This window comes from Rhinopithecus bieti, unplaced genomic scaffold (genome assembly GCF_001698545.2).
Source record: "Rhinopithecus bieti isolate Rb0 unplaced genomic scaffold, ASM169854v2 scaffold_79719, whole genome shotgun sequence".
Classification (NCBI taxonomy): Eukaryota; Metazoa; Chordata; class Mammalia; order Primates; family Cercopithecidae; genus Rhinopithecus; species Rhinopithecus bieti.
The window spans coordinates 338,363-410,451 of record NW_016830040.1 but is presented as its reverse complement, the minus strand read 5'-3'; the positions used below and the strand labels follow the sequence as shown (position 1 = coordinate 410,451).

Here is a 72,089-nt window from a genome sequence, read left to right as displayed (position 1 = left end):
AGCCATCTTCTCTCAACTCGTCAAAGTCATTCTCCGTCCAACTTTGTTCCATTGCTGGCGATGAGCTGCGTTCCTTTGGAGGAGGAGATGCACTCTGATATTTTTGAATTTCCAGCTTTTCTGCACTGCTTTTTCCCCATCTTTCTAGTTTTATCTGCCTTTTGTCTTTGATGATGGTGATGTACTCATGGGGTTTTGGTGTGGGCTTCCTTTCTGTTTGTTAGCTTTCCTTCTAACAGTCAGGACCCTCAGCTGCAGGTCTGTTGGAGTTTGCTGGAGGTCCACTCCAGACCTCTTTTCCTGGGTATCAGCAGCGGAGGCTGCAGAAGATAGAATATTGCTGCACAGAGAGTGTTGCTGTCTGATTCTTGCTCTGGAAGCTTTGCTTCGGGGGTGTACCTCCCCGTGTGAGGTGTGAGGTGTGAGGTGTCAGTCTGCACCTAGTGGGGGATGTCTGCCAGTTAGGCTACTCAGGGGTCAGGGACCCACTTAAGCAGGCAGTCTGTCTGTTCTCAGATCTCAACCTCCGTGTGGGAGAACCACTGCTCTCTTCAAAGCTGTCAGAGAGGGACTTTTACATCTGCAGAGGTTTCTGCTGCTTTTTGTTTAGCTGTGCCCTGTCCCCAGAGGTGGAGTCTACAGAGGCAGGCAGGCCTCCTTGAGCTCCACCCAATTTGAGCTTCCCAGTGGCTTTGTTTACCTACTTAAGCCTCAGCAATGGCGGGCGCCCCTCCCCCAGCCTCGCTGCTGCCTTGCAGTTAGATCTCAGACTGCTGTGCTAGCAATGAGGGAGGCTCCGTGGGTGTGGGACCCTCCAGGCCAGGTGTGGGATATAATATCCTGGTGTGCCGTTTGCTAAGACTCTTGGTAAAGCACAGTATTTAGGGTGGGAGTTACCTCATTTTCCAGGTGTTGTGTGTCTCAATTTGCCTTGGCTAGGAAAAGGAATTCCCTTCCCCCTTGTGCTTCCCAGGTGAGGCAATGCCTTGCCCTGCTTCAGCTCTCACTGGTCGGGCTGCACCTGCGGACCAGCATCAACTGTCCGACATACCCCAGTGAGATGAACCCGGTACCTCAGTTGAAAATGCAGAAATCACCCATCTTCTGTGTTGCTCACGCTAGGAGCTGGAGGCTGGAGCTGTTCCTATTCGGCCATCTTGGGCACTCTCGAGAAAAATATTTTATAAAGAAAATAAGGCCAAAAGAATATACCGAGATATTAATGTTGTTTATCTCTGGGTGGTGAGATAAACAACCAGAGATAGCTTTGTAATTTTATATTTGGATAAATATCAATTTTATATTTGGATAAATATAAAATGGATAGATATATAATTTTATAGAGTTTTCTTATTTCCCAAATGTTCTACATCGAACATTTTTACCTTTTGTAAAAGTGAACATGTCTTTTTGCTTTCCCTGCATGAACAAGTTAAATGGGATGTTTTCTGAGTAGACAGGTGTAGACCTGCCACAGCACAGCAGCATCTCTAGAAATAATTAGACACTCTTGAGCTTGTTGGTTTGAACACAGAGGCCAACCTTACTCAGCTCTGTCTTTGCTGCCCAGCTCCCCAGGGCAAGCTGGCAATTCGTGGGTGCTCACTTCAAGATTAGCTCATTACCTGCTCATTACCTGCTCCTCATTACAGTACAAGACTACTGCGAGGACTGCAGGGAGGCAATGGCTGTTACCTGCTTGGTTCAGTGGAGTCCACCAGGGAGGCAGTACCTGGCAGTGGGTCGTCTATATGTTCCTTTTGGGTCAAGCTGAGAAGCACATCCTAGTTCAGTTTATCATCTTCAGCAGCCAGTCAGGCCAGTGGTACCACAGGACAGTGCATTTTCAGGCCCATCTGGGAATAAGCACAGTGCTAGGAATGATGGAAGAATAAAAATTCAAGTATCCTTGAGGAGATGGTATTCCAGAAAGAAGGTAATATAATCTGAAAACGATTGACCATACAGAGAGGATGTGCTTAAATATGAATATAATATACAAAGAAAATATGTCTGGAGTTTGGGAAGGAGCTGGGGAGGGATGGTTCAGGAGAGAGTCATTGTGGACTGGAGTGGTTGAAAAAAGGTTTTCTAGAGAAGGCAGTGCTTTGAATAACAGGTCATCTATACTATGGTGAAAATCCACCTAACGCAGTAGCCTTTACTGTATTGGGTCAGGTACAGCTTTAGTATCTAGAATTCAGATCATGGTTCTGCCTCAGATTCCCTGTCATCATTTGGAGTATGTTTCCTGTCCCATAAAATGCAGTCCCAACAGCTACCTGCCCCACAGGTGTACTGTGATGAGTAACTGATGGTGAACATCCTGGGTAAACTTGGTGGTGCTATTACTAAAGGCTTAAAAATGTCAGGTGATTAAATGTAGAAATAGGCACCAGTGGGTTTCTGACATATAAAACAACGAGAGTGACAGAAAACTCAAAGTATGCTTGAAATTGTGGCCAGTGTCAGCAGGTTAATGCAGGAGGACTTTCTCTTCTGGGGTGTGTTAGTTATAAGCTGAATATAGAGAGGTAGAATCAACTGATAACTATTTTTTCAATTTATCTGGTATGTTCAGGCCTAAGCTGGGTATTATTAGGGGAATCTAAAACATTATTAGCAAGAGAGTTGTTTGGGTGAGTTTGTGGCACACAAACCTGAACGGGAAGCGATCAATCCTCAGGAATGTAGACACCCTGCTAGATTAGTATCACAGAGTTTACATAGCCCTCAGGAGGAACCCTAAGAGAGGTTCATTTTCCCTAAAAGATTTAATTCATCACTGACTCTAATTCATCACATCTTTGAGCACAAGACCCTTCTATGTACTTGTTTGTTCTATTAATGCAAAACAGATTCAATTGAGTCAGGAAACAGTACCCCCAAAACCAGCAGGACAGAAACAACAGAAAACTGGCCCCAATTTGTACAGAGTACACTTTTCTTCTTCATGCTGGGGTCTTTGCACAGTATGGTTACAATACCCCTGCATACCACACTGGGTAAATACCTACTGTGCCAGCTTTCCTGCCCTTTGTGACTGGGGCAATCCTGTCTAAAGAAATGAGAAGAAATCAGAGTTTACTTAATCAATTCTGGACATGAGGGGGTGTGTATGGCTGTTTATGCACTGAGCCATACCATTCTACATCAGGCTGAAAAATTGCCTGAAAGGCCTTATAATAAACTTGGAGTCGAAAAACAGTAAGCAAACAATAAAAGTAAACCACAGGAACACAGTAATAACATTTCCATAAGGTGATATTTGCAGCACTTTTGTAAATATTGACTCACTAAGTATGAAGCTGAAAAACAAGCCTGGTTTATATTTGGGCCAACCATATATAGCATGGGGAGTGCTCCCTTAGAGAGTTTTTCACTGGCCCCAGGAATGAGCACTACCTTATGTGTGACCTGTAGTCTTCCATTGCAGTATCTCCCACACCATCTAAATCCATCAGAGGCTTTCTCTTCTGCCTTAAAACAGTATTTTCTCCCAGTAGTTGGAGAGATGATGAGGCAAGATCAGCTATAAATAATGATGTGGCCTTATAAAAATAATCATTCTATCTTATGAAACCATACTGTTTGCTTTCCCCTCTCTGTTTTTTTGTCTGCACTAAAAGAACTTAATGTAAAATCTCCTCTCTTTTGGGGACGTTTACACAGGGAGTTAGGAGAGGTGGGGTCTATTTACCATCTTCAGCCACTGGCCAACCAGTCCAAGGACTTCATGTCCCTCAATCTCTCTGCCTTGATTCATTCATCCAGTTCGAAGCTGGGCTAGATAATCTCTTAGGTCCTTCCAAGCTAGTGTTTACTTAATAATTTTCCTCTGAGAATTCCAGAAGTCTTTCCATTACTCTCACCCAGCTAAGAGTCCATTTAGGGAAAGCAGAGGGGCCACAGCTCTGTTCTCCAAAGAACTAGTCAAGCTCAGAAAGTTATTTCAGCCAAAGGTAGTGTAGAGACAGTGTGTTCAGACACAGAGCAGGGAAAGCTGATAGAATTAATGAACCTGATATTACAGGCAATGGGATGGTGCTGCTCTCCACCTTGGGGCTTGATAGATAAAACTGGCTTTTGCTCAGAATCCTGCTGTAATGAAAAGGTATGCTCAAGGGAGACCTAAACCCAAGGGCAGGTGGCTCTGCCACAAACACTGTCTGACCTTTGGCCAGTCACTCACCCTCTCTGGTACACAATTTCTGTGTGTGTGTGTGTGTGTGTGTGTGTGTGTGTGTGTCTGTGTATATATATATATATATATATATATATGAAAAGAGGGTAATAAAGTCAGCCCTGCCTTGCTTAGTGGCTTTTGATAAGGTCAAAACATATATGGAAGCAAAAGAGTTTGAAAACCATAAAATGATTCATAAACAGAAGGATTGTAGTTAGCTTTGGAAGTTGTTTCTGCTCCTGTGCAGGGTTGGTCTAGGGAGGAAGCAGGGACTGGGGAATTTCCACACAGGAATGGAGAGGGGTGAGTCTAGGCAGAGGGATGAAGGGAGGCGAGGTTGGGATCCATGAGAGAACCAGTGAACACAGGGGAAGAGCTGCTGCCTAACAACCAAGTTCAGGCTAGGGTATTAGAAGTTCAGAGCCTAATATGTCCATATCCCTCACTGAGGCTCCTGCTTCCAAAGGCCCTCTGTTTGTTGTTGACAGCTTGGCCTTACTGCTGATAATTCTGTTGCTGTGTTTCTTCTAAGGAGAAAATATCTGGCTATGGACTACATAGCTGATGTCTCACCCTAGAACTCTCTTGCCTTATGAGACAGAAGACGAGCCCTGGCAGTCTGCGTTAGAAGCAGATACCTTGATCACTTCATAGGACGGGACTCAATAGACAAGTGAGGCAGGGACAATGCTGAAATAAAAACCAGGCCAGGTAATAGGAATAATCATCATCATAGTTACTATTTATGGAGCACTGTGTGCCAGATGCTGAGCTAAATGCTTTATACACATTTCTTACTTAACCTTCACATCTACACTATAAGCTTTGATATATTATGATTTTACTCCAATTTTGAGAGGCCATGGATCTTACTTGAACTGCTTATTGTATTCTCTAGATAAAATTGACTTGGAACTTTGTTTGGACTCTAAATTCTATACTCAATCATTATGCTGTTCTGCTTCTTTTGGGTCCACAGATTCTTATCAAGTCAGCCCAAAGTTATCTGGACTTTAGCAGAATCCCAAAGTAGAGATCAAATCAGTTCTGAGCAGTGAAGAGACCAGGATGCAACAGTGATGCCCAGAAGTGTATGACTTGCTCCTTTTATTTGGCTAGAATAAATAAAATAAAAAGAAAAACAGCTGTAGCTCCTTTATTGAGGTGCAGGTTTATCTTCCTTTTGGAGCCATTCTGTACTTGTTTAGGAAGAGTAAGATGTCATAGAAGGGACAGGAAATGATTTGTTGTTGAGTCTTTTAGCTAGCAGTATGCTGATGCTGGCTTGCACTGCCACACACCTGCCCACAGAGCCAATTGTGTGCATCTCTTGCCAAATCCAATTCACTGAGTTTTGGTTGGTAACTTGAACTTTGCCAAGATGGTAGTATTTACACCATAGAGAATGGCAAACACTGCAAATCAGAGCTTTGTTTTCTTGCAGAGCCGGTTGTTAAACATTTACCTACATACCGCTGACTCTAGCCCTGGTTTGTCATTTTGTTCCATAAATTGTAGATGCCAGAGAAGAGTTGTTTCTGAAATATGGTATTTAAAATGATGTCTTAATTCTACATACATAGATATTATACATGAATTAAGGAGGCATTTTAATATTTACAGCTGAGGACAACTGCTGAAATTTGCCTAATCAAACATGCTCTAGACAACTGGGTATGAGTAACTGGACCCTTCCTTATTGCCAGGCCTTGTAGAGCACCTTGCCCCCAGAGCTGCCACCTGTGCCTGCAAGAGAAAGGAACTGTGATTAGTTTCCTTTGGTGAGGTCTGGTAGCTCAAATTGTGACACGGAGACTGCATGTGCGTGCAAATGACCTTTTCCTTCTCGACATTTTAATGTATCAGAGATAATAACATAAATAAATGAATCGAGCAATGGAGCTGAATGGATTCATTGAGGAAAATGTTTTGTCAGATCATCTACCTTTTCAACTACACCTACATGAACCAGAAATGGTATTTTTATGTTATCCGTAGGATCACCTCCCCTTATTCCCACGGAGATGGAAGCTAGCAATAGAAAGGAGAAGCAGACAGATCACCCCACATCTCAGTGTTGCTGTTACTTCCAGAGTCTTCCTCTTAAGCTTTTGTCTGAAATGGAGTGGGGGCTGAGTGTTCAGCTGTTCTAGCCCCTCCTTCTCCATCCTTGTGAGTTCTCACGGGGAGGAGGACATGAGCACCATCCAGCATTCACTGGGGAGGTAGAAATGTCTATTAGGCACTTACCCCAACGTTCTTTAACTGGAGCTATGAGAAGGCAGCACTGGCCGATCTCCCTTACTAAGGTCCTCTCTAGCACACAGACTCTGTGGCTAAATAATTGACATTCGTGTGGTCTGGGGTGCAAGCAACTTTTCAATCACTGCTCCTGACAGTCTAAGAGAGAACTAGGTTTCAGTCCCAGTTCCCCAGCCATATAAAGACCTTTATTCTTTCAAAAGCTACTTATTTTCCTAATCTGGACTTAGCAGGTGGAAGGATACATTTCCTCAGATTTCCTAGTAAAATATTAGTCAACCCTGTAGTAAAAATAACAAGATATTAAATGACCTACTCTGTGTGGCCAATAGCTGGCATGTCCCAGTGCTGACGGGCATGGGAAGGCTCTGGGAGCACTGTGAGCGCCCTGCCTGGGCAGTCCGGCGTCTGTTGGGCACCGCTCTTGGTGTGTAGAGTCTTACATAATACCTGGGCACAATAGCCTGCCCCTCCCTGCTGGGGTATTTCACAGGACACAGGATTAGCAGGCTAGAGCCAAGCTCTATTTCTGGAAGGCAGAAAGTTCAGCTGAAGAGTAGCCACTGGGAAGACACTTATTTACGCCACCGAAGGAAGCAAAGATAGAGACTCCTAGGGAGAAAATTATTTTGGAAGGCCATTTTGCACAGATAATTTAAGAACATTTGGGATCAGGGTAGGGGAAGAAAATAGAATAAACAAACTGGAAAAGTAACTATTTCCCCTGTTGTCGCCCTTCTTTGGCTGCTGTACAGATTCAAACCTAGGATTTTAAAAGTATAATTTATCCAATACCTGATGAAACAAGACTTGATGATTAACTCTTTGCCACCAACCTAAACCTACATTTGAATACACACTATATCTTAGTAAGTACAGTAAATTCTGATGACTCATCACCCTGCAGAATCTCTAGTAACCCAAATCCCAGATCTCCAAGCCAGGCTAGATATTGTTTTCACATTCATGTGTGAGAAGGGGCACTGCTATTTGTATATATACTGATCTGTTTCATTGCTTCCCTAGGCCATTAATTCCTTCAGGACAGAACATAGTAAGAGGTATGGTGATAATTCAGTATAGCTAATTAAGGAAAAATGATCTGAACACACATGTCTTCAGTGGTGGCAATGGTAGTGTGTGTATATGTTTTGGCAGAATGGGTAAGTGAAGTCTGTTAGAATTGACAGTTCTGAAAGGGGGTACGTCCAAACCTGGGAAGGGGAGAGACAAGCTGGGATCTAGGAACAGGAGGTAAAACCCAGCCACAAAAAGGCATGTTGAAAGCAGAGACACTCGGGTATGTGAGTAGAGACAAACCCAGAAGACAGGAACCAGATCAGGAAAGAGCTGTCATACAACAGGAAGGATACAGAATGTGAACCAGGAAGCTAGACTGTGACAATACCCAGGACATTTCCTGAAGCCCCAACATTAGCAAAGAGAATGCATGCACCAGGGCCCAGATCAATCAACCCTGTTTGTGCAACAGGTAGGGATTTCTATCACCCAAATATATTAATGTCGCATTCGATATCTGATGTGTATTCAGGTGAGCGTCGGTTGTTTGCTGAAGTCACATTTGGAAACTTCCTTCAGAGGCAAGTTTTTGAGCAACACAAGAAGATAAATATCATGAGTTCTTTGTCAATGGCTTTATTAATTGTGCTCTCTCTATTTAAGCAGAGGGGAAAGGCCAGATCTGTGCCAGGTAGAGGTTGAAGTGTGCCTGGAACGCCTGTGAGGAGGCTATTATAATGGTCTAGAAGAGATGATGGTGACCCAGACAAGGAGTTGAGGGGAGGAGTTTGAAGATGCATTAAAGGGAGCAGATTTGAGTGCCAATTAAACAATTGATTGCAAAACTCAAACGCCTACAGGCTTTTGTCCGTGTTTTAAACTTTCCATAATCATATTTTTAATTGTAAGAAAACAAGAAGCGGAAGAGAAACCTATAAGTTAAAGGAGACTTAAGTATAGCTACCAATTGCAATATAGGAATATCATTTGGATCCTTGATTCAAGTAAATTGTTAAAAAGTTTGAGACTTGGAAAATTGATCAGTGACTTTTTGCATTAAGGAATTATTATTACTTTACATGTGATAAGAGCATGGTGGGTTGAGTCCTTTTAGAGGTATGTACTGAGATACTTACAAATGAAATTATATGACTGGAGTTTACTTTAAACATATTGGGGAGTAGGAAGGGGCTAGCAGAAACAATATTGGCTTTGAGTTGATATTTGTGAAAGCTTCGTGATGAGTTCTTGAACTCCTTGTACATGGAGTCGGGGCTTTATTTGTGTTGACCACTGCTAGTGCTATGTACCAGAAACTTCTTTCAGAGCTACATGGTCTGTTCTGCTCAAGTAGAGTAACTTTCCTATTGCACTAGGATGAAGACATCCAAATGTGCACATAATAGATTAAACAGCTACAAGAAGGTGGGAGTTGTAGAAAAGTTTTTTTTTTTTTTTTTTTTTTTTTTTTGCTTGTTTTAAATGTATATATTCAGCTCTTTCTGCTAAAAGTTGAAAAAAAAAAGCAGCATTTTGGAATTAACCAAGATGAGTAATGATGTTGTTGGAGAGGAAAATTGCCTCCCTTCTCTTTTTCTTTCTTAGTAGCTGAACTTTGTTTTGCAAGATTCATTGTTACCCAAAATAAAGACTACATCTCCCAGCCTCCCTTATGAGGTGTGGCCATGTAGTGTGAGCAGAAATGTTAGATGGGGCTTCCTGGAAGGCTCCTTAGAAGGAACTGACTCATCTGAGTGGTATGTCCTTCTTTTCTTCTCCCCTCACTTTTTCCTTATGCCCAGAATACAGACATGAGGTATAGAGTTCCAATAACCATGCTGGGCCATGAGGTGCCCTTCAGGATGAAACCCACATACCTCATGTGGCCAAGCAGAAAGATAGGAGGAGCTTAGTGCTCCTTCTGAGGACTCTGGTGACTTTGAACTGCCTACCTCTGGACTTATTTTATCAAACAAGAATAAACTTTTATGTGGTTAAGCCATAGTTACTTTAGGTTTTTAATTATATGCAAATGGACTTAATGCTATTGGATACACATAATTGATTATTGTGAATAAAACACCACTTATTTGGTATTATCTATCAAAAGTTAAAGTATATAGAGTCATTGACTCAATAATCCCAGAGTCAGGACTTCATTTTGTAGTTATACATGCAAGAAAGTATTGTTTGTAAAAGCAAACCCTGTAAACAATACTTCTTTTTTTTTTTAACCTAAGCATAAATTAATAGCATGGAGAGTTTGCACTCATTAAATTTTCTTTAATATTACTATCCTAGTATTTAAGGTACAGTCTAATTCTAGTCTGTACTACTTTAAATGGTATAGTAAATGTATTAGTGGCTCCCCTTCAGCCTCCCCTTCCCTGTCCACCTCTCCCTTTCCTCTCCCTCTTTCACTCCCATTCCTTTCCTCCCCGCCCCCCATAAATGTATAATTTTACTGAATATTCAAGGATCTAGTCTTCCCAGGATCCATGCAGAAATTCAGGGGAGATGAGAACACCACAAAGGATCTCATCAAGGATGGCTAATCCAGCTAGGGAGTCTCTGTGCCAGCTCTGGGGTTGATACTGATAGTCTCCCTGAACACAGAGTCTAGGAACTCGCAATGGCCTCTGAGTGGTTTTAGCCAGGTTGTTTGTTTCTTGCAGATGAACGAGGACACACGTGCTCTGACAGGAGTTGGCATGTGTCCAGGAGTTTATTTACTCATACTCCATCCGAAGGCAAAGGTTTATTTTAATTCTTTCCTGGAGCATGAGAGCTCGGCTTAAGGGAGTGGGATGGAAACACAGTGGGAAGATAGCAGCAGGGTAGCCTGAGCCATAAGGCAGATGGTGGAGAGGTGACATTTGTTCCAAAGGCTCTCAAGGCTCTTGTGAAGCTCATAGGAGAAACTTACTTGGTGCTTTAATTTTAGGACAGTTATTTCGTTGGGAAGTAACTTTAGTTGCTGGCTGTTTGCTTCAGTGATAAAATCTGAACCTTGGCAACCCCAGGGTCCTACAGAAAGGATTACTGTAGGATAATCAAGAAAGCTCATAGCTAAGAAGTAGCAAGTTCCAGGGTTGATTCAGGGGTGGATTCTCACATAGATTAATGTGAGTTGATGAAGTCTAAGAGATGAAGGGAGGTATATATGGATCTATGGATTTGTCACTAGACAAATGGGATCTATGAATTTCTCACTAGATCATCTATATTAGTCTTGACAATTTTGGTTATGAAATACGTACCCAACTTAAACTGGCTCAAAGAAAAATCAGAATTTATTGATCCTTGTAACTGGAAAGTTCAGTGGGTGGTTTCAGGCACAATTTGATCCAGGTCTTTAGACAGTGAGTGCATGAAGGACTCAATCGTTGTCTCTTTCCCACTCACCCCTGCTTCCCTCTGCGTTAGTTTCCTTCACAGGCAGGTGTTCCCTACAAGGTGGTAAAGATGACCACCAAGAGTTCCATCGACAAGCTTAGCAACCCCAGAGTAAGGCACCAACAATCTCAGGGTTGATTTTCATGGCCCAGCTTGGGGCACTTTCCCAGCTCTGAACCAATCACTGCCCCTTTGATTTTCCAAGTCCAGATCCAATACCCAAGCCTGGAGCCAGAGTCACTTCAGATGAGTAGGGGAGAAGTGGAGAAGTTTAAGGGTAAATTAGTATGTTGTTATCAGGATCAGGGAGATGGTTGGCAGACCATTACGTGTCTACCACACCAGGGTAGACTTCTAGGCTTCAATTATTTTCCAGCAGTAAATGAAAAGAAAAAGAGAAACTACCAATATACTACACAGTATATGATTGATTCTTCTTTGAAATGTTGGAGATTAGAGGCTCCCAGACCACAGCCCAAGGTTTTGGGACTTACTCCAGAGTCTTTGAGTTTCTTGGGGTTATCCCAAGTATTTGGGTTAAAAACAGACTGGACTAGAGCACATGTATATGCTCTTGGGGTTTCCTCCAAAACCAATATATATGTGTTCCAGTCCCAGGCATGGATGAATTTCTGGTCTAGGAATTCCCCTAAGAGGTAAAGTAATTCATAAGTTTTCCCAAGGGCTTTATAATTCCCCCTCCAAACCTAAAGGAATCAGTCTAATTTATTTTTTGTACCGTTATTTCCTATGTTGTTGTTAATGAATACACTGATGCTTTCAGAGCAGCCAATAAATGGAGAGCTGGACCCACACTCAGGTGTTCTGCCCCAGGTCAGATGGGTGATTCTGTACCCTGCTGTGAGTGGGTAGAACAAACAGCAAAGAACATTGGTTCTACCTTCCAGAAATAGAATGTTTGAAAAGAAATCTTTGTGAAGTTGAGAAATGCTATCTTTTATACTATACAGATTAAGAGTGGAGTCTACAGAGGCTTTGAAAATGCAGTGGAAAATGCTGGATCAGAATGCAAATAATGTGAGCAGACCAAGCGGGCACAGAGAATGTGTGGCATTGCCAGTCCTTCCCGCTTTTCTGAAAATGAGAACTGTGTGAAGACAATAAGCTCATTTCAGAAACTGCCAGTTGCTGGTTCTTTTTCTTACTGGAGAGCGAATATTCTGGAACTCTTCCTACAGGAAAGGTCATCAGACACAGACCTATTTCCAAACAAACCTTAGTAAGGAAGAGAGGCATAGTCTGGAAATGTGAAGAAAAAGGAAAGAGGCATCCTGGCAATGAGAAAAGCTCAGGTCATGGCCTGTCTTCATCAATTTTCTCAAAAACTGAGACATAGTTGGCAGAGAAGGAGCCAGTCTCAGGCCCTGTTGGAGTAAGATGCCACCTCTACCTATGCATTCTGCGACATTTTCATGGAGCAACTGACAACTGCTGATTCATTTTACTTAGGAAGGTTCAGAAATTTCAAACCAGACAAGTCCTCTGCTCCTTCTGAGTTCACGAACATGATCCAAAGAGCAAACAAATCTGGAAATGTCCAACAATTATAGCGGACTTTCGGTCAGTTTATCTGCCACACCCACTCCTTACCTACAACTTCTAACAATGGCAGTTCTATGTACCATGTGATTGAACCGGGCATGGTCCCTAACCAAGCCAGAGACCAGTTAAATTACTCTCCAGGAATTCTGAGCTTAGAGACATATAGAACTTGCCAATTGGGTTGAGGACCATAAAGAAACAGATGTGTGGACTGTGTATGATGAGGTACCAGTCACCACAAACCAGCCACCCACACGACATGTTTTGTTTGGCCTGTGAGGTTTGAAATTTAAATGGTTGCCAACACTTAAAAACTGAAGTATTTCACATTTAAAACTAGGTGGGCCTTCCAGAGCAAACTGCATGGAAATTGTGGTTATCTAAGAATGAACGTGCTAAACCAGAGAGGCCAGACTTGAGGTGCATTTGAGACTTTTCAGAGTTTTAGAACACGCATTCCAAGATCACACACATACTCCCATAAATGTCCATCCAGAGGACCAAGGGGCCTGCCGCAGACTCACCTGCTGCTCGGAATAGTTGAACAACTTTCAACAAACTCACGGGAGATTCAATGAACAGAGAATTTTGTTTTATTTGAGTGGCCAGATTCCCCAACTCTCTCCACAGCTCCCCAGGCCCTGAGGCTGAGTGATACAAGCAAGTTTCCTTTTTAGACCCCACTATTTCACATGTATGAGCCCTACAGGCAGTGGGGTCAGCGAACCCTGCCTAAAGTGAAGGATGTAGAGGGTTTCTGAGGGGCCCCAGTTCTAGCCCCTACTAAGGTCTAGCTCTTTAGCAATTCCAAGTTTCCCCAAAGACTTTTTTTTATATCTACAGTAAGCTTTCTCCCTTCTCTCTGCTGTCCCCACACAATAGACAATTTATGTGAGCTAATTTGAGTGGATTTCACACCTTGCTCCTAAAGGGGCTCTCACGAAAACAACCTCTGAGAATTAACCTAGCAAAGAAAAGATCCAGTGGAGAAGAGAACTGGACTATGTTCCACGATATCACCTGGAGCCACTGGCCCCTTTAATGAGGGCCTCTTTGGCAGCCTCAGAACCTCTGTTGATGGGGAGTCTTTCAGGCTCCTTCCCACCCACAGCATCTGGGCATAGCTAACTATATCATAGAAGACATCAAGCTATAAATGACTTTTTTTTTTTTTTTTTTTTTTTTTTTTTCCCCCCTTTTTTTTTTTTTGTTTTTTTTTTTTTTTTTTTTGCCCCACATTCTTGTTTAAGTTGTCAATTTGTATGTTTAGGAGATATTTTTAAATGTTTGCTTGTTTGTTGCAAAACCTCGGTAACCTCACTCATTGGATCCATTCAAAGATGCCAGAGGAAGAAAGGGTTCTCACCTAAGACATTCAGAGGCCTGAGTGTTTTTGGGCCCTTGCCCAAGGGAGTGGGTGTGCAGTATGTTATACAGCCTTCATGCAGTTCTTTGCTCTTTTCTGTGAGTCATAGTCATGTGCTGTTTAAAATAGGTGGTGACAGTGGGCAGGGCACTCCAAACACAATAGCAATTCATTGAGTGTATTGGGAGGGAGAGTGTGGTCTTTCATCCAAAGCCTGAGCGAAGCTCCATTTGACTGTTGTAAGGTCAGACTGAGCATGCTGACCCACTGAGTTGACTGGCAAAGCTTGACTATGGATATCCACAGATGCAACCGCGTGCTGTGTCTTTAGGAAGATGCGGGCAAGTGGATTGTGTCAGATGTCCGAATGGTAAGTAAGCAGTCATGTCCTTGTGTCTCGGCTTCCCTGATGAAACTGTACTAAGCATGTACTTACCTAAGAATGCACAAGCTCACTAATGCAGCTTAAGTGGGGCATGAGCTGAGGCCCCTGAGTGAGGCGTGCTTGGGATTTTTACCCTTTTAGAAGTGTTCAGAGATGAGACACCCTCTCCTCCTACATACACACCCACACCCACACCCACACCCACACCCACACACAGACACGTAAACATGTTCTCCTGAGCATTTACCAAATAGTTCATGCTGATTGTGGGTCTAATGACTAAATTGCAAACCTACCTCTGGCCCATAATGCTTAGCTGGCTGTACAGCTTTAGGTAATGGAAGAAATAATCACATGACTTCCCCAAAACACATGTGATGAACGTGCTTCTGACATGATAGCCATGTGGTGATGAGCAAAGCCCAGGCAATCTGCAGCTGTGATCCATCAAAGCACAGGAGTGGACAGTCTTTCCAGGAAGCCACAGCAGCAGCCCCAAGAGGACAAGTAGTTGTTTCTAAGTGTTACAAATTACCCACACAAGGAAACTTAGCAGTTTCCAAGAATTACATGTGGCAAGCACCTGTTGTGCCAGAGAATTAGAGATCACTTTATGGGTGGGAGTAGGAAGGTCTGCTGGACTAAAAAAATGACTGTCACCCAGCCTTGCCTTAGGCAGATGTGGCAGAAGTTTATCCTTCCATCATCTCCCTTTCGATATCATTTTCTTGCCCTCCCTCCTGCTTCCCACCCCCATCGCCTAACCACTGTCCACACTGTAGGTAATCATCACACTCTCTGCCCTCTAACATCCCTCATTTTTTATCCTAGAATGACTACCAGTCACTGTGTTAAGTCTTCCGAGATGATTCTAAGCCTCAGTGTTAACTGTGAGATAGAAGACTGTGTTCTCTTTCCATGACTACCACCAGGAAAGGAAGGGTCTGTGAGCAATAGGAGGACTTTATTAATTCCTTAATAGAGGGTGGTCCACAAACCATGGTTTAAGGCAAGCTCTCTTTAGGGGGAAAAAAACAAAAAACAGAACAAAAAACAAAAAAACAGCTCACAGCAGACCCAACAGGAGTCCCCGAGCATAAAGCAATGCAAATGGAAGGACAGTGTCCCTGAAAGAAACTCAACTTGTTCTGATGTGTGGCTGCTTTTTGTTGCTGTTGGGTTTTCATTTGTTTTATTTTGAGAACTTGACATTTTCCCCTTTCTGGTGCATACAAATGCAGCAGCAGCATTGGCTGGCACTTGGCATCTCATTGAGACTCAGTAGTCACTACCACCTTCTGGTATGACTTTGGCTCCTGAGGGGCCCTGCCTACTGGAATTTTGTGAGGATATTTTAAATAACAAAAGACCTAACAAATTACAATGTACAATCATGTGTCGCTTAACAATCTAGGCTATGTAGTATAACCTATCGCTTCTAGGTTACCAACCTGTGCAGCAAGCTACCATACTGAATACGGTAGGGAATTACAAAACACAAATCAGTAGGTGATAGAGATTTTTTGTTCCATTAAAATCTTATAGGACTATCATCATATTTGCGGTTCGTCATCGACTGAAATGTCACTGTATGACTGCAGTTGAAAACTTTGCTGTGAGATTATAGTTATTACAGCCTGAATCTTGTCATCACTTGTAAAGGCTAACTCTGAGCCCAAGCGCCATATAAATATAGAAATGTCATCTGATTGCTATATTACTGAAATCTGTTAACTTTTGAGAGCAATTCCTTAGAGATTAGAAAAAGGAAGATTCTAGGATTATTAAATTTATTAAAGATTTTTGTGGGTTCTCAAATGATATTTGAAATGATCACATGTGGAGACATCACACACAATGTCTCTGCTTGCAATAGCCCCATGAAATGATCATTAGTGGGTTCTGTTCTTATTAGACGAAAACACTAAGACTTTGATTCCAAATAATTTACCTACCCCACTTTACCGACCTAAGTTAATAGTTCTTACCAATGTTCCCATGCTCAGGAGACATAATAGAAATTCTTTTTGATGAGGAGAAATAACATTGATTAGGCAGAGCTAGGGCTCTTTCTGAGTGTAAGTCTATTTCTTTTTCTTCTACTACAATTCCATCAGTTCTCTTGTTTTTCTTCTAATTATTCCACCTTCAAATTCTATCTTCTGCCAAATAACCGGTTTCCCATTTCCCTCCCAGAGAGTCTTTCCAGTCAGCATCCAACCTTGCTTCCTCTTTGTTTCTTCCATTCTGTCACTTCTTCCCTTACTCATAGTTGGGTGGGTATTTACCATCATACAACATTGACTCAGTGGGTGTTGTGTTAATGGACTGAATGCTTACATCCCCCCACTAAATTCATATGTTGAAATCTCATCCTGGATGTGATGGTATGTGAAGGTGGGGTCTTTTAGAAGTGATTATGTCATGAGAGTAGAGCCCTTATGAATGGAATTAGTGCCCTTATAAGAAGAGGCCCGAGGATGTGAGAAACTGCCAGTCTGCCACCCAGAAGAGAGCCCTCTCTAGGATCTGATCATGCTGCACCTTGATCTCAGACTTCCAGCCTCCAGGACTGTGAGAAATACATTTCTGTGGTTTATAAGCTATTCAGTCTATGTTACTCTGTTATAGGAGTGCAAACTAAGACAGTAGGATAGCTGATAAATTCTCAAAGCCTTACAGTTTGAAGCCAAATTCAGCATCTGTGTGGCCTGACATTCTTTATTAAACATACATTTGATGATTGCCTACAAATAATCTTAGCCACTTTGGAGCTCACCACCACCACAACCATTACCAGTCTTGAATATTCTTTCCAGTCTCCTGACGTTACAGAAATTTTTCAGCTTGCTGAAAGGAAGAGGTGCCACCATTTCATGATATTCAGTCCTCTAACACATGGCCCCATTTTTTTTTTCTTTCTTCCCAATACCTGCTTTCCACCTGCACCCTATTTTAACTCAATATTCATTTTTCATGCCTGGTATTTCCCTGCCCATTGCTGAATAAGGCACTACTATAATGTCTAGATCTGTAGTTCCCAGCCTTTTTTGGCACCAGGTACCAGTTTCATGGAAGGTAATTTTTCCATGGATGATGGGGGGATGGTTTTGGGATGAAACTGTTCCACCTCAGAACATCAGGCATTCGTTAGATTCCCATAAAAGAGTGCACAACCTAGATCCCTCACATGCACAGTTTGCAATAGGGTTCACACTCCTATGAGAATCTAATGCCACCACTGATCTGACAGGAGGCAGAGCTCTGGCAATAATGCTCGCTCACCTTCTGCTGTGCAGCCTGGTTCCTAACAGGTCATTGACCAGTACTAGTCCATGGCCTGGGGGTTGGGGACTGGTACTGGTCAACAAAAAAAGTGCTCAAAGACCTCACCAGACCATAGGCCTAGACCTAGATTGTGAGCCTAACTAGATAATAAGAACATCCCGAAGTCGCACATAAACATGTTCCCATTTCAGTTTACATACATTTATGTAAGTGACCAATAAGAATTTTTGCTGATGTTTAGAGAAATGCATTGTGCTTGGGGTCACTTTATCTTCAAAAGCCACTTAATTGTAATTTTCCAATTTTTGGTTAGAACCAAATAAGAGCTACTGAAGACTAGAAAATATAAAACAAGTACATTGCGATTTCATTGAAAGTTGTTTTACAACCTGCACACTTGAAAATGAATATTATTAGCTGAATTTAATTAAATACGATGGCCATATCAGGGAACTTGACCAATCACATCAAGACCTGGCCATACAGGAAAAGCTGTTTATTGAAGCAAGCTTCCAAATCCTTTAACTAGTGTGACATTTGATAAGTAACACAGACATAATGAAAAATGTTAACTATCCATGACCATGACTAATGATAAAATAATGATAAACAATCTATTGCTTAAATACTCGTGTAGGAGGAGAAATGTGATTATGAGGGCAGATCTGGACTTTTGTGATGAAGGTTCCAGCTGGTGAGGCTTCCAGGTGGTTCTGAGCCCCTGCTAAAGACCATTTTGAAGCCTGGCTCTCTTGGAGGTAGTCAGCTCTGTTATTTTAGGATCGTGGTTAGCAGCAGCTGGGGAGCTTTAAAACAAACAAACACAGCAATGCCCATGTGCCCACCCTGATCAACTAAATAAAAATGTCTGGAGTATCAGTATTCTGTCTTAAACCTCCCCCTTTGGTTCTTATGTACAGCCAGATTTGAAAGCTGCAGGTATAGGAGGTTAGATGACTTGGAATTTTGAAGGTTCCGTGGTTCCATGTCAGGATGGTGGACTGAGTATATCCTAGAGCTTGTTTACTCCTACAGCGAGGGACTTGACTGGTGATCCTGAATAAAAAGTGAAACTTTCAGTGAACCAGAAACTGGAATAAATCCTAAAGGATGAGGTGAACACTGGATTGATCAAAGACAGAAAGGTCAATCTAAAACATGCACAGGGAAGTATTGCTAAAACAAACAAACAAAAAAAAAAAAACAAAAATGTGCAGGCAGCAGCAAGACTGCCCCATCTCCTAAAGTGGCAGACACCAGAAGCAGGAGGGTGTCAAAGACAATCAACATGTTGGTTCTTGGGGCACTGCTGCAGAAGAGGCCAGGTAGATCTTCCTTCATCAATTCTCTTCCATCTACCCCTGAGCCAAACAGCAGTGACAAAGTGTCCACTTCCAGGTAGGAGCTGTGACCAGGGACCCCAAATTAAAGAGGCATGGCCATGTCATGAGGGCCATGTCATGGCCATGTCATGAGGCTATCATTGCCAGGGGACACCAGACTAGAATACCTAAGAGAAATCTCACCCAGTGGCTTGTCTTCTACTTTCCCTGAAAACAGGCCATAGAACAGTCCAGAGCAACAATTTTCCCAAGCACATGACATCCATTTACAGAAAATGCAGTCTAACAGAGAATCTTAATAAAAAAGATGACAGTCAAGATTCACAAGATGAGAGCAGCTATAAACAGATCAACTAGAGGCCATTGAGATTAATGCTTATAGTACAAAATTGAGGCCGGGCATGGTGGCTCACACCTATAATCCCAGCTCTTTGGGAGACCAAGGTGGGTGGATCACCTGAGGTCAGGCGTTTGAGACCAGCCTGGCCAACATATAGTGAAACCCTGTCTACTAAAAGTACACAAATTAGCTGGGCATGGTGGCGTGTGCCTGTAATCCCAGCTACTCAGGAGTCTGAGGCAGGAGAATTGCTTGAACCTGGGAGACGGAGCTTGCAGTGAGCCGAGATCCTGCCATTGCACTTCAGCCTGGGCAACAGAGCAAGACTCCGTCTCAGAAAAACCAAACAAAACTGAATAGGTAGATGGAACTGATATTTTTTCCAAAACTTAATTTTATTATAACAAACACTAATGTATACCTATGACCTGGTTGCTAACAATGGTTCTTAAGTTTGATAGTTCACATTTTTAGAGACAGTCTCTTCAAAAAATAGAGCTGGGAAAATTGGATATCGTCATGCAGAAGAATGAAACTAGACCCCTATCTCTCACCATCTACAAAAATCAAAACGAATTAAAGACTTAACTCTAAGACCTCAAGCTATGAAACTACTACAAGAAAACGTTGGGGAAACTCTCCAGGATATCAATCTGGGCAAAGGTTTCTTGAGTAATACCTCACAAGCACAGGCAGCCAAAGCAAAAATGGACAAATGGGATCACATGAAGTTAACAAACTTCTGCACAGCAAAAGAAATAACAACGTGGAGAGAAAACCCACAGAATGGGAGAAAATATTTGCAAACTACTCATCTGTGAAGGGATTAATAGCCAGAATATATAAAGAGCTCAAACAACTCTATAGAAAAAAATTCTAATAATCCAATTTAAAAATAGGTAAAATATTTGAATAGACATGTCTCAAAACACATACCTATGACAGACACATGAAAGGTGCCCAACATCACTGATCATCAGAGAAATACAAATCAAAACTGCGATGAGATATCATCTCACCCCAGCTGAAATGGCTTATATCCAAAATACAGGCAATAATAAATGCTGGTAAGGATGTGAAGAAAAGGGAACTCTCAAACACTGTTGATGGGAGTGTGCATTAGTACAACCACTATGGAGAACAGTTTAGAGGTTTCTCAAAAAACTAAAAATAGAGCTACCATATGATCCAGCAATCCCACTGCTGGGTATATACCCAAAAGAAGGGAAATCAGTATATCAAAGAGATGTCTGCATTTCCATGTTTGTTGCAGCTCTGTTCACAATAGCCAAGATTTGGAAGCAACCTAGGTTTCCATAAACAGATGCATGGATAAAGAAAATGTGGTACTTATACACAGTAGAGTACTATTCAGCCATAAAAAAGAATAAGAGTCAGTCATTTGCAACAACATAGATGGAAATGGAGGTCATTATATTAAGTGAAATAAGCCAGACACAGAAAGACAAACATCACATGTTCTTAATTATTTGTGGGATCTAAAAATAAAAACAATTGGATCCAGGGAGATAAATAATAGAAGGATGGTTATCAGAGGCTGGGAAAGGCAGTGAGGAGGTGAAGAGGGGGAGTGATGGTTAATAGGTACAAAAATAGAATAAATTAATAAGGCCTAGTATTTGATAGCACAACAGGGTGACTATAGTCAATAATAATTTAATTGTATATTTTTAAATAACTAAAAGAATATAATTGGATTGTTTGTAACATAAAGGATAAATGCTTGAGGAGATGGAATCCCTGCCTTCCATGGTGTGATTATCACCCATCGCACTTCTGTATCAAAACATTTCATGTACTCCATAAATGTATACACCTGCTACATACCCACAAAGTTTCTTTTAAAAAATGGTTAAGATGGTTAAAAAATAGTTTCCATTTTTAGGATGTACATGATATTAATATTCAAATGAGACATAGAAAGTATTTGAAAGAATGAAATATTTTCTGTAATCCTTTTTTTTAAAACTTGGTTCATTTTGAAAATCAACAATGAGTGAAAATAAAACCAAAAGAAAGAAAAGTAAGTTTTCTCTCAAATACATAAGAAACCCTTGCTGGCATTTGTATTTTAAATGTCTGGAATAAAATAGGCCAAATTTTCAAAGGCAGTTAATAACAGTTTCTACAAGGACTTTTATAATTTGATTTAGGCAAAGAGGAAATATTCCATTTAAGAATATTTGGTTTCTCCTCCACCTCTCAAATTGCCTCACTCCTCTTACCAGGCCATAGTAGATAACATGGATCCTCAAATCTCACTAATAAATAATGGCTTTAAAATAGCTGCTCAGATTACACACACTGTCAGAGTATTTTCCCTTTAAGATAGGATATCAGTGAACACCACAGGTATCAATTTTTTTTGTTATAAAAATTTCTTCAGCAAGCCCAATTACTTTCCTAGTCCTTTTAATCTGTCATATAAAGCCTTTTTATGGTTATACCTATTTACTAATTATGATTGCTATTTTGCTCAAAGAAATATTCCCCCAGGCATACATCTATTTATATTTCCTAATGACAAAGTATGCTTGTTTTACGTAGTGTCACAAATATTATTTTATTGATGCTGCTTTTAAAAAATATTTTAATTGTTACTCATCAAGGCATATTGCGCACCTAGATCAAAAAGAGAACCAGCAAGCACACACATTTCTTAACCTAAGTAGCATCTGAAAACATAAGACTTAGACTTCAATTACATTTCCCCTGAAGAAAATCCATTCAAGTTTGGTGCTTATCCAAGAACTTATAATGTCAATTTCTAACATACGCTATAACCCCCAGTACACATGTATTTTCAGAAGAAAGCAAGTCATAGCAAATCAAAATTTTCCCAAATGCTATTTGATATATTTTTATAGCAAATTAAAATGTTTGAGTATGAAAACTGAAGGTGGCCAGGCACAGGGGCTCACACTTGTAATCCCAGCACTTTGGGAGGCTGAACTGGGAGGATCACTTGAACCCAAGAGGTCAAGGCTGCAGTGAGCTGTGATCATGCCATAGCACTCAAGCCTTGGTGACAGAGTGAGACCTTGTCTCAAAAAACAAAACTGAAGGTATGTCCAATAAGAAAACAAATATAGCTTATACAGCAAGGTTATAGGTTTATTTGTTTAAAGTCAACAGTATATTTGCATTGTGCAACTGATCTGTAAAGCCCATTGTTTTTCTCTGGAATTTTATAGGTACAATGTCTCACAAAGCCATGTCTCTTACCCTAGAAATATCTTTTTGGCATCAGGCTATGCAAAAGACTCTGAGGTGATACTTCCCCTGAATTGGAATACTTTTTTTACTTTTCCAGAAAATATGGCAACCTTATCAACCACTTACTCATAAGGAACAAAATTACTACCAATTGTTCTTTTAATTTTACTCTAAAATACTTAAAGTTTAGGCATTTCTCATGTTTTGAATTGCACCCCATAAAAGATAACGGAATGAAACACAGTACATAATTTCAAAAGACAAATCTTAGTATCTGACTCATTTGGCACATCCTTAGAATTTAAAATAAAATCAGTAGAAATAAAAGTGATGTAATTTTCAAAGAATTTCTACATGCTGGAGTCTTAGAACAAGGAGCTTCTAAATGAAAAGAAGGGGGAGGTTCAGCTCATCTTGCTAATTATATGCATTTTTCCTTATGGAGTAACTAACGCTTTCTGGTTTATTTGGGGAACTTTTGTTTGTGGGAAAGCATGTACATTGGGCCAGATCTTGTTGGTTTCTCTTCTGAAGATTGAACACCTCTCTTTTCTGACATTATTCCAGGACCACTTGCATTTGGGATTAATAAGCCTTCAATCTCTTGTTAAAGTCAGATCATAATGCAGACTGTTTTGGAGGGTTGAATTCGAGGTTGTTGACTTGGCTATTGGCTGGATGAATCCAGCAAGTAGTGAGGTGTAGCTTGATGACATCAAATTGCATGTTTGAGTTCATCATCAGCTGTATCTGATAAACTCAATCTAGGCCTTTAGCCTGGGGATGTGTCCTGGTGAAACCACGCAACAGCCAATGAGACTGGGTGAGATTTTCCAGCTCGTGAGAAGTCAGTTACATCATAATGTCACCTGGCATGAGCTTGCCCTGGTCAATGACAGTCTTAGCCAGCAGACAAATCTCTGTGTCCCTCCACATATTGCCTCTCGGCAGATCCTCGTGGGAAAGGTGGTTCAGTTCAAAGGGTTTCATGATTCACAGTGGCAGGGTGTGCTTGCTGGAGCCTGGCCCCCATGATCACATTGTGAGTAGCCTCCCAGAGGCTCCCTTGGACCCTGCACAAGGCCTGAATGCACCAATGACTGGACCCTGGCCTGGCTTGCATGCTCCCCAGGCTCTGGGGCTGGGCTCTGGCTGCAGCATTGTGAGGACACACAACTCAGAGGGCTCAATGGGCAGTAGGAGTTGATATTTTAAAATGGACACTGCAGAAGAGTAAATTCATGAGTTAAAAGACTGAGCCAAGGAATTCTCCCATGATGCAGTACAAAGAGCTGAAGAAATGGTAAGTGTGAAAGGAAAATTAAGAGACATAGAGTGTAGGTTCGAAAGTTTCACCTTTCACAAGTAGAAAATGGAAAGAATGTAGAAACACAATGTTTAAAGACATAGTTACAGAATAGACAAGAATTTCCCAGAACTTAATAATATGCGTTTGCAGGAATAGAAAATATATCAGTGGAACAGTATAGAATATCTAGAGGCAAATATTGGCAAAGGTATGAGTGAATATGTATTTTCACACTCTACTGGTTGGATATAGTGGGGACAGAGCTACTTTGGTAGGCAATTTGGCAGCAGCTATTAAGTGTTTTATTACCTATTGATATCCTCTTTAAATAAACACTTTCACATGACAACAAGGAGGCTTATATAGACTGTTCATTGCAGCCTGATTTATAAAGCAAAAAGTTCTTAACAGTCTAAATGTTCACTAATAGAATAGTTAAATGAACTTTAGCCATACTGTGTAATATTATGCAACAGCTAAAAAGAGAGAGGTAGATTGCTAGATATTGACATGAAAAGATTTCTAAGACATTGTAAATAAAAAATTGCAGAAGATTTTATATAGCACAATATAATTTATATTAAAATATATCTATAATGTGAACTGGAAAGCTAATGAAAGGTTTTGAGCAGTGTAAAGACATGATCAGATTTTTGGTTTTGAAAGACTGCTCTGTTTGTAAAAACGAAAACAAGGGGATCTGTTAGGAAGCTACTTCAACAGACCACCAGATAAATACCCAATCAAAAAGTTAGCAATATCCCAAATTAATAACCTAACATTACACCTAGGAAAACTAGAGAAACAAAAGCAAACCAACCCCAGAGCTAGTGGAAAAAAAGAAATAAGCAAAATCAGAAAATGTAAAATGTAAAACTACAAAAATCCTGGAAGATAACCAAGGAAATAATATCCTGGACATAGGCTACGGCAAAGATTTCATGACAAAAACATCAAAGCAATTGTGACAAAACAAAATTGACAAGCGGGACCTAATTAAACTAAAGACCTTCTGCACAGCAAAAGAAGTTATCAACATTCAGCAAAGTTTCAGGATACAAAATCAATGTGAAAAAATCACAAACATTCCTACACACCAATAACAGACAGAGCCAAATTGTGAGTGAACTCCCATTCACAATGGCTACTAGAGAATAAAATAACAGGGCATGTGAAGGGCCTCTTCAAGGAGAACTACAAACCACTGCTCAAGGAAATAAAAGAGGACACAAACAAATGGAAGAACATTCCATGCTCATGGATAGGAAAAATCAACATCATGAAAATGGCCAGACTACCCAAAGTAATCTATAGATTCAATGCTATCCCCATCAAACTACCACTGATTTTCTTCACAGAATTGGAAAAAACCACTTCAAATTTCATATGGAACCAAAAAAGAGCCTGCATAGCCAAGACAACCCTAAGCAAAAGGAACAAAGCTGGAGGCGTCATGCTACCTGACTTCAAAGTATACTACAAGGCTACAGTTACCAAAACAGATATATAGACCAATAGAACAGAACAGAGGCATCAGAAATAACACCACACATCAACAACCATCTGGTTTTTGACAAACCTGACACAAACAAGCAATGGGGAAAGGATTCCCTACTTAATAAATGGTGTTGGGAAAACTGGCTAGCTATATGCAGAAAGCTGAAACTGGATCCCTTCCTTACACCTTACAAAAAAATTAACTCAAGATGGATTAAAGACTTAAATGTAAGACCTAAAACTGTAAAAACCCTAGAGGAAAACCTAGTCAATACCATTCAGGACATAGGCATGAGCAAAACTCATCAGACAAAGGGCTAATATCCAGAACCTACAAAGAACTCAAACAAATTTACAAGAAAAAAACAAACAACCCCATGCAAAAGTGGGCAAAGGATATAAACAGACATTTCTCAAAAGAAGACATTCATACAGCCAACAGACACATGAAAAAATGCTCATCATCACTGGCCATCAGATAAATGCAAATCAAAACCACAATGAGATACCATCTCACACCAGTTAGAATGGCAATCATTAAAAAATCAGGAAACAACAGTTGTTGGAGAGGATGTGGAGAAATAGGAACACTTTTACACTGTTGGTGGGATTGTAAACTAGTTCAACCATTATGGAAAACAGTATGGCAATTCCTCAAGGATCTAGAACTAGATGTACCATATGACCCAGCCATCCCACTACTGGGTATATACCCAAAGGATTATAAATTATTCTACTACAAAGACACATGCACACGTATGTTTATTGCGGCACTATTCACAATAGCAAAGACTTGGAATCAACCCAAATGTCCATCTGTGACAGACTGGATTAAGAAAATGTGGCACATATACACCATGGAATACTATGCAGCCATAAAAAAGGATGAGTTTGCGTCCTTTGTAGGGACATGGATGCAGCTGGAAACCATCATTCTTAGCAAACTATCACAAGAACAGAAAACCAAACACCGCATGTTCTCACTCATAGGTGGGAACTGAACAATGAGATCACTTGGACTCGGGAAGGGGAACATCACACACCGGGGCCTATCATGGGGAGGGGGGAGGGGGGAGGGATTGCACTGGGAGTTATACCTGATGTAAATGACGAGTTGATGGGTGCTGACGAGTTGATGGGTGCTGATGAGTTGATGGGTGCAGCACACCAACATGGCACAAGTATACATATGTAACAAACCTGCACGTTATGCACATGTACCCTAGAACTTAAAGTATAATAATAATAAAATAAAATAAAAAAGAAAATGTGGCACATATGCACTATGGAATACTATGCAACCATAAAAACAAAACAAAACAAAACAAAAACTTCATGACTAAAACACCAAAAGAAACGGCAACAACAGCCAAAATAGACAAATGGGATCTAATTAAACTAAAGAGCTTCTGCACAGCAAAAGAAATTATTAGCAGAGTGAATAGGCAACCTACAAAATGGGAGAAAATTTTTGCAATCTATCCATCTGGCAAAGGGCTAATATCCAGAATCTACAAAGAACTTAAATTTACAAGAAAAAAAAAAACCTATCAAAAACTGGGCAAAGGATATGAACAGACACTTCTCAAAAGAAGAGATTTATGCAGCCAACAAACATGAAAAAATGCTCATCATCACTGGTCATTAGAGAAATGCAAATCAAAACCATAATGAGATACCATCTCACACCAGTTAAAATGGCGGTCATTAAAAAGTCACAAAACAACAAATGCTGGAGAGAACGTGGAGAAATAGGAATGCTTTTACACTGTTGGTGGGAGTGTAAATTAGTTCAACCATTGTGGAAGACAGTGTGGTGATTCCTCAAGGATCTAGAACTAGAAATACCATTTGACCCAGCAATCCTATTACTGAGTATATACCCAAAGGATTATAAATCACTCTACTATAAAGACACATGCACATATATGTTTATTGCAACACTGTTTACAATATCAAAGTCTTGGAACCAGGCCAAATGCCCATCAATGATAGACTGGATAAAGAAAATGTGGCACATATACACCATGGAATACTATGCAGCCATAAAAAAGGATAAGTTCCTCACTTTTGCAGGGACATGGATGAAACTGGAAACCATCATTCTCAGCAAAGTAACACAAGAAGAGAAAACCAAACACTGTATGTTCTCACTCATAAGTGGGAGTTGAACAATGAGAACACATGGACACAGGGAGGGGAACATCACACACCAGGGCCTGTCAAGGGGTGGGGGACTGGGGGAGGGACAGCATTAGGAGAAATACCTAACGTAAATGATGAGTTGATGTGTGTGGCAAACCAACATGGCACATGTATACCTATGTAATGAACCTGCATGTTGTGCACATGTACCCCAGAACTTAAAGTATAACAATAAAAAATAAAAAATAAGCTATCAACAGACTATACAGATAACCTACAAAACGGGAGAAAATATTTGCAAACTATGCATTTAATAAAGTTCTAATACCCAGAATCTGTAAGAAACTTAAGTTAATAAACAGCCCCATTAAAAAGTAGGCAAAGGCCATAAGCAGACACTTTCTAAAAGAAAACATACACCCAGCCCACAAGCATATGAAAACATGCTCAGCATCACTAATCATTAGAGAAATGCAGATCAAAGCCACAGTGAGATACCATCTCACTGCAGTCAGAATGGCTATTATTAAGAAGTCAAAAAATAACAGATGCTGGCATGGTTATAGATGAAGGCAATGCTTATACACTGCAGGTGGGAATGTAAATTAGTTCAGCCATTGTGGAGTATAGTGTGATGATTTCTCAAAGAACTTAAAACAGAATTACCATTTGACCTAGCAATCCCATTACTGGATATATGCCCAAAGGAATGGAAATCATTCTATCATAAAGACACATGCATGCATGAGTTTATTGCAGCAGTATTAACAATAGCAAAGACATGGAATCAACCTAAATGCCCATCAATGGTAGACTAGATAAAGAAAATGTGGTACATACACACCATGGAATACTACACTGCTATTAAAAAGAACAAGATCACATCCCTTGCAGAAATATGGATGCAGCTGGAGGCCATTATCCTAAACGAACTAATGCAGGAACAGAAAACCAAATACACATGGACCCATGTGTACTTAAGGGCAGAGAGTGGGAAGAGAGAAAAGATAGAAAAACTACCTATCAGGTACCATGGTTATTACCTAGGTGATGAGATAACCTGTACATCAGACCCCCATAACACACAATTACCTATGTGACAAACCTGAACAGGTACCCCTGAATCTAAAAGAAAAGAAAACTTGTCAAAAGACTAGCAGAAAAGTGAGAAAGTACTATTTTAATTTCTTCAATTATGAGAGAAATTGAACATCTTTTCATTTGTTTATGGACCATTTACATTTTATTTCTATGCCAAATTTTTAAGCTGACAATTTCCTGCTGGTCACTTTCTTGAGAAAAAATGCTGGAAGTTCAGTTTACTCCACAAGCCATGAAATAGATCCTCTTTTCTGTCTTGGGTGGTCCAGTTGCACTGGCTTAGTACAGATCAGGCTATGCATCATATGGTGCTGATGCGATTTAGAGGCTGCTGGGCCACCAACCATGCATCCACTTCATTCTCTATCCATTAAGAGCCATAAAAATAACGTGATGGGTTCCTCTCATTCTATAAGCAGGAGAGAAATCTATTTCCAGGATAAAGATTTGGGGAGTAGAAACCCAACTTCTGTGTTTGTGCTTGTAGGCGCAGAGTAGAATTTGTGGCCTAACTTTCCAGACTTTTTGTTGTTTCTGCTATTTTGGATCTTTAGTCATATAATTTCTCTTATTGTTATATTCAAAATAGTTACACTGAGTACACAAGATTTAAAAGGTATAGAAATTTGGCCTATATTCTCCAGCAAAGGAAAAAAATTATGTTGTAATTTGAACTACTACTTTGCATAATACTAATTGCTTTGCATAATAAAGAAGCATACTACTACAATCTTTTAGCATAACTAGTTATATACACAAAAAGTAATCCTGTTAAGGCCTTTCTATCCTCTTGGAATAGATTTAGACTTCTAGTATACTCAACCTTTAATTGAGATACCTAATTTGGTACCAGACTCTGATCCCAGTATATTCCACATAGAATATGGGTGAGGAGTTGGGAGTGTTTGCTTGGCTCCAGATGTGAGTGGGAGATGTGCTTTGGAAAATCTTAGTGCAGTCACAGATGATGCTGGCCTGCTGGTACATGTCAGACTCTTAAAGCACTTTGGCCATTTCTGACTCCTGAGGCTACCTTGCTCCATTCTTCTTTTCCAAACCTACATCACATAAGCCATTTGGGACAAATGGCTGTGCAGCTTGTTCTTAAGAACATCTGGTAAGAGATTTTTTGATAAAATACATTTAAAAACTACTAGCCAAGAAATATCATTTAGTACATTTGACCTCATTTTGCAGAAACATCCAAGGCCAACCAAACATGACTGTGTGGAAATTTATCAAAACTTTCTAGATATGTTCTTCATGGTAATGGAAGCCAAGTGCATAGCAATAAAAGAAAAGCAGCAGGAGCTCCTCAGATTAGGCTATTTTCTAAGGTATTACTCATCTTGTCATGAAATGTTCTATGTTAATTTACTGCCTACCCCTTAAGGGAAAGTTAGCAGTTTGGAGCATCCAAGGAGCCAGAGTTAAAAGCCACAAGGAAGATAACAGGCTTGAAAACCATTCATTCATTGAGTCAACAAACTTTAATTTGGAATTTTTCTGTGTAACTAGTTTTTCTAAGCAGAGGGACAGAGCCCATGAGGAAGAATGCAGCCTAATTGCTTGTGTCATGCTGGTGACCTTCTATTGGGTATTCTAGACCAGTATTTTCCAAAGTATGACAACTGCTCCTCTGTGGAGTGTGAGTGGATTTTAGGTCTCTGTGAGAGAACATTCCCGAGCCTCAGCCCCAGATGTGATGTGTTTTGTTTTAGTTTTTAAACATTGTTTATCACGGAAAATTTCAAAAGATACATAAAATTAGAGAATTTGTAAGTCCATGTACCTATCATCCAGTTGTTAAAAAGATTAACATTTTGCCAATCTTATTTTATCTATCTTATATTTTTTCTGGAGTATTTTAAGTAATAACAATTTTATTTCAATGGTTAAAGTAAACATTTTAATGTGAATAACAAAAAATATGTAACCAGCACATCAAATCTATAATTTCACAATATTATTGCTTTGGACAAAACTAAACTGTAAATTTAACTTTTAAAACTGCTACACAGATATGTCAAAGTTCAAGAAGAGAGCACACAGATGGCTACAGCTTATGAACTGCTGTTAGAAGCAACAAGAGATTGGGAGATAGTAGACATTCCCCTTCATCCTCCCTCCCTCAGTGAGGTTAGGATAGTTAGAGGAGAGTCCATCTTCTACGGAAAATGCTTAGTACCATGCCTGGCACTTAGTAAGTACCCATAAAATAGAAGCTAATATCATTTTTTGGAAGGCATCTTTGATTCCAGAGAACTGACACTGGCTAACATTTATCAGGCCCTTACTCTGTACATGTTAGGAGCGGCAAATCCATAAGGGTCTGCAGCAACCTCAATTCTTGCCTCCTCAGAAGAAAGAATTTGACCAAGGGGCATAAGGCGGGGGAGACTGAGGCAAGTTTTAATGCAGGAGTGAAAGTTTATTTAAAAATTATAGAGCAGAAACAAAAGGAAGTAAAGCATGCTTGGAAGAGGGCCAGGGGGTGACTTGAGAGATTCAAGTGCACTGTTTGGCCTTTGACTTGGGGCGTTATACGTTGGCATGCTTCCAGGGCCTGTATTACTTTTGCCCCGATTCTTCCTTTAGTGTGGGCTGTCCGCATGCACAGTGGCCTGCCAGCACTTAGGAGGGGCTGCATGCACAGTGTGTTTACTGAAGTTGTACACATGTTCATTTGAGCCATTTTTCCTTACCAGTCAAGCGTTTCTAGAGGAAGGTCGTACCAGTTAAACTCCACCATTTTGCCTCTTAGTGCACATGCTTGAGCCCACTTACCCAACTCCTGAGATCTTAACGGGAAGCTGCTAATCACCAGTTTCAGGTTTTTTTCTATTTATTGGGAGACTGCCTTTCCCTGGCACCAGCTGCAACCCATTATTATTTTAGAGATACAGTTTAATGACCACCTGACCATCACCAATCACCTGATGGTCACCTGACATTCCTGGTGGCTGGGGTTGGGGGGTCTCTCCTGCCCTGTTCACATCTACCTAACTACCTACTCCAAAATATGGACACTTTGGTGGGAGATTTACATACATTATCTCCTTTCATCTTCATAGTTAAACTATGAGTAGATATTAGTTTTCCCATTTTCAGAATTAAAAAGTTGAGGCTTAGAGAAATTAAGTTACTTAAGATCACAAAGCTATTAAGTGGTGAAGCTAGGACTTGAATTCAAGCCTATCTTTCTCCAAAGCTCATGTTGTTTTCCACTGAGCTCCCCAAAAGCCAGGGCCCACTTCCTGACCATGGGAAACAATTGGGGAAAGAACTAGACATGTAGAATTGGAGGCCTGATTCTTCTATTTGCTAATATTGTGACCTGCAACATTTCACTTCATTTTTTCTGACCCTCTGTTTCTTATGCCTTGAATGGGGGTGCTAATATTATCCAATTTGCAAGCACAAAATGCAATAATGTATATGGGAATCTGGCATTGTAGTCACTAAATAAATATTTGTACTATATTCAGACACCACCAAAAGAGCGTGTAATCTTGAGCAAACCCCTTTCCTCTCTGGATCTTGGTGTCATCAGCTATAAAGAAGGTGGGGTCAACCTCAGCATGCTAGAGTCCTGAGACCTGACTTCATTTTCACCAAACAATACTCCCTGATAGCATGAAACAGTTAAGAGCAGTCATCATCCCTGTCCTAATGGCAGTTAGATGTACCTCTTCAGAAGCGGGGGATTGATGCAGTGGCCACTCCAGATGATCTGCCACTACCATCACACTGGCTGCAGCGGGGAGGCATGGCGGAGGCTGTATGCTCCACAGATCAGGCAGGAACCGCACCCTCCTGGGTGGGGCCACAGCCTCCCAAGTTGTGACTGCAGATCTGAGCCTCCCTGTGCTCTTGGGGGGCCAGGAGCAGGTAGGAGCCCTGCCCTTCCAGTTGCATCTGCAGCCTCACAAACCACAGCTGCAGACCCCTGCCTCCCACTCCACGGAATAGGCAACAGCCCTATCACCAAGGGTGCAGCTGCAGGTGCCCAAACCATGACTGCAGACTCAGGCATCCCTGTACTCTTGGAGGCCCAGGAAGGCCTGCCGCTGCCCTTGCAGGCTCAGAAGTGCCTCCTCCCACTGCCTGGCTTCTCCTTGCTGTCAGCGCCCTCTCCAATCTTGAAGCAAAGTTGGGGCAGAGCCTGGGTACCATTAACAGCAGCAGGAGGTAGACAGATTCCCGGACAGAAGGGGGCAGTTCCTGAAGGCTGGGGGCGGGGCTGCCAGTCCCATGGGCTGGAATTGGTGTCCTTTCTGGGCCTACTATGGCCACCCATGGACCAATCAGTGTGTACTTTCTCCTCTCTGAGGCCCATAAAAGCTCCAGGCACAGCCAGAGCTGAGCAAATGATGGGATTACCAGCTGCAGAGAGGAGCAACCCACTCCGGGACCTCCTCTCTGCTAGGAGCTGGGCAGATATCAGGACGACCAGCTGCAGATAGGAGCTACCCTCTCCAGGGCCTCCTCTCTGCTGAGAGCAGCAAACGTCAGCACAACCAGTAGCAGAGAGGAGCTACCCTCTCCAGGGCCTTCTATTTACTGAGAGCTGAACACTGAACAGGATGACCTGCCTACAGAGAGGAGCTACAGAACCCACTGCAGGTCTCCTCTGAGCTGTTCTAACACTCAGTAAAGTTCCTCTTCATCTTGTTCACCCTCCACTTGTGCGCATACCTCATTCTTCCTGAGTGGAGGACAAGAACTCAGGCAAAGGTGCCACCAGCCACAGAGGTTTCTGGACAGTAAATTGACACCCCAAAGATCCCATAGCACTTCTAGGGATAATATTCCAGAATATCATTCTGATTAGACCACAATAAACATTACTGATTCTGAAGTTAATGAAAATGACTAGATAAACTTCCAGTTGGTATAATTTTACTTATAATTAAATTACTTAATCCAGATTCCTTGGAAAGCAGAGCCTGAAAATGCTCTGTTGCTACTACTGCGATAGGGAGTGTGATCCCATGGAGCAAAAGTGAGGGGAGTGAGGCAGCAAAGGAGAGAGAGAAATTCAAGCAGACATAACTGAGCTGGTCACCACTAGATACTTCTAATTGCTCTATCTTACAAGACCAGGACTTTGAAAAGCTACATCCCAAGTCTGGAACTAGAAAAAAAAAAAAATCTATCAGTTTTCATCTCCCATTTGGGAGCATTTTGACCATGTGGTGTTAATTCCTCTGTAATTATGAATTGTGCAATTCTGGGGCCTGAGGCAGGGCCTCTGAATTCCTTGGAAGTTAACAGGTAATCCTAGGATGGGAAGATTGAGGCTCATGGCATGGGTATGGAGCTGGACTCTGGAAGGAGGTGCCTGGCAGAAATAATTGGAGCTGGGTGCCAAGGTGGCAGCTGGAACAAGAGACAGGGGAGGCTGAAAGGACCTGAAATTGGTGTGTGATATGTTAACTTACACCCAATCAACTTCCAAATGGAATCTGGCGAGGCTTCCATACACAATAAGGATGATGGTGAGAAAGGAAATACAGCAATAGCAACAACAACAAAGTACCTCAGTTTCCTTATCTCTAAAAGGGAGGAGGACAAAGCAGCAGGTATCGTCTTCAGGCCTCCAGAATCCCGTGCTCACCCCACTCGCCACAGAAATGACTGCTGTCCACGCAGGCAATTTAAACTTCAAGTGGGACCCCAAAAGTCTAGAGATCAGGACTCTGGCAGTTGAGAGACTTGTTACACAGGTTACAACCCTGGTAAACACCAACAGTAAGGGGCCCTCTAATAAGAAAAGAGGTCATTCTAAGAAGGCCCATGTTTTGGCTGCATCTGTTGAACAAGAATTTCTTGGAGAAGGAGGATAAAATTGCGAAGCAGAGCCAGTTTTCTCAAGGAAGAGCTTGTGGCTGCTGTAGAGGATGTTCAAAAACAAGGTGATTTGATGAAAACTGCTGCGGGCGAGTTCGCAGATGATCCCTGCTCTTCCGTGAAACAGGGCAACATGGCTCGGGCAGCTCGAACTTGGCTCTCTGCTGTTACCCAGTTGCTGATTTTGGCTGACATGGCAAATGTCTACATATTACTTGTTCAGCTGAAAGTTGTGGAAGATGGTATCCTGAAGTTGAGGAATGCTGGCAATGACCAAGACTTAGGATAAAATATAACGCCCTAAAACCTGAGGTGGAGAAGCTGAACATGATGGCAGCCAAAAGACAAGAGGAACTGAAAGACGTTGGCCATTGTGGTCAGATGGCTGCAGCTGGAGGAATCCTGCAGAAGAACATTCTAATCCTCTCTACTGCATCCCAGGCATGCCTACAGCACCCTGATATTGCAGCCTATAAGGCCATCAGGGACCTGATATACAAGCAGCTGCAGCAGGCAGTCACAGGCATTTCCAATGTAGCCCGGGCCACTGCCTCGGATGATGCCTCCCAGCACCAGAGTGGAGGAGGAGAAGTGGCATATGTGCTCAACAACTTTGAGAAACAAATCATTGTGGACCCTTCGAGCTTCAGCAAGGAGTGCTTTAGGCCTTCCCTGGAGGAGCACCTGGAAAGCATCATTAGTGGTGCTGCCTTGACGCATGACTCGCCCTGCACACATGATGACCATTGTGAGCGAATTGTGGCAGAGTGTAACGCTGTCTTCCAGGTCCTGCAGGACCTGCTTTTGGAGTACATGGGCAAGGCTGGATGTAAAGAAAGAAGTGATACCCTCAATTCTGCTATAGATAAAATGAACAAGACGACCAGGGACTTGTGTAGACAGCTCCACAAAGCTGGCATGGACCACGTTTCAGACTCTTTCCTGGAAACCAATGTTCCACTTTTGGTATTGATTTAAGCTGCAAAGAATGGAAATGAGAAATAAGTAGTATGCCAAAGTTTTCTGTGAACATGGCAACAAATTGATTGGGGTTGCCAACTTGGCCTGTTCCATCTCAAATAACGAAGAAGGTGTAAAGCTTGTTCGAATGTCTGCAAGCCAGTTAGAAGCCCTCTGTCCTCAGGTTGTCAATGCTGCATTGGCTTTAGGAAAACCACAGAGTAAACTGGCCCAAGAGAACATGGATCTTTTTAAAGAACAATGGGAAAAACAAGTCTGTGTTGTCACAGATGCTGTTGATGATGTTACTTCCATTGATGACTTCTTGGCTGTCTCAGAGAATCACATTTTGGAAAATGTGAGCAAATGTGTCGTTGCTCTCCAAGAGAAAGATGTGGATGGCCTGGACCACACAGCTGGTGCAATTCAAGGCCGGGCAGCCAGGGGTATTCACGTAGTCAGCTCAGAGATGAACAACTATGAGCTAGGAGTCCAGAACCAGAGAAGGTTCTGGAAGCCAGTAAGCTGCTTTCCAAACACAGTGATGCCACGTTTTACTGAGCAAGCAGAAGTGGCTATGGAAGCCCTCAGCTCAGACCCTGCCCAGCCCATAGATGAGAATGAGTTTATCGATGCCTCCCACCTGGTATATGGTGGCATCTGGGACATCAGGAAAGCAGTGCTGATGATAAGGACCCCTGAGGACTTGGATGACTCTGACTTTGAGACGGAAGATTTCAATGTCAGAAGTAGAATGAGCATCTAGACAGAAGACAATCAGCTGATAGCTGGCCAGAGTGTCCAGGCAATCATGGCTCAGCTTCCCCAGGAGCAAAAAGTGAAGATTGCAGAACAGGTGGCCAGCTTCCAGGAAGAAAAGAGCAAGCTGGATGCTGAAGTGTCCAAATGGGATGACAGTGCCAATGACATCATTGTGCTGGCCAAGCAGATGTGCACGATTATGATGGAGATGACTGACCTTACCCGAGGTAAAGGACCACTCAAAAATACATTAGATGTAATCACTGCTGCAAAGAAAATTGCAGAGGCAGGATCCAGGATGGACAAGCTTGGTTGCACCATTGCATGATTATGATGGAGATGACTGACCTTACCCGAGGTAAGGACGCAACCTCAAAAATACATTAGATGTAATCAATGCTGGGGCCAAAGAAATTGCAGAGGCAGGATCGCAGGATGGACATCAGCTGGCCCCTGCCACCATCATTGCAAACTACTGCCCCGACTTGGCCTGCAAGCAAGGCCAGCCTGCCTCTACTGGGTCTGCCCCGACTCAGTCTGCTGGCCTACGTGCACTGTATCGCCCTCTACTGCCACCAGCTCAACATCCGCAGCAAGGTCAAGGCCGAGGTGCAGAATCTCGGCGGGGAGCTCTTTGTCCCTGGGGTGGACGGCACCACGTCCCTGATCTGCGCAGTCAAGAACTGATGAATGCTGTGGTGCAGATGATGAAGGCATCCTATGTTGCCTCTACCAAATACCAAAAGTCATAGAATATGGCATCCCTCAACCCTCCTGCAGTGTCATGGAAGATAAAGGCACCAGAGGAAAAGCCCTTGGTGAAGAGAGAGAAACAGGATGAGACACAGACCAAGATTAAATGGGCATCTCAGAAGAAGCACGTGAACCCGGTGCAGGCCCTCAGCTAGTTCAAAGCCATGGACAGCATCTAAGTCTGCCAGGCCAGCTGCCCCCACCCCTTGGGGCTTCTGAAGATCAGTCACTGTTTGTCACTCAAATGACTTTGCTAAATACAACACTGATGTTAGATTCCACGGGGAAATAGGCAGACTGTGAACCAGTCCAGGTGGTGAATTTTCCAAGGACATACTTGTGTTTAAGTTGATTAAAAATGCTTTTAGAATGCAGGAGGCTACTTCTAGCTGTATTTTTTGCATGCTTAAATAAAAGTAAGATTCCATAACCAAACAGAATCCCACACTAAGTTGTTAGTAATGCTCTCACCAAGCCAAGGTGCCCGTTCTGTTAGTGGTGGTGGCGTTAGGGTTTGAGAGAAGGGAATTTGGCTCAACCTCAGTTAAAAGGGTGTAGTCCAGATGGCTTGACGGCTTTTAAATGATCAAAGATGACCTGTGGTAAGCAACCTGGGCATCTTAGGAAGCAGTCCCTGGAGAAGGAATGTTCCCAGAAAGGTCTTTGGAGGGACAAACTCAGTAAAACATAATGTATCACGAAGAGAACTGAATACTCTCTTGATGACATGAAATGAGAATTTTAATGCATGGTTACAATTACTAATGCATGCTGCTGCAGGACATTAATAAAGTTGTTTTTTTGCAGGCACAAAGAAGGAGGATAATAATAGGACTTAACCATAGGGTTGTTGTAGTGATAGAATGAATTTAAACATTTAATACTTGTAAATAATTTAAAATATATGCAACATATGAAAGGCACTGTATATGTTTGTGTTAAAAAATACTGCTAGTCCCATGAGCTTAGGTGGTTTTGCAACTGAACACTAAATTTATCTCTGAGCTTTCTGGCAGTTAAGGAAAAAATGAAAATACCACAGCTTTCATCATTTACATTAACTGATTGAAATGAGCCTGCTAATTTTGAAAGAGAGCCAATAATTTACCTGGCATAAACACCTAAAGGGAATTTATCCCAGGAGACTTTAAAAACGGAATAAAACACTTTTTCAAAATGGCTTAAGCAAGATTTAGAGAAGAGTTCTTCGTCTGGCGAACTCTCTCATGGATACTTCATCAGAGAAAGCTCTTTCTTCTGGGAGCTAAGATAAAGATGTTCGTGTTTGTAGCTTTCTGATGTGTAACCCTGAATCAGTGGTTTTCAACAGGGGCAGTTTTGCTCCCTGTGAGGACATTTATCAATGTGTGGTGACTTTATGGTTGTCACAGCTGGGGGTGGGGGAGCGTGCTATCAGCATTTAGTAGACAGAGGCCAGGGATACTGCTAATACTGCACAGGACATACCTATGCTATAAAAATTTATTTGTATTTATCTGAAATTCAAATTTAACCAGGAATTCTGTATTTTAATTTGCTAACTGTAGCAACTCTAGCTGCCCATCTTCCTATAATGCACAGGACAGTCCTTCACAACAGAGAATTCTCTGGCCTTCAATGTTAATCGCACTGAAGTTGAGAAATCCTGCCCAAAATGAAAACTAGATGTTTGCAGACTTTTCTAGAGGAATAGAGAAAAAGTATGGACATTAAAATATCTTTCTTCCCTTCAGACTTTTCTTCAAAATTAGTTAGTTGACAATTAATTTCAGGTCAAAACCTCCAGCCTTGTCTAATTAAGTCACACCCGTGATGCTGACTCCAGCAAACAGGTGACAAAGTGGATGTTCTACAGGAAGCTTCTTGAAAATCCCCTAATATCTCTTGTTGCACTAATAATTTGACACCACCTACTGCCTTAGGGTTGGGTTACCTGGAGAGATTGCTGAGTACACAATCTGCTAATCCAGAAATATGTATTGCCACTGACACTGAACAGGGTGATTTTGATGATAAAAAGGGGCAGGAAATAAGACTACAGTACTTGATAAGCTTGTATTTGAGTTGCAGAGGTAATCACTCGGGGAAAATACTTTAGGAAGACACTCAATCTCATCTTTGTGTCAGATTAAGTGAAGGCTGGTGGGTTAACTGACAAGCTGGGACAGATTTTTGGGGTGAAGTTCATTTCCCAGAAGAGGGGCCCATCTCTTGGCTGGGCTGTGAGGCTGAGCAGTTACTGGGCTCCAGGGAGGCCTGGTCTCTCCAAGGAGGAAGTATGGGGTGCCATTTAGCTCCAGAACAGGGGAATGGAAAAGCCTTTGTGGGAAGCATCACTGCTTGGGACTGATTTGTAATCCCCCTTCCTCCTAAACTCCCTTTACTTCTCTGGCCGCCTATCGCCAAGGCTCACATTGTACTATTTCTTAGGCTTCATTAGACACGTCTTCATGTAGCATGAGCCAAATTATTGCCCTATGATATATCTAACAAAGAAAATATTCTCTAAGTGGAACTGGGAAATGTCACAATTTAAATTCCCTCATGAAAATCTCAATGAGTTAACCTTCACCAGCCTCTCATGCCTGAAATGAGGTAAGTTCAGTTCAGAACTTCAGTTGCTGTCCAGAGGATGTGCTTTGCATTCAGAGGTTGCATTGCTAACCATGAAATGGCACAGACAAATGGGAAAATCAACTGCCAGCTGCTCCCCTCAGCTAAACTGCCTGTTTAAGAAGGTAGAAGATATGCTCTACCCAGAGCTGGCTCACCTGGGGTTGTATAAACACCTCTCTTATTCTTAATTCACATCAATTTTTTGTGACCTTCTGTTTGCCATTTCTTAGCTGTGAGATGATGGCTCCTGTATTTCTAACTTCATGCCATGGAAAAGTAAATGAAAGGCAGGACCATGCCATTTATTGAGGTAATGCGATAACAGATATTCACATCGGTGACCCTGGCTCACCCAGAAAGGATTCAGTTACTCCTGTGTCCTCTGTTCAGAGAGGAGTGAATTTTTTCATCCACTTTTGAAAGTCTGCCATCAAAAAAATAGCAGAAAATAACAACACTTTTTTTGTGATTGAAGGGTTAGTTTCAATTTTCTGAAAAATGAACCTCCATGGTACCCTTCCTCCTCTCTGAAGGCTGAGAAACAAGGCTCCACTGTACTTGGATAATGTGCTCAATCCTCTGGCACACAGATGATTTCCCATTGGTTTCATTTTGAGATGGAGGGTTCTTGATGACATACAGTCATTTAAAAAAAAAAAAAAAGCTTTTAAATGGAATAACATTAGATTTACAGAAACGTTGCAAAAATAGTACAGAGAGTTTTTATATACCTGACATCTACTTTCCCCTATTGTTAACATCTTATATAACCAAGGTACGTTTGTCACAGCTGAGAAACCAACATTAGGGCATTACTATTAACTCCAGACTTTATTTGGATGCCACTAGCCTTTCCATTAATATCCTCGTTCCGTTGTAGATTTCAATCCAGGGCATCATGTTGCATTTAGTTGTCAGGTCTTCCCAGTTCTCTGGTCTGTGAAAGTTTCTCGTTCTTTCCTCATTTTCAATGACTTTGTCAGTGTTAAGGAGTAGTACCCAGGTACTTAGAAGGCTCCCACATCTGGGTGTGTGTGTGTGTGTGTGTGTGTTTTCATATAATTAACTGGGGTTACTGGGTTTTATAAAGAATAGCAAGAGGTAAAGTGTTCTTCTTGCCAAGTACATTATATTAGGGGGTACATGATACCCACATAAAATGATGTTAAGCATCATCACTTGGTCAAGGTGGCATCTGCCAGGTTTCTCCACTATAAAGGTACTATTTCCCCCTTTCTCTTCTCTGATCTTTTGCAACCAAATCACTAAGTCTGGCTCACCCCTGGAAGGGGTTAAGCTCCACTTCCTTGAGTAGGGAGCATCTACATATATTATTTTAAATTCTGGTCTAAGAAAAAATCCATACAGCCATTTTAATGAAATATTTTAAACAAATACACATAACGAACTCCCAAATTTAACAAATGTTAACATTTTGCCAAATACGCTTCAGATCTTTTTTTTTTTACATTAAAAAAATCATTCCTGATATGGTTGAAGTATTTTGCTGTTCTCAATTACCTCACTCCTTCCCTATTGGTAAAACAATCATGTTTTTACATATATGTATATATCCATAAAAAGACTTCCATGTTTATATGTTTTATTTTACAACTTGATTTTTTTCATTCAACTTTATGTTTCTGAGATCTATCCAGGTTGAAGTATGTATATAGGAAGAAAGGCATTTTAATCTCACCAGTAAATTGTCTCTAAATCATTTTACATATTAGGTTATTTGTGGAAGTATTTCCTGTAGGGTGTCAATCATCCCATGGTGTGTGAATTCTTGCAAGGTTTAGTTTTGGGAAATGAATGATACCTCCTAATTTTGTTCTTAATAGCTGGACTCCAGAGGTTGTAGAAAGGTGAGAAGGAGGAGAAAAACTGTTCTATTTGGTAATTCCTACATTCTCTTTCTATTGGCTGTCCCTCTTGTTATTCTTTCTAACCTGGCTACCCCTTCTCCAACATCTCTGTCTTCTGTCTTTCATTCTCTAGTGTAGGTGAATCTTCAGAAAAAAGTACCTGGTAACAGCAGGAGGAACAGCAGGAGATTTCCACTTCAGCCCTCACGAGACAATGCAAGGCACCACAGGACAGAAGATAACACAGTTTCAGTAGCTGAGCTCCAAACTTTAATGTCTTAGAACCTAAACTCAGTATGTCCCAAACGAATACATCATCTTTCCCCACAAGTTGCTCTGCCATCAGTGTTTCTAACTTCAGTTTCCATCCAATTGCCTGGGAACTGTCCTTCACTCCTACCTTTCTCTCTGCTCCCACTAAATTATGCCCTAAGTCCTACTATTTCTATCTTCTAAATATCTTCATCCTTTTTTTTTTTTTTTTTTTTGAGACAGAGTCTCGCTCTGTTGCCCAGGCTGGAGTGCAGTGGGGTGATCTCCGCTCACTGCAAGCTCCGCCTCCCGGGTTCACGCCATTCTCCTGCCTCAGCCTCCCGAGTAGCTGGGACTACAGGCGCCCACCACCACGCCTGGCTAATTTTTTCGTATTTTTAGTAGAGACGGGGTTTCACTCTGTTAGCCAGGATGGTCTCGATCTCCTGACCTCGTGATCCACCCGCCTTGGCCTCCCGAAGTGCTGGGATTACAGGTATGAGCCACCGCGCCCGGCCTATCTTCATCCTTTTATCTCTGCATAGCTCCATGCCATCACCCTCACCCGAGTTACATTAACTCACTCCCGAATTATTGTAGCATATGCTCAACTGGGCTCCCAGTGTAAAAGCTGTCAGAATCAAAATGGAGTCACTTGTGTTAAAAAACAAAAACAAACACCAAACCAACACACGACAAATAGAGCGGGGAATGTCAAAAAGAGTTTTCTCGTGCTTTCGTGCCTAATAACAAAACTATCACAAAAGATTCTGCAAAAGCCACCTTGTAAAAAGGCCACAACATCCTTACACACACAAAGATACTTCTATAAGGACATCTTCCCTGCAAATGCATGTCCAACCTTAGACTGGCATCACCCTTGTTATTGATCTTTGCAGTAGCCAAGGATAATTACTTCAAAACAAGTATGCAATTCTCCTCATTTTTCCTTTGAAAACTTTTGTCTTCCTTTACCTTCCTGAAGGCACACATAGTTTACCATGGTACATATATTCCCATGGCAATGCCCATTCCTGAGTAAATATTCTTTTCTTTTAGAGAAGCTCTCTCTGATATATAGGTTGACAGCTGCTCTAGTCTTGCCCCCTCCAATCTATCTCTCACTCTGCAGGCTAGAGAAACCAAATCATAATACTCCCCACTGGCCTTGACACAGAATCTGAACTTCTAACAAGATTTATAGTGCCTTCAAATCCCTATTTTGCTTCTGTCTCTGTTCTCATTTCCTATCTTATTTGCCTCAATTTTCATTTACCCATCAGCTTTTTTTACTTTCCCAAATATACCAAGCTTGCCTCACCTCTGAGGCCTTCACACATGCTCTTCCGTCTGCTCAGAATACACTTTCATCCAACTTGATCAGCTTTAATACTCCTTTCTGCAAGAACTCTGACAAAGGCCCTTTCCTGGACCAAACTTTAAACAGCTCCTCAGAGTCTTTGTTTTGACCAGGCCTCATCCCTGGGCCCTGTCCTTGGCCTGCTGAAGCCTGTTCATCAAGCATCCTCCTAGTCACTTTAGATTCCCCCACCCTTGATGTCTGACCACCCTTGACATCTGGTCAAGTTCTTCATCCTCTCCTCTAACCTTGAGGTCTAAGTCTTTGGTCCACCTTTATCACAAGTTCTGGGAGGCCAGTTTAGCAAGAATCCCCCTAGACTTGATGTCCCTCTTAGTAAATTTCCATCCACAGACCCTTTACTCTGCTTGCTGGCTATAAATTCCCAGCTGTCTGCGGCATTGAGAACTGAGCTCAGTTCTATACTAAAGTCTCTTTCCCTTCCTGCAGTAGTTGTTCCTGCACACAATCTGCTTTTATTGACTTTAACTAGTGTCTAGCTTGTTTCTCTGACAACTCCTTGATCCCTAGACTAGGTCGACACCCATCATATGCCTCCTCCACTTTCTTTGTGACTGCCAGAACACTTTATTATACCTTCCGTAACTGGGGACTTTTAAAAACTGAATTGTATGTCCTAAAAGCAAGTCTTAAGTCTTATTTATCATTGTATTCCCAGCATAGCACAGAGCTTGGCACACACAGGACAAGGCAATGTTTGTGGAATAATGGAATGAAGTTCCAGCGCTCCTCACTTGTATGTATGGAATGTTCCAGCACAATGGGCAGTTTTAACCCTTGGGGGTAGTATGGTGGGCCTATGGCATGGATGCAAAGAGTCCATCTATTTCTTAACTGTTGCACAGCTCTCAAAAAGTCCTTCCTGCATCTGGCCTGCCATGTAGCAGAAACACCAAACTGATTTTCTCCAGCAACGGCCCCAGGTAGAATTGGCAGCTGCCTACCTCGTTTGCTTACTCTAGCTGGCTCTCTCATCACCAGTGCCTACAATTCATTATTGTACTCTCCAAATTTGTTTACTTGTCTCTCTGCATTTTCAGGCTGCCACAAAGTAGACTAGACCTAAACTAATCAAATGTTGTGCTCAGGCACAAAAAGTTCTTCATTTAATGTAACCATTTCTCATTTTGCATCTGTTTCTCTGCTTAATTATTCATTAATTCTTGGAAGTAATTGACTGGTTTTGATACATTTCACACACTAATAAAGAGTTTCACATACATCTTAGGTTTGATTGGGGGCTTTCTGTTATCTTGAAACAAAAGTAGCCAATACTTTCAAATGGAAATATCTTCATTTTCTAATGTATTTTAATAAAGTCTGGAATGTGAGTAGAGGCAAACAAGACAATGATTACATGAAGTGAAAATTATCTTTTAGGCAAATATAATAGGTTAATATTGCTATTAAGAGACGAAAGGGACCATCTGTAAGTCCTTCACAGACCACTAGGGTTGCACTCAGTGAAACCCCTCTTCCTAATACTGCTCTGTCATGGTTTTGAAGGTTTATGGAAAAGAAAATTCTGTAACCTTTCTGGCAAACCCTCCTACGTGTTAGAAATGCTGACTCAGGAAAACCTGAGTCTATTAATTTTTCACTTAAATTCTTCATGCTGCAGGTAAAACTTGATTCTGCTTGCCTTTTGCAGTATGGGAGAAAAACAGAAGCTTAAAGATGTTGAGTTACTTGTGTATAATCTCATCTAATGAGTAATACATGTAAGATTTGAACCAAAGCCTGATTCTAAAGCATGAATCTTTTTTTTTTTTTTTTTTTTTTTTTTTTTTTTTTTTTTGTCTTAACCAATGAACTTCCTTGCCGAGTTAATGGGATTGTTCAGTACACAAGGTGATTTATTTCCCTAAGTAGCTTGGACTAAAGGTAATGGCCAGTATTGGCCATAAATCCTTGTGACTGTAGCTCTATTTCCAGGAGTCCAGGGCAGCTCACAAGCTGCCTTTGGAAATACTGGAAATGGAAGCAGAAGACTGTAATGCCTCGTAGCCCAGAGTGCTTCCTGAGTTAGCTAGAAAGCTCTGTCCCCAGGCTTTTGGTACGGTTTTACACTTCTTTTTTTCTCTTTTTTGAGATGGAGTCTCACACTGTTGCCCAGGCTGGAGTGCAGTAGTGCAATCTCGGCTCACTGCAACCTCCACTTCCCAGGTCCAAACAATTCTCCTACCTCAGCCTCCTGGGTAGCTGGGTTAATTTTTATATTTTTAGTAAAGATGAGGTTTCACCATGTTGGCCAGGCTGATCTCAGACTCCTGACTTCAAGTGATCTGCCAGCCTTGGCTTCCCAAAGTGCTGGGATTACAGGTGTGAGCCACTGCGCTGGCCTACACTTCTTATCATACACCACTCTGACATTTGAAAAGTGGTAAAAGCTAATCTGAGTTCAAGAATAGTAACTATCTTAGATCCTTTGTAAAATGAGGACAATAATAGTCCCTACTTCATCATTCTAGTGTGGATCAATGCTGTATTACATATACAGCGGTTGGAATACAGCCCAGTAGGTAGTGAGCTCTTAATAAAGCTTGGGTATGAATACTCTTTTAAAATTGTTGCTTTTGTTATTGTTATTGTTTGAGAGCAAATTATTTAAGCACAGCTGCAGTTAATTAAGAACCTCTGTACTGAGATTCCTGACTGGCCAATGACTCAGCTACTAAGAGAAAGAGGAAACGCCAGTAGTTGCTGCTAAAACACGCACACCCTTACACAGGTGCCTGGACACCCTGAGAATTTTATGCATTCACTTTAGCTTTTCCCAGAATTACATCCACTGTTTTAGAAAATTTTAACTTACTAATAAAATATTATTATACATAATTCTTGTCCCCAAAGTCTTCCTTTGAAGTACTCCTATTTATACCATGTAGCTCTTAAGTTTCTCTTTTTGATGATAGCTTATTGATTATTCACATCCAGAGATTGTTTTTTATTATGTTATATCTACTCTTGAGATTTTTAACAATTCTTTTTTCTTTCTTCATTTTGTATAGTTTTGTTTCACATAAAGATCTATTATCTTGCATTTATGTTTCTTAAATACTGTTTTTTACACTTCTTAAAACTTAAAACTTTTAAAAAAATTATACTTTAAGTTCTGGGATACATGTGCAGAACATGCAGGTTTGTTACATAGGTATACACGTGCCATGGTGGTTTGCTGCACCCATCAAAAAAAACTTTTAAGTATATAAACACACAAGCTGCATAAAATTATTTACTTACTATAAAAAAAACCTCCAAAAAGGTAAAAGGTTCTTATAAGCACTTGTTCATACTTTATTAGCTTCAAAATATTGAACACCTGTTTAAAGTTATAATTGTAGAAACTGTATGTCTTATTTTAAGGTATATAACAAAGCTCAGAAACACAATGGCATTGTTATAACGTGTCACCTGACATTGTCAACAGTGGATTAATTAATAGGCATGGTTTCTACAGGATCATTAGACAGATTTTATATTCATTTTTATCGGATGTTTATCTCTACACAAAGGTGTAAGGGAGTGCAAATATGTCATGGCAGTATGCTACCATGCTGTACCTGCACCCTAGCCAGCCCCTACCCACTCCACCAACAGCCCTATGTTAGTGAATGTGTGAACTTACTTGAGCCAGTTGAACTAGAAAATACCTAAAGGGAGTTTATTAAGAAGAGAAATGATATGTTTCAGTTCTTGCTAGCAGTCTAGATGCTGGTGAATGTTAGGCCACCACCGTCCATGTCCTGAACTCTCTGAGAGACAACTCTGTCATGGCAAATGACATGTGACCATGTTCATTGACTCATGCAAATATAAGAAAATCATTGAGCGCTCAACACCCTACTTTCAGAAGATTGCATGGGAACTGCTAACAGGACCTTCTGAGTATGCTGCCAGCTCATACCTGTTAATTAGGTACACCTGCCCAGGGCCAGCTGCCCATGTGGAGGGTTCACAGGCAGGTCAAAACTCCACCTCTTTCAGCTTCTTCCGGCTGCTGGCTAGCAGGAACTAGCCTAATTAATCCTGATGCTTCCTAAGCATTTAGCTTAGAGAAGTAAAAGGCATTAGGAAGTCAAAAGGTTTCTTTGGGGTTTTTTGTTGTTGTTGTTGCTGTTGTTGTTTTAACTTAAAGGTCCTACATAAACTGATGTTGAATTTATAAAACATTTTGCTTTGGAGATGGAGGTGAAAAGAGTCTGACTTCTGAGGTCTACTTATGACTCAGCAAACTGCCACAGGCACTAGATCAGAGAAATGCATACCTCGTCAGCATGAAAGCAGCACGTGGAAACAGCTGCTCTGTGCAAATTTATCTGGACTGATCACAGCAGCAGAAAAGGAACTAGGTTTATGTCAGGACCTGGGCCACAGACCAGAGTGACTTTTTTCTAGGAAATGGCAACAGTGCCAGCAATCTGTTAGCACAAGGTATAAGAAAAACTAGTCATGCTCTACCTGAAGTAATTTTTAAAATTCATAATATTATTTATTCTGTTACTGGAAAAATAGAGATACTCTTTCTTTCTTCACTAGCTGTAATTTATAGCAGGCAGGAAGAGAGTGCTGGATTCCCAAGGGTTCTCTAAGGAAGTCAACAGCAATTCCTCACTTTTGTGCCCCTAGAACAGTATAACATTAAACAGTGGACAATATAGGGACTTTCAAGGTCATGGTTCACAAACTCCCAACTTGATCACATATCTCATTCTATATATTTGCCTGGAAGTCATCTCTTAGACTATACAGTCTCTTCTTGAGCTATTTTTAAAGTGAAATTTTAACTGTACCTATGTGGAATTTTTCTGGATTTCTTCCCATCTACTCAATATCAATATGTACTCCATATCCATCTACTCAGTATCTACTCAGATCCCTGCCTTGGAAATTGGAAAATGGAAGATGGGAGTGGAAAACAATAATATCAATTCTTAGTTTTTGGAAAAGAACCAATTGCTCAAATATTCATTCTTCCAGAATCAGTCTTGGAAATAACCACTAGCTACTCTGTATCATGCTGCAAGATAAACTACCCCAAAATTTGTAGCTTAAAACAACCACTATTTATGTAGCTAACAATTTTGCAGATCAGCAATTTTGACTGAACCTAAATGGGCAGTTCTGGTCTTGGCTAGGCTCAGCTGTGGGTCTGCTGGGTTGACTGGGAACCATAGGGTGGCCTCTCGTCCAACTTGTTGCTCCTCCACGCGGTCTCGTCACCTTCCAGCAGGCTAGCTCAGGCTTTTCCACACTGGGGCTGGCTGGGACCCTAGAGAGAGAGCAGAAGCGTCCAAGACCTCCACAAGGCTTACCTTGGAACTAGCACAATATTGGAACTAGCACAATATTACTTCCACCATATTCTATTGGTCAAGTCACAAAGCCAGCCCAGATTCAGGGTCAGACTACCACTTGATGGGAAAAGTTGCAGAGTCACATCGCTAGGGGCACAGATGCAGGGAGTTATTACACTGTAGTCATCTTTGCAATCTGCCACACCTGCAATGGAGGAAAAGTGAATCAAAATAATTTTATCACAGGTGAATTTTCCATAGAAGAAAAATGAGCTAATAGATAAATTATACCTTTAAAATAGTAATAAGCAGTCATTCTTTCTAATATTGATGCCTTGAAAACAAAAACTACAGGGGCAAATTCTCAGCTTAGTTTTAGTCTGGCTTCCCAGATTTTATACACGATAAATGGAAGACCTTTCCCCTTAATATAACTTTCATTTTACAATAGTTTGTATAGATTCTTATTGCAGGCTGGGTTTTCTGGGAAGTAGACTCTGAGGTGGAGTTGAGTGTAAGAAGTGTTTATTAGGGATTCTCTCTGAGATCAACAACTGTGGATGAGTGAAGACGGAGCAGAGGGAGGAGTTGAATGATCAGGCAAGTCCACAGCCTCGGTGGACCCTGTGGGAGCTCTGGATCTAAATGCCCTGTCAGAGTTGTCCCAGCTTGGGCCACTGTGGCTAGGCCTTTATAACCAACCCTTCCTCTGTCAGTCACCGGATGTGGGCCTCCTCTCGAAAGGACATAATCTTAGGCCAGGTGGCTTTCTGCAGCTAAGGCACTCCCTGAAGGTGCCCACAGATGAAGGCTGTATGCTACCAGCAATTCTGGGGCTGAAGGCCCTTGCTTCCAGATCCAACACAATCCTAATAGAATTATGATGAGGTTCTAGCTACATACAACTAATTTCATCTGCAGGAGAAGCTACATGACGCATCATGTGATGATATTTGTTGATTCTGTTGTTTTCCTCAGAGGATTCTAAATAGCTTCTAGAAGTCTAGCTGACTCATAGTGCTGTTACCTTCACTTTATTGCTGGGGCTGAGCAATAAGTAGTAGGCTAACTGAGGAATTTATCAGCCATCCATGCAAGTAAATTTCATGCATATTTCAGGCTTCCTCTTCTCCCTCTGAAAGGAGCATTAATATCTGCCACCCTATCCTCTGGCCAACAATTTCTGGCTGGGTGGATAGGGATGTGGGCTCTTTCTCCCTCTTCTGTCTGGATCACAAATTACCTTCACCATCATGAGTGAGTGAATTTGTGCTAAGGGAGGCCGGGGGTCCACAGATGAGCCCAACTCTAAGGTAGTCATACATATAAAACGCTAAGCTTAGCAAATAAATCTGTTGGAACTGATTGTGTACAATAGTATCATTTTTTTCTTTTTGTGAAGGAATGAAGCATGCTCCCTTAGTGAATTTAGAATAGGATTTGATTTTCAAAAACTGATTTACATACAACCTTTCAATCATCTTCTGTACATGCAGCTGGATTAAGAAAGCTGTAGTTGTACTTCCGGTCTGATTATGGGATTGCCCTTGTAAGGACCTTAAAGTAGTCTTTGTTAAAGTTTGACCAGCCATAATGAGAGGCATAATTGTTTAGTGGCCAGGTTCTGGAGTCAGACGGACTTAGATTGCAGTCCTGTCTCTGACGTGTTCTAGATGTGTATTATTGGACAAATCAGTCAGTCGCCTAAAGCCTCAGTTTCTTCCTCTATACAATGGGCGTCATAATAGCTGCTCCCTCCTAAAAGGATTCAGTGAAGTAATGCCCACAAAGAGCCTGAAGCAGTCCCCGACACTATCAATCTTAGGTCCTTTTCTTTAGGATGAAGATGACAATGATGGTGGGACATTTGGTCTTTGCCTTCTGCGACATCTCTCTTTATGGTCATCTTAATCTAATGTTTCTTAATTTTCTGATGCAGGAGATCTGAAGCAATTGGTAGCAGGTAGAGGTAAAAGAATATAGAGCAGAGAAATGTATATTTGAAAATATATATTGAGGCCGGGCGCGGTGGCTCAAGCCTGTAATCCCAGCACTTTTGGGAGGCCGAGGACGTGGATCGCGAGGTCCAGGAGAATCGAGACCCATCCAGGGGGGGGGGGGGCTATACCGTGCGAACCCGTCTCTACTAAAAAATACAAAAAACTCCGGCAAGTTGGCGGGTGCCTGTAGTCCCAGCTTACTTGGGAGGCCTGAGGGCAGGAGAAATGGCGTAAACCTCGGGAGGGGAGCCTTGGCCAGTGAGCTGAGATCCCGGCCCACTGCACTCCAGCCTGGGCGACAGAGCGGACTGACAGTCTCAAAAAAAAAAAAAAAAAAAAAAAAAAAGAAAGAAAATATATATTGAATAGATTCACCTTTCAAAATAGCGAGAAAACATAGCCTGGCTAAATTCTAGGAGAGTTACATTTTAAAAAATAGCTATGACTGTTTCAGTGCTACCTGAAAGCAGACACCTAAGGGAACATAGGAAAGGGTGTGGGGGTGCGGTGCCAGCCACCATGGGAGTGAATTTCTTGGGTTCAGGAATGGGGGTCAGGAAGTCAGCAAGAGAACAAAAAGTCCAAAAGTTTTGGGCCTATGGGTGGGACACAAAACTACAGGCTTCTCACACCAGATCCACTGGTGGTTGCCAGTAGTGACAGATTGAGAGGGCTGACAATACACAAGGCAAATTGAGAAGGTTTCTAAATATAAGGACTTTTGACGTTATCCATGTAACCTCAGCTGTTCTATAATGAGCTGTTTAACCTTTGTCCACTCTGGCACAAGGCTTCACATGTCACAACAGTTTGTCACAGAGAGGGACACTGCTAGATTTACAGACTATGAAGATATTTCAGGCTGGGCCTGGTGGCTCACACTTGTAATCCCAGCACTTTGGGAAGCCGAGGTGGGTAGATTACCTGAGGTCAGTAGTTCAAGGCCAGCTTGGCCAACATGGTGAAACCCCCTTTCTCATAAAAACACAAAAATTATCTGGGTGTGGTTGCACACACCTGTAATCCTACTTGCTCGGGAGGCTGAGGCAGGAGAATTGCTTGAACCTGGGAGGCGGAGGTTGTAGTCAGTCAAGATCGTGCTACTGCACGCCAGCCTGGACAACAGAGTGAGACTCTGCCTCAAAAATAAATAAATAAATAAAGATACTTCTTAGATATGAGCTTAATATTCTACAGTGGAAGAGAGTGTCTCTATCTTTGGCCATAGTGATTTATTCATCCATTTCTAGTTTTGGTATTCTCTAGTTGGCAGTGAGAGGAAACTGGTATGTTCTATTTTACCAAGCTCTTTCTTGTGTTCATACTCAGGTTACCAACTTTCAAGAACTGGAATTCAATAAAATGCATTAATGTTGAAGCTATTGAAATTAATTTATCCTTTCTTTGGCAATTTAGAAGAGCTTTGGGATCTGTTGGTATCTCATTGTTTCATTATCACTGTGTAGTTCCACAGGTTTAGAAGATGTAAGCAACTGAGTCCAATATATGTCCAGAAGCTATCTTGTGAATATGTCCCTAGTATCTGATTCTAGACCTCCATGCTACTTTCTCCTAAAAGCACAAGCTTAGAAGCTACCTCAGGTCATTTGAGTCTTCTCCTCGTCTGGATTCAGAGTCAATAGGCTTGTCCCATTGAAGTAGCCCTCATTTTATGCTATCCGCAAGACATCTTAAAATGGAGCAACAGGCAGTACTTCTCAGGAAGGGAAATGTTGATGGGAAATGCTTTGGCTGGGGATCTCAGACCAACACGCCATCTCCAGGCCTTGTGACAGAAACCCTGGGCTTGAATATGGCCTGCCTGGTGTTTCAGTCTGATTCTGACAGCAGAACAGTGAAACTAGTCTGAAAGATTTCATGTTAAGCCTTCAAATAAAATGTCAATCACTTTCAGCTGAGCAGTTTACCGTCACAAACAGACATGACCTGTAACTTCTAAGGTCCTTTGTATCAAAGCATGTTTGTTATTTTTTATCTAGCTGTCTTATTAATTTTCAAAAGTAGAAAAAATATACAATTGAGTTCTTGATCCTGCAGTGTGTAGAATTTAACTATAAAGTGTGATACTTATTTTCTTGGATGGCTGATAAATGGACTGATTTCAAGTGGGAGTCCTAGGAGGGATTTGAACAACACACCAAGTGTACAGTCACCTTTAAAAAGGTATGGTTTGCCAAAACAAAGGCCTTAAAAGACTACACCACTTATCACTTGGCCTGTATGCTTGCTAAGCTGGCCAAACTCTTCCCCGGCTAGATAGCCAATAGGAACAAACTTCTCAGCTCCCTGCTTTGGTTCCTGTCCTATCACCTGAGCATCTCATCTTGCCCTATTTGCTGCTCCTCCCCTAGCTGTTGACCTTCTAAGCATCTTAGCTATTGCCTTGACTGCAGTCTCTGGCCTCACCTTGGCCCATCAGACCCGGTGCTTGATTGCTTCTCCCATTCCCTCGCCACCTCCCTGGGACTCCAGTTTGCACTCTGCTTGGATGACAGCTGCCCTCTGCTGCCTGCTGCTGCCTGTGGTAACACCTTCACCCAGTCTTTTCCCCAAGGCTAGTACATTTGTGGGGGTTGGGAGGTGTGGAGGGTACTCTTGGTTCAGGAAAAAGATACAGCTAAATTTGTTTCATCACACAAACCTTTTAATGGATTCTAAACAGCTTTTACTGATTCTGCAACATGTTTATTGTGAATTCAGTAGGTCTAACATTTTTTTCTTATTCATTGATTGACAGACATCTATTGAGACCTACCAGGTGGCCAGTGCTAGGTCTGGCATTGAGAAGTTACCGTGTTATCTTAAACCCTGAGGAGGATGTAAGAATGATCCCCTGGCTGTGAGATCCATCTCCCCACATGTGGAAGAGTTGATTGCACTTATCTTTATGCTTGGCAGATAGTCTATTTTCCATCCAGTCCCTGTGGGCATCTCCTGAAGCTGTCAAAAAAGAGGCAACCTTCCCAGATAGACGGTTCCTTCATAAAGTATACACACAATGTCAAATACAAAAACACAAAATAGAACTTTACATATAGTGTACTCATGTTAGTTGCTAAAAAGCAGGGGAGAGACTACATATATTTATGTGGTACCTCTGGAAAAACACACAAGAAAATGATAACATTGGCTGCCCCTGAAAGAGAATGGGATAGTTGAGAGTCAGGGGAAGAAGGGAAATTTTTCACTGTATATTATTTTGTACCTTTTGAATTTTAAACCATGTGAATATTATAGCTATTAACAAAACAAAACCGATTTTTAAATGTTAAGTCCTCAAAGAGGAGAGCAAGGGAGTGTTGGAATAAGTGGAGCTGCAATTCCTTGTTGTAACCTGTAATCTTAAGCAAACTGACGAGAGATACCCAAGTGTAGATACAGAAGGTAGATCCCTAGGAAATCATTGAACAAGGAAGCAGAACTCAGCCTTACGAATTGTGTGTACTTTTTTTCCTGAAAAAAATATATCAAGATATCCTTCATGGATGTGCACGTGCTCAGGCCCCTTCAGCCCATGGCTGGGAAGCAGGCAGGCAGGCAGATGACAGGCCCAGGTCCAATGGTAAGGGGGAGCACCTGAAAGCCCTGATGACACTGACTGATTCAACCAGAAGAGATAACCATCTGCGTTAAATTCTGCAAAAATGCATGTGTGGGTTTCTGTGATGGCCACCACCAATTAGGATGTTTAATATTGTAAGGCATGTCTGATATTGTAAGGCATGTTTGAACTTCAGGCAGGAAGATACTGGATTTTGATGATACTTTCACACCATCTTCCTTAATGAATGAAATCTCTGAATTATTCTCAAGACAGAATAAATTTGGGTTCCCAGATGTAAACAATAAATAATGAACACAGAAAGTGCTTTACAATATTGGATAAGGCCATGTCTATAATCTGCTGTTTACACTTGTATCACTTTTTCTTGGTGATATATGAGCTTAATACAGTAAAAAGCTGCAACTGAGTCTGGTGCAGGCCACAGAGGGTAAGTCACAATTCACAGACGCCGGTTTGTTGTCAAATTTTCAAATCAACTACAACAGGCTACCAGCACTAAAACTCCTCAGATCAATACACAAATATTAAAAATGTGCATTTACTTAATAACTACTGAATGGTGGTGCTTAAGTAGCTACTATGCACAATCTTTAATTTTTTTTTTAAAGAAAGACAAAATACAAGATTTGTTCTATTGATTTCATTTGCTGGGAATTTAAAAGTTCATGTGGGAAAATTCACATTGTAATTTCAAATCATGGAAAATTGCAGCAATGGCAAATCCCTGAGGTGGGCAGAACTCTCTAGTGAACCATAACCAAATGAGCCACCCCTTTCAGGATCACAAAGCAATGCTGAACAGCAGAGACCTTCATTTGGTTTCTCTTGTTACAGTCAGGTTGAACATATTTGGCTGCTAACTTATCTTAGATCCTCAGCTTAAGCAATTTACACAGATCACATCATTAAATCTTCACAACTACTGACTGAGCTATAATTATTCTGTTTTATGGATGAGGAAGCTGGAACACAAAGAGGATAAGTCATTTATATAAAATCACACAGCTAGGTGATGGTCAAATGCAGCCAGCAAAACTTCCAAATCTGTGTTGTAACCATCCCATTGTACTGCTGCTCTAAAGAAATATACTAGGTTCAATGGGACCATTTTATACATGCTACGTTTAATGGAAAAGTAATAACTTTATGCTTAAATATTAGAAAAGAGAACTGTAGTAAACTATGGCTGCTATGTACAGTTGCACAGATGAACACAGCCCAACCATAGGGGCCTCATCCATGCTACAGCCCCTAGAGGGCCACCTCTTAGATCTGGGCAATGTACAACGTACACCAATGTGTGCCATGGCCCTGAGTAACCTGAAGGGTTGATGAAAGTTGTATAAATGTTTCTTTATCACAGAAATATTATTTCCTAAATTAGCCCTATAAAATTAGAAAAGTAGATTATAGAAAAAAGAAAAGCAAGGGAGAGCAGGAGATTATATAAAGCATTACAATTGGCAAATTTATTTTTTATCTATATGATTCAAATTTGACAGGCTGAGTTAAGTCATTTTGCTATGAGACATTATAATAATTAGAATTATCACCTATCCACTCACATTGCTTCTGATTATCTTCTGTTTTTTTGTTAGTCATTTTATTATTCGTGGTCAGGATTCATATTTAAAGTCTATTAGAATCATAATTTCCGGCCGGGCGCGGTGGCTCAAGCCTGTAATCCCAGCACTTTGGGAGGCCGAGACGGGCGGATCACGAGGTCAGGAGATCGAGACCATCCTGACTAACACAGTGAAACCCCGTCTCTACTAAAAAATACAAAAAACTAGCCGGGCGAGGTGGCGGCGCCTGTGGTCCCAGCTACTCGGGAGGCTGAGGCAGGAGAATGGCGGGAACCCGGGAGGCGAAGCTTGCAGTGAGTTGAGATCCGGCCACTGCACTCCAGCCCGGGCGACAGAGCGAGACTCCGTCTCAAAAAAAAAAAAAAAAAAAAAAAAAAAAAAAAATCATAATTTCCACAGTTTCTGACATTCAATCCCACTTCTAAATAGACCACCAGACGTTGTACCACAGCCTCTCAATTTTTAAATTCATATTGATTAATTTCTTAATTGGCTCCAAAATTATCACTAGGTACCGATAATTTCATGATTTTGTTTATTTCTGTGGGATGGATTCCAAGTGTTGGTTAATAGGGTATAAGCATTTTTTTAAATTCAGAGGCATTGTCAAATTGGCCCCTAAAAAGGCTGGATCAATTTGTGTATTCACTAATGGTCTATGAGAATATCTATATTCTTATGCCCTCACCAACCCTAAATACGATCACTGAAAAATTGTTTGCTTATTTGAAGAATTGAAAAAACTATCCTCCTGCAGAATCCAAGTCAGAGATAGTTACTATTAATAGTTTACTATATAGTTTCCATAGCATCTTCCTGTTATAAAACAATACAATATAGATGTTTGTAACATAAAAGGGCGCAACTATACAAACTGTTCGCCACCTTGCTTTTCTCTCCCTTACGGATCTTATAGAAAATCCCATATCAGCACATATTCAGCTAATTTTTAAGAGATATACAGTATATAGATGTTCCATTATACAGGTGTTCTAATATTGATTTAATGTTGCGTTAATGGACTTGTAGGCTATTCTAGACTGATTTTAAACAATGCTTCAGTTAATATCTTATATCTTTGCACACATACATGAATATCTGTTGAGTAGATTCCTAGACATGAAATTTCTGGGTGGAAAGGCATGTGCATTTAATGTTTTGGTTGATGTTGCTGACATCACCTCCAAAGAGGCTGCATCATTTGCAGGCCTACCAGCAATGCCTGAAATCTCCTGTTTCCCCATAGCCTCTGTAAAATAGTGCTCTGTCAGACTTCAGGAACTTTGCCAATCTAGAAATTGAAAGATGGTATCTCAGTTTAATTTTAACGTCCACCAGTCTTACTACGACTAGCAATGGACAAACTTTATAGTGTGGATAAGAGGCACTTGTACCTATTTTTCTATGAACTCTCTTCACCCATCCTTCACTCATTTTTCCAGTTTTTCAGTAACTGCTATTTCTTTTTGATTCGTAAAACATACTTATTTATATATGGAGCAAATTAGCTCTAGTCATCTGTTTTGTTAGTAATAGTTCCCATTTGTAGTTTGTCTTTTGTATTTCTTTGAAGTATTTTAGGCTGTGAATAAATTTTTTTACTCTTATATAGACAATTTTATCTATTGCTTGTGTTTCTATGTTTTGTTTCTTCCTTAGAAAGGCCTTCTTCATTCCAAGGTTGAATTTAAAGATTCTTTTATATTTTCTTCAGGTGCTTTCACTGGTGCTTTCTAAAAAAAGGTTTATTTAAACATCCTAGCCATCTGCTACTTATTTTGCAGTAAAAGGTAGGCATCCAGATTCTTTTTTCTCATTAGCGTATCAAATATCGAATAATCCCTCTTTCCCCCCACGGTTTAGAAATACTGCTGTCAAGAAAATTCCAGAATTTGCATCAGAAAAGTCCCAAGGAAGACCCTGAGTTGAGTCATTCCCACATGCTGACTTGCCGATTGGTGCTCTGTGGTCACTTCAGGTCTCACAAAGGTCCCACCAAAAGTACAAGTTCCTGCCCCAGGAACTTCAGATTCCCAGAGAGACTTCAGGAAACTGTCTTTTTGCCTCTAGCTGTTTATTTTAAAGTTTTTAACCCAACAAAAACATTGTTACAGGATGCTTGGGGTGTCGCTTTGCCAGCTGGAAACCTCTGTGGCCAGTGGCTCCTCTGGCCGAGTTTTGCTTGGGCTCACTGGGTTCATTATGCCTCCTTGGCCTGGCAGGCTGTGCTCAGCTCATGCTATCTTCCTGGATCCCACACCTGCCAAGGGCGAACCAGGCACAGAGCGGCGAGGAGTGTGTGATCAAGGGTGGGGTCCAGCCGCTGCGCACAGTCAGACATGCGGGCTGCAGTGGGGCGGGCAGCTCCAGGCACTGGCACAGGCACAGGCTCCCTGTGAGGCTGCAGTTGGACTAGAAATACCGCAAGCAGCTTCCACGACTGACACTGGGCAACGTGGTGGTGTCTGGAAGCTTGGAGATGCCAGGAATTGCAGAGACCTAAAGAAGGTATCACAGCCCTGGCTCAGGGAGCTCCTAGGTCTGGGCTCCCTAAAGGGCTGCAGTTCTTCTCTCCTTCTCTCTTCTCTCCTTCTTGTCACCCGTAACATGGTGAGCAAGGGTTGTGTTTCAGCCCTGTTTGGTTACAGCTCTTTTAGCCCTGCCATTTGGTGATTCCTGAGTTTCATGCACGTCCATGTGAAAAGACCACCAAACAGGCTTTGTGCGAGCAATAAAGCTTTTTAATCACCTGGGTGCAGGCGGACTGAGTCCAGAAAGAGTCAGCAAAGGGAGATAGGGGTGGGGCCGTTTTATAGGATTTGGGTAGGTAAAGGAAAATTACAGTCAAAGGGGGTTGTCCTCTGGCGGGCAGGGATGGGGTCACAAGGTGCTCAGTGGGGAGCTTTTGAGTCAGGAAGAGCCAGAAGAAGGAATTTCACAAGATAATGTCATCAGTTAAGGCAAGGACCATTTTCACTTCTTTTGTGGTGGAATGTCATCAGTTAAGGCAGGAACAGGCCATTTAAATTTCACTTCTTTTGTGATTCTTCAGTTACTTCAGGCCGTCTGGATGTCTACGTGCAGGTCACAGGGGATATGATGGCTTAGCTTGGGCCCAGAGGCCTGACACTGAGTTCTTGTCTTATGTCCAGAAAGAATGAGGTATGCAGACAAGTGGAGGGTGAGCAAGACAAAGAGGAGCTTTATTGAGCAATAGAACAGCTCAGAGGAGACCCACAGTGAGTAGCTCCTCTCTGCTAGGCAGGTCGTACCAACAAGTGTTCAGCCCTCAGCAGAGAGGGTAGCTCCTCCCTGCAGGCAGGTCATTCCATCGTGTCTTCAACTCTCAGCAAAGAGGGTAGCTCCTCTCTGCAGCTGGTCACCCTCTTATCTCTTTGAATCTGGCTGAAGTCTGGAGTTTTTATGGGTCTCAGAGGGGAGGAAGTGCATGCAATCCGGGCCATTGATGGGCCCAGAAAAAGCACCAGAAGTTCCCACTCTGTTTTGTGTGACTGACAGCCTGGCCCCCAGGCTTCAGGACTTCCCCAGATTGAAGGTGGGGCTTCACTGAGGACCTGCCCCTTTCTGCCCAGGAGCCTGTCTGCCTCCTTCCACCATCCATGGTGCCCAGGCTGTTGGTGCTAAGGGGTGCCAGCAGGCCAGCACTGAGCTGCCCTTAGCACCTCCTTGGCCTCCCTCCCATGCTCATTGGCACCCAAAGTCTGAAGGGAGCCAAGGAAGACGGGAGCTGGCATGTCAGTGCTGTCCCAAGTGTCTGCACAGGTTGCGACAGCACCCAGTTTAGGCCTCAACTTGGCTCTGTGATAGGAGTGGGTGCCAACAGCAAGAAAAAGCCAGAGAGTGGGAGCAGGCACTTCCAGCCTGAGGAGGGGCACCTTCCATCCTCAGAGAGTGCAGAGATGCCTGGGTCCACAGCTGGGTCCACAGCTGCAGCTTGGGTGGCTGCAGCTGCGCCAAGGTGGGCAGGTCTCCTGCCTGCTACTGGCTCCCAAGAGCACAGAGATGCCTGGGTCCACAGCTGGGTCCACAGGTCCCAAGCTTGGGAGGCTGCAGCTGTGCCTAGCAGGGTAAGGCTCCTGCCTGATCCCAGGTATTAGGTCGCAGGGGTACTTAGGTCACAGATGTGGCTTGGGCAGCCATAGTTGCACCTGAAGAGCTCCTGTCCTGCCAACTTGGAAGGGGTGGGGCTCCCACCGGCTCTGTGGAGCATGCAATCCCAGGGCGCCTCCTCTTTGTGCTTTCCCCACAGCAGCAGCTGGAGAGGTGCAGGTGGCACAGCGTTCCCAGTCAGCCCCACACAAATGAACCCATGGCTCCTGGGGCCAGCCCTGTGGATCCCGGCTGCATGTTCAGCCTGGTGCTCGGGGCTCCTGGGACATACCAAGGAGTGAGGTTGAGGCCGCAGTGGAGGCTCCAGGCCTGGAAGCAGGTCCTTCCTGGTCATGTGAGGGTGGGAGTGGCATAGCAGCTGCCTCAGGGGTGCAGGACACAGGGTTCTTGCCATTGCCAATGCTGCTCCCCCAGCCATTCCTGCTGCCACTATCCATATCTCACCACTGCAGCCAGCATGATGGTAGTGGCTGCTCCAGATGGCCCGCCACTGCCATCATCATGAAAAGTTCAATTAAAAAACTGTATAAACTTTACCTAGTTTCACCGTCATTAACATTTTCTCACGTTTGTTTTATATCTTTTTATATATTTATGTGCCTGTACATACACACACACACGCACATCTATATTTTTGAATCTTTTGATAGTTAGTTGCAAATATAATTGCACTCCACCTTTATAATGTTGACACATTTTTTTCTAAGAAAAGGATATTGACGCATAATAATTATGCAGGAAATTTAACAACATAACAATACTACTATCTAGCGATCCATATTCAAACTTGCCCAGTTTTCCAATAATATCCTTTGTATTTGGTTTTTCATTCACGGTCCAATCAAGAATCTGCAACGTATTTAGTTTTCATGGCTTTTTAGTCTCCTCTAACCTAGGACAGAATCCATCATTTTCTTTTTTACTTTAACGACCTTGACTTTTTTGTTGTTTTGCCGAACATCCCTCGATTTGGGTCTGTTTCCTCATGATTAGATTCAGATTGAGCATTTGGGGCAGGAATGCTATAGTATAAATCATGATCTATGTCATACTAGAAGACACATGATGTCTGTATGCCTCATAATTCGTGATGTTATGTTTAATCACTTTGTTAATGTGGTGTCCATCAGATTCCTAGGCAGCTACAATTTCTAGGTGCTACTCATGTGATTTAGATGTAGAACCGGGTTTAAGAGTCACTAGGTTAGTCAAATGTCCTATTTAGAGATGGCAGTCTCTTTTATGGTGTCTTTGAAAGCTGGGCATTTTCCAGGAACTTTATTAGCTCCAGTAAAGGAGAATGTATAGATGTCAAGGTCAGACAGATCTTTCATCTAGTTAAGTGCATTAGAAAATATATTTAATGCCCAAAATAAAATAATTAAAAGCAGTGACTCAAACAGATAATTGTACACCCATATTCATAGCAGCATTATTCATGATTACCAAAAACTAGAAACAATCCAAATATCCATTGATAAATGAATAGATAAATGAAATTTAGTATATACACAAAATAGTGTATTATTCAGCCTTTAAACAGGAAGGAAATTCTGACACATGCTATAATGTGGATGGACCTTGAAAACATCATAATGTCTGATGTTCTTAAGTAAAAAGAAGCCAGACACAAAAGGATATATACCATATGATCCCAGTTATATGAGGCACCTGAAACAGTCAAATTCAGAGATACAGAAACTAGCATGGTGATTCCTAGGGGCTGGGGGAAGGGAAATGGGGAGTTGTTATTTAAAGGGCACAGAATTTCTGTTTGGAAAGATAAAACCCATGTAGAGATGGATGGAGACAATGGTTGCACAACAACATCAAGGTACTTAACGCTCCTGAGTTGTGCTTTTACCACACTAAAAACCCTTTTTTACAAACACACATTTGTTTATACCAAGAAAAAATGGCCACTTTCTAACTCTTCTTTCTTTGTTTTGGCTTCCGGAACAATACAAAATGTACTTTTTCTCTCTTCCTTATGATATTCTTTCAACTAGTCTCCAACCCGTGCCTACACTGCCCTCCCTGTCCACCTTCTCAACCTAGTGGGAAAAATACAGAGTTGAGTGGAAGTTTTACTTCTTCCATATTCATTATTATTCTTTTTTAAAAGTCCGAATAGTTTAGGACTACCTTAGGATGTTTTTTTCTTGAGAAAAGTAAAATTAAACATTCTAGTACTAAAGTGGTCCACCCATTTCAGACACAGGACAACATGTGTGGTACTTGCCCATGGCTCTCCTTCTCTTGTTCTAAGCCTTCACTCCACTCTGTGCCTGCAGAGGATTATGCAGCAGCTGCTTGAAAGCAGGATGCATGTGATGATTTATATCCAGCAAGCTGTAGAGAATGCCGAGGTCTTTTATCTCCTTGAGGCATCAGGGCAGATAGAATAGAACTTGGCCAACTGGAAACAGCTTGACATTCCTTGATAGGCTCACATAACAGTTCATAGGCACAAAGACAGTTCCACTTTGCCATGGCAACGAACTCATTTCCCCCAGTGAGGTAGGCCTTGGCAAGGCTATTAGCTGCCCTCATAGCTTAGCAGACACTTGACCACTAGGCTGTAGGCTCTGTGTGAGGTGTCCCATGCTCCATGTAACTCCAGATTCAGGCCCAATGAACTCTTCAATGTCATCAGATTTCAAGCTGATCAGTGGGCTCAAGGCCTGGCACTATCATAAAGAAGTCGTGGAGCACATGGTGGGTCTCCCCCGATCCCTCAAGGGTGATGCTCAGCTCTATGTATTTCTGGGGAGGCTCCACCAGCCTACATTTACCAGCACTCCTTGGAGGAGTTTTGTGTCCTTTCTTGGAGCAGACAGGGGAAAAATAATCAAAAGAGAGGAGTCTACAGTGAGGAGAAAAGGAAAGGGTAAGAGATTCTGAAGTCTTACATGGGAACCAGTCTTTCTGCTTCTCAGGCCCCACTGCATACACCACTTGCAGAACAGGCTCAGGGCTGGTGTATTAGTAACCAGAGAGACAGCCCCAATAAAACAGATGTATGGATGGATAGAGGGATAGATAGATAATGGATGGATGGAGAGAGAGAGAGCACAGCCCAGGGGTGAAGAGGAAAGGGCAGGCCTTTAGCATCAATTGGACCCAGCCTGATCCTTCAGACCCAAAGATCTAGAGTCCAGTTTAAGTTGGAGGTCAGACCTTTAATGGAGAGCTCCAGCCATGAGACTAGGGAAAAGAGGCCCAATATCCTGAGAGTAAGAACCTCCTCCTCCATCCAAACCCACCATCCCCTTTCCTACCATCATCCTAGGCTGAGTTTATACCTGGTGCATTGGAAAGTTATGACTCTTTACAAAAGGGAGAGTAGACCACTGAGCAGGAAAAGAATCGAGGCGATGACTCCCTGAACCCTGATGGTGTATTTTCCTTTGGTCCATGCAAACATTCCTTCTTTATTTTCTTTGCTTATAAATCAACTGTCTGCCCCGTAAGATGGTACTTTTATTCTTGTGACAAGCTTCCTATGTATCACTCCCATCCAGGTAACCACCACCTACTCAACTGAAGGAGGCTATTTTTGTGCCCAATTTGCTTGCTGGAAGCTGCAGAACTTCAATGTCTGCAGTGAACACAGAAAGAAAAGAAAACCAGTTGTCTGCCTTGGTGATGAGGGCAGAGTCAAGAGCAGCAATATAGGCAGCTAACAAGCATTTAGTGATGAGGGAACAAGAGAAGGGAGGAAAGGCAGGGGGCTCAAGGTCATGGCCAAGACATGTTTTTCCTACTCAGAATTAGGTCTGGGCCTGACCATGTTCCTATAGACCAAATTCTGTCCTCCAGAAATAGGTACAGTGACCCACATATAAAAAGCATTATAAGCAAATGAGGTGCCTCTTTAACTCTTCGATGAGCTCTAAAAGTTGTCTTTACAGGTTATAGTCAGAGCAACTGTTAGAGAAACTTGGTTTTTTTCCCCAAAGAAAAAGAGTTGCCACCGTGAGAAATAACTGGGATTTCCTGACATTAAAAAATAATAGCAGAAATATTAGTCCCTTTGTTGTTAAGGAAATGGGGAGAAAGGAACCACTATGCATTGAAGAGGAAAGTGTTGAGCTTCCGAATACATCCTGGGAAATATGTAATACTTCCCTGAACATAGGTGAATGTGGCTGTGAGATTCTCGGCACAGAAATATGTTACCCACATGCAAAGCACATAATAGAAGTGGTAGGGACAGAAAAAAGATGGGTCCCCAGGGAAACCCCACCCTCATGCTGAAAAGCCTGAAACCATAGTCCAAAGTGAGAACTTATATCCCTGTTTCCCCCTCAAATGTTGCCTTTTCCTAAAACCACCCATGGCCCCCACTCCACCCCATCCTGCACCTATAGAAACCCCAGATTCAGCCGGTAGACAGGACTACAGCTGGACACTGGAGAGAAGCAGCTTGACTTTAGAAGGACAGCTTGATGGTGTAGATTTGGAGAAGAATCTGGCCAGAGACAGCTGGGCTTCAGGGGAAGATTACCTACCCACCCCATCCCCTTTTCAGCTCCCCTGCTCACTGAGAGCACTTTCATTGGCAATAAAATCCCCTGCATTTACCGTCTTTCAGTTCATTCACGCAGACCTCATTTTTCCTGGATGCTGGACAAGAGTTCAGAAGCCACAATTGTGGATACAAAAGGTGGTCAGACTGGCGCTCTGCCCTCCATGAGGCCTGCACAGAGTTTACTCCTGCCGGTGCTAAAGCATCTGGCCAGTTCCTGCACCCACTCACCTCGCACTCCCTCCCACGAAGGGTGGAACACAGTGGGTCTGAGTGAGTGGAGTTTGATCTCATGGATGCTGAAGTAGTGGCCAGTTCCAGTGCTCATTTGGTCCAGTTTCCACACTCATTCGCTTGCATGCTCCCTCCTGGGAGGAGTTTAGAGTGACAGTCTGAGTAAATGAGATGCCCCTGTCATGAGTCCTGCAAAGGCGCCAGGGAAATACCCTGCTTCAGAACGTATCCTGAAAATGAAGTGAACAGGCAGCCATGGAGACCTCTCCCAATTACTCATTGTTCTGGTAAATACTATGAGATAATATTCTGAGCATAAGCAGCCTTAAGTGACACTGCCCACCATCTTGGAACATTTAAAGCAGTGCTCGTGGGAAGTTCAGAATGACCTGGAAAGTCACCTTCTAACATAGGGGCACTCCAGTCCCAAACACTGTACTGCACTAGTTGACATCAATGCCCCCACCCTCACTCTGCTGAGGCAAAGGAGAGGAAAGGGGGTGACACTAGCCATGAAGGAAATTCTGATTTCAGCTCCATGATGTCTATCCAGGAACCCATGAACTCTGCTGAATGATCACCAACAGGTGCAACCATGAGACAATATGTTGACAGGAAATTGCACAAAGTGGGGATCAAGATGGCCTTAACTGAACTCACTGGAAACAACATCTCTAAGAGCAAGACCACTAGACATGGATCTTCTGGTGTGGTGCAGCGTCACTGATCAGATATTCTTGCCAAAACAGTTTAACCTAAATTCAATCAATCTTGTAGATCTAACTTCCAGTTTATATGAAATACATGGGTAGAGGAACAATTCCACGAAGAAGTAGTCAAAGTCATACAATAGAACTTTCTACAAGACAGTTGACCTTGTTTTTCCAATACATCGTTGGGATTAAAAAGTAAGAAAAGAAGGAGGAGGAGGAGGAAAAGAATAAAAAGATGAAAGAGAAGAGTTTATTCTATATTAAAAGATACTTAAGAGACATAATACCCAAATGCAATTGCACAGACTTTATTTGAATTCTAACTACTCCAAATTGATAGGGGTGGGAGAGTTGTAGTTGAACTGAGGCAATCAAGGAAACTTATACATGAACTGCTTTCAAATGATACCAAGGAATTTTTAATTTCATTGATTAAGATATTGGCATTGCAGTCATATAAGAAAATATCCAAAGTTTTCAAAGAGATATACCAAAGTTTGCGGGGTGAAATGGCAAGACAGCTGATATTTGCTTTAAAGTACTTCAGGGGAATTAACAGCAAAAAAGAATCGATTAAGCAAGAATACTCTTTAGAATTCTTTTTTTTTCTTTTTTTTTTGAGACAGAGTCTCACTCTGTCACCAGGCTGGAGTGCAGTGGCATAATCTCAGCTCACTGCAACCTCCACCTCCCGGGTTCAAGGCACTCTTCTGCCTCACCCTCCTGAGAAGCTGGGACCATAGGCACGCACCACCACACCCAGCTAATTGTTTGTGTTTTTAGTAGAGATGGGATTTTACCATGTTGGCCATGATGGTCTCAATCTCTTGACCTCATGATCCACCCACCTCGGCCTCCCAAAGTGCTGGGATTCTAGATGTGAGCCACTGTGCCCGGCCTACTCTTCAGAATTCTTATGAGAGATGCTTTTATCAAATTGCTCATATATGAAAATACATTGTGCACCAGTAAAACAACTGTGTTCTGTGACACACACATACTCCCACACACAACTGGAAACACATTAGACCTGCTAGCACTCACGAGAGGAGAGTAAGAAGCATTCTTCTAGTAGCCAGAAATGGGTCTGTTCTTTCTCCATCTTTTAAAATAAAACAGAAAGAATGTTTTTAGGACAGAGACAGGCAGCTCACATATGAAGAAATATGTTTGGCTTTTTAAAAATGATGATTTCTTTGAAAATCCACTGATTTCAAAGAAGCTTAAAGAATGTTTACCTCAGATTGGCCACTTGGAACAAAATGGTGATGGAGTCTTCCTGGTGCTCAGGCTTTCTCCAGGACAATGCAACCTACCTTGTCTTATTGAGCTTCACTTTATTGTATGTTGCAGATAGCGCACTTTTTTTTTTTTTTTTAACAAACTGAAGGTTTGTGGCAACCCTGCATCAAGCAAATCTATCAGTGCCGTTTTTCCAACCACATGCGCTCACTTCATGTCTATGTGTCACATTTTGGTAATTCTCACAGTATTTCAAACTTTCACTATTATATCTGTTATGGTGATCTGTGATCAGTGACCTTTAATGTTACTATTATAATCGTCTTGGGATGCCATGAACCATCACCATGTAAGATGGTGAACTTGATTGATAAAATGTTGTGTATGTTCTAACTGCTCTACCAACTGGCTGTTCCCCCATCTCTTTCCCTCTCCTTGGGTCTGCCTATCCTGTGAGATACAATAGTGTTTAAATTAGGCTAAAAAATAACCACATAATGGCCGCCAAGTGTTCAAGGGAATGAATGAAATTCTTAATGAATTTCTTAAATGAAAAGCTAGAAATGATTACATTTACTGAAGCAGCCATGTTTAAAATGAGACAGGCTGAAAGTTAACCCTCTGTGCCAAAGAGTTAACCAAGTTGTGAATGCAAAGGAAAAGTTCTTGAAGGAAATTAAAAGCGCTACTCCTGTGAAAACATGTAGAATAAGAAAGTGAAATAGCCCTATACCTGTGGAGACCTACTGCTCAGAAAAAAAAAAAAAAAAAAGATTCCTTTCAAAATGTTGTTGCTCATTGACAATGCACCTAGTCACCCGAGAGCTCTGATGGAGATGTACAAGATTGACTCCATATTTGAAAGAAGTTCTACTGTGGGTAAAATGTTATCAAACTGGATTGCATGCTACAGAGAAATATTTCAGGAAAGAAACAGTCAACCGATGTGGCAAACTTTACGTTGTCTTATTTTAAGAAATTGCCACAGCCACCTCAACCTTCAGCAGTCACCACCCTGATCAGTCAGCAGCCTCACTGAGGCAAGACCCTCCCCCAGTCAAAAGATTACAACTCGTTGCAGGCTTAGATGATCATTAGCATTTTTTAACAATAAAGTATTTCCTAATTAAGGTATGTACATTTTTTAGACATAATGTTATAGTGCACACTTAATAGACTACAGTATAGTAATCATCACTTTTATATGCACTAGGAAACACCAAATGCATGACTCACTTTATTGTGATATTCTCCCTATTATCTGGAACCAAACACACAGTGTGTCTGAGATAAACCAAACACACAGTGTCTCTGAGATAAACCAAACACAGTGTGTCTGTGTCTCAAAACACCACTTGGGCATTTTTAGGAATGCAAATTCTCCAGGCCTACCCCAGATGTATAGAATCAGAAATTCTTGGTAGCAAAGCTAGCAATCTTGTTTTAACAAGCCCTCCAAGTGATTCTGTGCATATTTACAATGAGAGCCATTGCCCTAAGCAAAGGCAGGGTTAAGAAGGACATCAATTATCCAAACCCCTGAAAGGGTCATTTAGGAAAATGTAAAAGTAATGCACTAAATGACTCATCACTCTTGTTTGCTAAGTGGTAGGAGTTTATCCAATGGTAACAGTCTCAGATCCCTTCCTGTGAATATATCTCTGCCACACAGTTTTGTTAGGAAGTATGGTTAACAATCCTCTTTTAATCCAGGCCTGGCCAGGAGGTTAATGTTCTCAAAGGGTTTTAAATCTGGTTGCCAACTTGTGTCCATTTAACATGGAGCGATTTCATTCATTATGCACATCGCAGCTCCTGATTTGGCTGGCTGGACTGTGAACATCATCTTCTTTTTTTTTTTTTTTTTTTTGAGACGGAGTCTCGCTCTGTCACCCAGGCTGGAGTGCAGTGGCCAGATCTCAGCTCACTGCAAGCTCCACCTCCCGGGTTCACGCCATTCTCCTGCCTCAGCCTCCCGAGTAGCTGGGACTACAGGCGCCCGCCACCTCGCCCGGCTAGTTTTTTGTATTTTAGTAGAGACGGGGTTTCACCGTGTTAGCCAGGATGGTCTCGATCTCCTGACCTCGTGATCTGCCCGTCTCGGCCTCCCAAAGTGCTGGGATTACAGGCTTGAGCCACCGCGCCTGGCCTGTGAACATCATCTTCTAAGTGTTACTGAGTGTTATCAGCTGCAGAGTATTTGGTGGGTGCTTTTAGACTCAGAAGACTGAATTTAATCCACTCCTTGACAGGCCTCCACTCAGGCATTTTTATTTATTCAACTAGTTGGCTTAGGCATCCATTGAAGGCAAATTAGCAGAGATCTATGCTTACAATAGAAAAATTTTCTTTCTCTTGATGTCTTTGAGAAGTGGGAAATGTTTATTTTGCAAGAAAAATATCACATTATGCAAAGGGATTAGAAACTCCCTTTGGAAAATAGAGTTATACTTCGAAAGCAGCAATCATTTGATTGCTAACTACCAAAGCAGAAAAAAGTCACCTGCTGGTTTCATGGACTCATGAAGTCAGGTCTGAGCAGGCTGAGGCTGAGTCACTGGAGGGTGCAAGGAACCAAGAAACCAAGTCTTCACCTTGGAGGAAATCAATGTGAAACAATCTTTAGGTTTGTGAACCCAAAAGTATCTGAGACAGGTCTCAATCAAGTTTATTTTGTCAAGGTTAAGGACACACCCATGACACAGCCTCAGGAGGTCCTGATGACATGTGCCCAAGGTAGTCAGGATACACATTGCTTTTATATATATTTTAGGGAGACATAATATATCAATTAGTAAATATAAGATTGACATTTGTTCCACCTGGAAGGGCAGGACAACTTGAAGGGTGGGGGAGGGCTTCCAATTATAGGTAGGTAGATTTAAATATTTTTTGATTGGCAGTTGGTTATCAGTAGAAAGGAATGTCTGAGTTATGAAAAGGGGTTGTGGAGACCCAGGTTTTATCATGCAGATGAAGCCTCCAGGTAGCAGGCTTCAGAGATAATAGATTATAAATGTTTCTTATCAGGCTTAAAATCTAAGAATCCCTAAGCCTAGCTGGGAAGGTGACCGCATCCACCTTCAAACACAGGGCTTGCAACTTAGCTCACACCCGACCAATCAGGTAGTAAAGAGAGCTCACTAAAATGCTAATTAGGCAAAAACAGAAGGTAAAGAAATAGCCAATCATCTATTGCCTGAGAGCACAGCGGGAGGGACAATGATCGGGATATAAACCCAGGCACTTGAGACGGCAAGGGCTACCCTCTTTGGGTCCCCTCCCTTTGTATGGGAGCTCCGTTTTCACTCTATTAAATCTTGCAACTGCAAAAATAAATAAATAAATAAATAAATCTGTGTTGACATGAAATGCAGGTCGTCTTTTCCCAAATGCCAAAAGAGAGAAGGGTATAATGAAGCATGTTCAACACCGACCCCCCGGTCCACGCAAATTTTCCACCCTTGCCTGAACCAGTTTTTCAGGTTAACTTTGGAGTGCCCTGAGATGAGGGAGTGTATTCAGATGGTTTGGGGCAGGGCTTAGAATTTTAATTTTGGTTTACAGGTTCAAAGACATTGTTGATGTTGATGAAAAGAATAAGAATTGAATTCTGTAAAACATTCGAAGAGATTTATTTTGAGCCAAATATGAGTGGTCCTGAGACCATGTGCCCAAGGTGGTCAGGGCTCAGCTTGGTTTTATACATTTTAGAGAGGCATGAGACATCAATCAAATACATGTAAGAAATACATTGGTTTGGTTTAGAAAGGTGGGACAACTCAAAGCCAGGGGGCTTCCAGGCTACAGGTGAATTTAAACATTTTCTCATTGACAATTGGTTGAGTTTGTCTAAAGACCTGGGATTGATAGAAAGGGAATGTTCAGGTTAAGATAAAGACTGGAGAACAAAGTTTTTTTGAAGTCTTATAGTGGCTGCCGTTAGAGACAGTAGATGACAAATGTCTCCTATTGAGATCTTAGTTAATCTCTTTAGTTTTGGGAAGGTCTAGAAGAAAAGATCTTCCAGCTATGTTAATAGAGATTCTTTACAGATGCAGATTTTCCCCACAAATAACAACTTTGCAGGGCGACTTCAAAATATGGCAAAGAAACATATTTTGGGGTAAAATATTTTATTTTCTTCCTTGTCTTATAATATTATGCCAGAGTCAGAGTGGAAAGTAAGTCGTGATATNCAGGCTACAGGTGAATTTAAACATTTTCTCATTGACAATTGGTTGAGTTTGTCTAAAGACCTGGGATTGATAGAAAGGGAATGTTCAGGTTAAGATAAAGACTGGAGAACAAAGTTTTTTTGAAGTCTTATAGTGGCTGCCGTTAGAGACAGTAGATGACAAATGTCTCCTATTGAGATCTTAGTTAATCTCTTTAGTTTTGGGAAGGTCTAGAAGAAAAGATCTTCCAGCTATGTTAATAGAGATTCTTTACAGATGCAGATTTTCCCCACAAATAACAACTTTGCAGGGCGACTTCAAAATATGGCAAAGAAACATATTTTGGGGTAAAATATTTTTATTTTCTTCCTTGTCTTATAATATTATGCCAGAGTCAGAGTGGAAAGTAAGTCGTGATATATAGGGTTAAATAAAGCCCATGTGATGAGAATTTGTGATTTGTAGGGCATGACTCCCCAGACCCCTTAGATAGGAATTTGGGCAAGATTTTAAAAAAATCAGAGTTTAGTCCTCATTGACTACATAAGTCCAGTCTCATTAGGGCCATATCTGCTTACCAAGAAGGGGCTGGAGAGGTAGGTCTAAATTTCTAAAAGTGGAAGTTGGTTTTTTAGTAACATTTCACATGATGGGGTAAAAAGAATATTGATCTTAAAACCTGACAGTACAAACTTCAAGTCTGAGTTTAACACTTAGATCTGTTTGAAGTAGGCCTGATTTCTTACTCTCTGAGCTTCCATTTTCTCATTTATAAAATGAGAATAATATAATGACACCTAGTTGGCAGAGGTTGTATGAAATTATACACACATATAGACATACAATGTGTTCTGCTACTGTCCTATTTTTTTTTTTTTTTTTTTGAGATGGAGTTTCACTCTTGTCACCCAGGCTGGAGTGCAGTGGTGCAGTCTCAGCACACTGCAAGCTCTGCCTCCCAGGTTCAAGCAATTCTCCTGCCTCAGGCTCCCAAGTAGCTGAGATTACAGGTGCCTGCCACCATGCCTGGCTAATTTTTTGTATGTTTAGTAGAGACAGGCTACTAAACATGTTGGGCATGTTGGGAATGCTGGTCTTGAACTCCTGACCTCAGGTGAGCTGCCTGCCTCGGCCTCCCAAAGCGCTAGGATTACAGGCATGAGCCACTGCTACAGTCCTATTTTTGTAAATACTAATTAGCTCCTATGTGATTGCTAAAGAGTGGACTAATGGCAGTACAACATGGAAGTCATGCTGGACTTTGCCAGCCTATTCGTGTTCTCCTCCATGAGTAACAGTAGCTGGTCCCAGAGTGTACGCCCACAGCTGAACATGGCAAGTGAGGAACACAGCAGTGCCTGTGATGCCCATTCACCCCTTGTTTTTATTTGTGGCTCAGTCCTACCCACTGTTCTGTCTGGAAAGCGTTCATTACATGGTTTTTCCCAATCTTTGGACATTTTGCCCTTGCCACCATAGCTCAGCAGCCTCTACACTGTGTGTGTGTGTGTTTTTTTTAATTAGGAATTTAACTTTTTTTTACTGTGCTAATATTCTTATTAATATTGTTCTCATTTTTGTTGATGCCCTGGTTACAAATATACATAGATTTTAAGAGATGTGATTCTAGTATTATTTTTCCCATCGGCCCTGTTAATTTTAGTGTGAATGATAATTTTATGTTAATTTTGTAGAACACTAGCTTTAT

The 72,089-nt window shown here is 41.7% G+C and overlaps 1 pseudogene; it reads left to right on the top strand.

Annotated features, from left to right (window-relative positions):
- The first annotated feature begins 34,074 nt into the window (after positions 1-34,074).
- On the top strand, positions 34,075-36,945 carry LOC108524201 (catenin alpha-1-like; annotated as a pseudogene).
- The last annotated feature ends 35,144 nt before the right edge of the window (positions 36,946-72,089 follow it).